This window comes from Colius striatus, chromosome Z, assembly GCF_028858725.1.
Source record: "Colius striatus isolate bColStr4 chromosome Z, bColStr4.1.hap1, whole genome shotgun sequence".
Classification (NCBI taxonomy): domain Eukaryota; kingdom Metazoa; phylum Chordata; class Aves; order Coliiformes; family Coliidae; genus Colius; species Colius striatus.
In genome coordinates this window covers 12,197,636-12,269,724 of record NC_084790.1, presented here as the reverse complement: position 1 = coordinate 12,269,724, position 72,089 = coordinate 12,197,636, and positions in this window count along the sequence as shown.

The window sequence follows — 72,089 nt, the reverse complement described above, 5'->3', positions numbered from 1 at the left end:
TAATAACCACATTAATTGATATGTACAGTAGTGGCAGCACCGATATTGAATTAATTTAACCCAGATTAAGATAGACATGCCACTAGAACTTGATGCTTAAAGATACAGGGATATTTGGTCCTCAGAAATTCTTTGGTTTACTGTTTTCAGTAACATTTGTAGGAAAAGCTTGGCTAATGTTGATGCTTCATTAATTATTCCATGTGTTCAAACCTCAAAAAAAAACAAGTTTGCAGAATAATATTATTAAAATTAGCCCTAACTCTCTATATATGAAATTCAATAAAGTGGCAAATGATGACTTTTACACGTGTGCCCTCATGGGGAGTTTTTAAATATAGAAATTCATACTATTTTTAGATTTCTGTATTATTTTAGCCTAAAATATTCATACAAGCTATATTGAGGCATGAAATGTAATGTAACTAATGTATGGGGATTTTTTTACTGAAGGATACATTAGTATCATTGCATTTAAAAACTGTGGTTTTATATACACAGTTTTCATTGTTACATTGCAATTGTTAAGACTTGTTCTGCACTATTTAGATTTAATAGATTTAATTTCTGTTATATATATAAAAATATACATACATAAAAACTGAATCACTTATAATTCTAATTAAAAAACACTGCAATATCACTAAATACCTTTGTCCAATAAAATCTACGTATCAATTAACATTCAAATTACATCATGTAATTGTGAGACCCTAACATTACGTAGGTGTCTGTTTGTCATTTTTATTAGGTAAGAACTTAAAGTTTCACACTGATATCACTTAAAATCTGTTCATTTCAGAATAACTGTTGAGGATCATAGGAGTGATTTATGACTGGTTCAGTGTAACTTCAAAATAAATATTTTTAGCTAGAACCACTTATCCATTAATTTTATTTATTTTCAAGCACTTGTAACAACTCATACTGAGATAAATTTATTTTTAACATCTTAAATTAAGTAATTTATTGTTATCTAGTTTCTATGTTAATAGAAAATGAAAAAGGCATTTTGAAGGACAACGGAATGCATAGGTACTTGAAGCTTTATGTAGAATAAGTAGCTTGCTTACAAAATCCATCTTATTAGTATAGATAAAGTCTATTGGAATGAAATCGTTCCTTTGCTATGCTTTTGATCTAGAAATCGCTTATCTGCTTCTAAGAAACTCTGAAAAAAGTGTAATGTGCAAATAATTTAAAAAAAACTGCTTTTAGTATAAGGTGCCAATGATTTAAACCATTTTGCTTTTAATGTAAATATTGGAAATTATAAAATTATTATAGATTTCTCAGTTACTTTTTACTACTGTCTCTCTAAACTGAATTTGAAACAGTTACTAGCTCTTTTAGAGTCTTCATTCTATGTCTTCGTTTCAGGTCTTCATTATATTATCACAGTCATTTCACTTTAAATAGCACTACATTAAACTTCTGTCATCTTCACTCTGCTTCCTCACAGTTCCATAACACTGTTCTAGATTCCACAAATAGTTTCTCAAATTTAAGTAGAAATTTTAACAAAGTATGAATAAGAAGAGACAATAAATTGATTTTGACTGTTAGAGAATGGAAGAAATTAGACAGTTTGAGTTTTACTTTTCCAGCTTTTGAGGTGTTTTACATAAGCACAGATTAAAATGACACTTGAATCCATAGGTCTTAACCCTGTCATACACAAACTCAATGACTACAACACAGTTGTACTTAACCTCATTGTGTAAATTACTTTCTATATGTTCTAAAACATTCTACTTGTTTTACTTTACTTGAATAACACCCTTTTTTTTCCTATGAAAATAGAAAGATAAAATAGAAATCAGCATTCAATGGGAAAAAACCCAATGATCAATGCTCCACACAATAGCAGAGAAATTTTGCTTTTATATTTATTTCTATTGAGTGCTTTGTGCTTTCTAATGTTGGTACCTATGGAACTTAAGCCCTTCATGCTTTTTGGAACATTATTTAAACCATAGAAACAATTTAGATTTTGAAAATATTAGCTAGGAATTTAAAAAATAGTGATGTTTTTGGCAAAAACCTAGGTCTAATTTGATTAGATACTGCAGACTCGTATACCTAGTGGAATATTGGAATATTCAGAATATCTCATTCTTGACTAATCCTTTCCTCCCATGCACCCAACCTCCCTTCAAAACTTCTGCAGTCTGTTACCAGCCCTTTCCTCCTACATAGCTCTATTTTATTTAATGGTACAGAATTCTTTTAATGAGTCTTTTATGTGACTTTTTGCTTCTTTACTAAGAACCTGAGTCACAGCACATTCCTTAGATTTTTCTTTCTTTTATCACTAGCGATTTGATTCATGTCTTGTTATACATCTGGGCATCATCTGACTCTATTTAAGCTGTATAAACTACTTGTACTGCAGATAGCTTGCCCAGCCTTATCTCTGACTTGCAGATCCTTAACTAGCCTGAGCACAGGATAGTATTACTGAAGAGTAGCTATGAGAAAAACCATCCATGGGTTGTATGTATATTATGGAACACTGAAGCACTTACATACAGACTGAAAGTATCTCCGTATCCTTTTTTTACCAGCCTTTTCTTGTCTTCCTTTGTTCCTATTATCACTTTCATCAAGAAAATAAGATGATGTGGCAAGTTGTGCTTGAAAGACTCTGTAAGTATACTGCAAGGATAGATGAGATCTGTGGTGGAAGACTTTTTCATGAATGCTCTTCTAGTAAATACTCAAAGAAAATAGTAATAAATGTTACACATTATTTTAACCTGTTTCTATTTTCTTTCATTTTTTTCCCTTTTATTTAGTGCAAAATGATATTCAGATAAATATTTAACAGTTAAGTTCAATCTGTAAACTAACACTGTATCACACACTTTCATTTCAGGCCCTTTTTATTTTCATAGATTCATAGAATGATAGAGTTGGAAGGGACCTTTAGAGGTCATCTAGTCCATCCCCTCTGCAGAAGCAGGTCCACATAGATCAGGTCGCATAGGAATGTGTCCAGGCGGGTCTTGAAGACCTCCAAGGAAGGAGACTCCACATCCTCCCTGAGCAGCCAGTGCCACTGCTTCTTCACCCACACAGTAAAATAGTTTTTTCTTCTATTTAAATGGAACTTTTTGTGTTCCAGCTTCATCCCATTACCCCTTGTCCTGTTGTTAGATACTATAGAAAAATGGGATGTCCCAACCTCCTGACACCCACTGTTTAGACGTATGTAAATATTAATAAGATCCCCCTTCAGTCTCCTCCAGACTAAACAGCCCCAGTTCCCACAGTCTTTCCTCACATGAAGGGTGTTCCAGTCCCCTGATCATCTTGGTGGCCCTGTGCTAGACTCTCTCCAGAAGTTCTCTGTCCCTCTTGAGCTGAGGAGCCCAGAACTGGACACAGGACTCCAGATGAGGCCTCACCAAGGCAGAGAAGAGGGGGAGAAGAACCTCCCTTGACCTGCTGGCCACACTCTTCAGATGCAAGACTCTATACTTGCCCTTTTTGAATTTCATCAGATTTATTCCCATCCAGCTCTCCAGCCTGTCCAGGTCTCGTTGAATGGCAGCACAGTCTTCTGGCATGTCAGTCACTCCCCCTAGTTTAGTATCATCAGCAAACCTGCTGACAGTGCCATCTGTTCCCTCATCAAGGTCATTAATGAAAATATTGAACTGATCCCTGAGGGACTCCGCTAGATACAGGGCTCCAACTAGACCCTGCCCCATAGATCACAACTCTCTATCTTCTTCCCTTCAACCCATTAACAATGCCCCTCACTACCTGATCATCTAGCCCACACTTTTCCAGTTTTACTGCAAGGATGCTGTGGGAGATGGTGTCAAATGCTTTACTGAAACTCAGATAAACCACATCCACTGCACTATGACCATCTATCCACCTGGTTACATCTTCATAAAAGGCTATCAGGTTGGTCAAACAAGATTTCCCTTTGGTAAAATCGTGGTGATTGCTCCTAATGACTCTCTTGTTCTTTAAATGCCCCGAGGCAGCACCTAGGGTAAGTTGTTTCATCACCTCTCTAGGGATGGAGGTGAGGTTAACTGGTCTGTAGTTATCTAGTTCCTCCTTCTTGCTATTTTTGAAGACTGGAGTGACATTTGCTTTCCTACAGTTGTCAAGCACCTCTCCTGTTCTCCACAACTTACTGAAGTTGATGAAGAGTGGTTTAGTAATGACTTCTGCCAGCTTCCTCAGCACCTGCGGATGCATCCCAAAGGGGCCCATGGATTTATGTACATCCAGATTGCTCAACTGATCCTTAACCCAGTCCTCATCAACCGAACAAAACTTGTCCATTAACCTGACTTCCTCTGGACACTGGAGCTCCTGAGGACAGTCTCAAGCAGAATAAACAGAGGAAAAGAAGGCATTCAGTAACTCTACCTTCTTTGTATCCTCTCATCAGGGCACCTGCCTCATTCAACAGTGGGCCTACATTGCCTTTAGTGTTAATTTTGTCTGCAATATATTTGAAGAAGTCTTTTTTGTTGTCCTTGACCTTCCTTGCAAAGTACAACTGCAACAAGGCTTTAGCTTTACCAGTTGCCTCCCTACAGGAAAAATGGTGTAGTTTTCTTTCTGAATTAAGGAAGACATCCAAGGTGTATTGTGTAGAATGTTATGCAAACTTGTTATCATTTTATTCAGATTTAAATATTAAGTATGTGAATATTCTATCCAAATATATAATTAGTATTTTACAACATATATTCTACATAGTCTGCAAAAGATTACCTTATTGAAGTTATTGCAATAAATGACTCAATCCTAATTCATGGTATGCTGTTTTAGAAGCACTATGGGCTATGATAAAAGATATTTTCTTCAAGTATAGAGTATTCCAGTTTTATTTGTGACTACATAAAATCACCTTTCATGACTTACAGCCCTGGCAAAGACAGAATCAAAAACAGAATTTTTCAGTTAAGCATATAAACTAAATAATCCACAATTGAGGAATGTAAGTCCATATGACTTCTCAAGTTCAGTTTAAGTACTTGGTTTACTAATCTTTCTAAGCTTTCTTTACTGTTTGAAATTAAAAGTTATTGGCATGTGAACGTAGTTTTACATTAAAAGTGTATTTGTCATGATATCATAAAGACAGTGTCTGAAATACTCATGAATAATATTATTAATATTGACAGCAATTGTGCATGTGGCTATAGAAGTTGTAAGAAAAATGTATGTTTTCTAGTAAGGATATTTTGCAGAATTATAATTCTTTTCCACATAAATAGACATTTGATGAAATTGTAATATAAGTAAAATATCTGAAAACTCTTCAAAATGAGAATGGAAAAACTTTATGCATTGGGAATAAATTTCTCCACTCAAGAGAAAAAAAGTCTCTGTTGAAAAGAAGTCCTATTTGCCTTCCATCCTCCAAAAAATTATCTTTAAACATCTTGGATCTTACCATAGTATTTATTGTCTCATAGTGAAACTGATTCTTAACCACTAAGTAGAATAAGATACATAAGAAATGTAACTTCTCTTGCATAAGCTATGGATTACTTGTACCAGTTTAGCACTCTGAAAGCTAACTACACACTTTCATATCACCTCATAGTTGGCATAGTGACTTGTATCAAAGGAAGATTGGCTTTATGCAAATACTTCAACAGAAAAAATTTATCTGGGTTGCCCTGACTTATTTTTCTTCATTTAATTCTGTATAGAAACTGTTCTTATTACCTTGATGTATTTTTGTCAAAGTTTCTTTCCCAGTTACTTAAGAGACATTACCATTTATACCACAGAAATTAAGGGAATGACAGTGCTGGATTACTGCAATGTACTTCAGTTTGTCTGAATCCTTACGGCAACAGAGACAATTTGCTGTTAGTTCAGTCAACCTGCTTTCATGCAGAAGATTCAATCTATAAAGGTTCCACAGTAAAACCTTAGACTTTCCTAATTAGACGGTCTGGGCTAAATCTATTTGGAACAGGTCTGTACTCACAATATTTTTCATAAAGATTTTTTATTTTATTTTTTAAATTTAAAAAAAACAAAAATAAAACACAACAAAAGCCACAAACAAATAAAGACATTTTCTCACTTGATACTATATCAAACTATTTTCTTTTTTTTCCCCAAAGATCAAAGACTAATGTAGACGGTTATCTGACAGATGCTTCAACATTATTCTCTGATATTAAGGAGAATGCAAGAAGATTGTCAGTCTATTATGTTTTGCTATGTAACAGAGAAATATAGTTGCTGTTCCACTTTTCATATATAGAAGTCAAAATTCAATGAAAATCATCACATAAAGAAAAAGTCAAATGCAGAAAAAAGATTTCCTTAAAGGTTGTTTTTAAATGTTGCTATCAGTATTTTGTGCCTTGTTTATCAGGTTGTTATATTTGGGGAGATTTTAGTTTTTCTTTTTTTAAAAAAAGTTTCTCACCAGGTCATCAAAAGTAATACCTCTTTAGTGGGTTAGCACTGTAAGAGGCGGTTATAATGTATTTTTAACTTTTTTTACCTTAAATGTCACAGTTGAGCTTTCCACAAGCAGAATGGGAAAATGCACAAATATCAAAGGTTTTCAGACTATCAGACCTAAAATTATAAGCCTTAATATAAAAAGAAAACTTTATTTCATTTTCTTCAAAGAAATTAAAAGTGATGAAAAACATGTATGTGACCTACCTTGTCAAAATTTACAAGAAAAGAAACCAAAATAACACATTACTACACTATTACACATTATTATTACATTTATCTTTTTGGAAAATTTAGATATCCATGTGACTTCTCTTCCGTATTGTCATACCAAAAATAAATAAATAACTTTTTTTTATAAGTAATTTTAGGAATAAACTTAAAATACATGAATGTATCTTTAACCTTCTAAATCCATCTTCTGCTTGGGTCAGAAGATTTTAGGCCTGCCATTTTAGTTAATAAACAGGATGATTTGAACAATTCTTCCTGGTATATATATATCTGGTATTCATAACACAGACATTTAGAGTAATCAAAGCTGTCTTAGAGAATAGTTTTTTAAAATAGTGAAGAATTAAAACATTTCATTTTTAATGGAAATATGGAAGATATTTGTACATAAATTTAAAAAAAACAGCATCTTTTTTTTTTAATTCCAATTCTTTCTTGAATTGTTAGGAGTAAGAGAAGTAGAAACAGAAATACGTAGGAAGTAAAAGCATTCAGAAATTATTTTGGTTAGTTATCTCTTTTTCCAATAATAAAAAAATGTGTGAATACAAAATAAAAATGATTGAGGATTATATTTATAACCCTCATTCCTTGTTTACAAATTACAATCTAAATTAAAAATTAAATAGAAGTTATATTTTATGTGAGAATTCACACCACAGTAACTCTGACAAATGACTATTGTTTTGTTCTTTTCTAATTTTGGGGTTTTATTTTGTTTAATAATATGTTGTTTAAATTCCATTTCCAGAAAAAAATAATCTGTAATGTAATATTTCAGGTAGTTCCTCTCAACTGTCCAATGGACTGGATGAATATCACAGTATAACTACAAATTACTGTTTACATTATAATCTTCCAGTAACTTACAAGATTAACTCTTCTGATACTCAGTCTCTCATTCACTCAGCAATTTAATTTTTCATTAAAAAAAGATCAGAAAAGTGAAATTTCCCATCTTTGCAAATTCTCTCCATTAATTTCTTTTGAGAATTAATCTCAAATCAGATTTACCAGGAAAAATTTTTACTTGGATTAATGTACTAAGCAATGTATTCAAATGTTTTATGTTACCAAGAACTGACTTGAAAGGAAAACTACATGGAATCTTTCCAAGTAAAACTTTGATTTTCTGTATCACAGTGAAAATAATCCCTTTAACTTTGAAATGTACCTTTCAATTATATGTTTCCAAAATAATTTTATCATTTACTGCTATTACAAAATATTTTCTTTAGTAGCTGATTATGCTACAGAAATAGATATCCAGAGAAGACCGGGGAGGGGGAAAATCAATCCACATCTTTTTTGATGTTACAGTATTCAATGAGTTAATGAAAAAGCTGATACTAATGGTACACTATAAAATATGACCTCTGCAATGAAAGAACTGATTTTCCATTTTAACCTCTTGAAAGCTCTTCTGTAAGTGTAATTCTACCTTAGATACTATCAAGCTCAATGAGGTACACTATAGGACTCATGCTTCAGTAAACTGATGAAAGATGTTAAATCCAAGAACAACATTAAAGTTATGTCTGATGGCAGTATAAATGAAGTTCCCTCAGTATTTTCTTGTAACCTGCTCTGGAGTTCATAACTCATCTGTTAAGCAGGCACTGGACTAAAGAAATCAAGACAGAAGTATGTAGAAAAAATATTATTTTAAGTTTATTAACTACTTTAACAGAATTTGACTTTAAGACTTTTCAGATGACACCAGTCATCTGTTTTGATTCTTGAATTGAAAACTGTTAATCTGCTATATGTGTAGGAAATATATTATGTTCAGTCCTCAGATTAGCAAATTCTTAGCAAATCCTGAGTTAACGTTTATATCTAGATATGTGTATACATGTGTACACAATATACATTATCAACCATCTCAGTCAGAGCTGTAGCTAGTATAAACTGCCCAATTTTCACTACAAAAAAAAAAAAAAGAAATCTGATACAACTCTTATTATGTTGCAATTCCTTCTGAGAAAACAAAATTAGAGGCCTTAATATGTTATTTCCAGTCTTCTGAAGTCTTGATAATTATTTACAGTGATATCTATCCATTAACTTTTTGAGAGCAGAAATATGTGATTGCTAAGTATGAAAGACTAATTCTCTCCATATTCCCAATGGACTGGACAAAAGTTTGGCTGATTTCAAAAGAGTTTCACATTTGTATCAAAATTATTTTAAACTGAGAGAAACCATTTCATGTGATTTAATAAGATCTTTATTACAGTCTATTGTCCTGCTGTGGATGACAAAAGAAACTTGATGTGTACAAATTTCAGCCGAGCAGGAATTGCAGAATACTCCCACATAAATTCTTATGTTGCACACACACAAAAGAATACATTCATGTAGATACAAAAAGCCTTGAGCTGAAGCAAGCTAAGGAATACTGTTTTCATTTCGAGTTCAAGTGAGAACCTGGAAAATATGTGTTTTCCATGACACAAGATATTTTTTCCTATGCCAGAAGAATAAGTATTAGTTCTTAGATTAGTGTCTGCTGGAAACAGCTGCTCCTGTTCCTATTCTGGACATATCAGAAAACATCTAATGTCACGTGAATAGCAGACTATACATTGTACTCTTACACATAACTCTTGATGCAATGAACTTGGATAACACTATGGATATTTTGATATACAAAGTTAACTTAGCTTTATGATGTACCATATCTGTCAATATAATGTCTCTCGGTGGCACCATTACCCTCAGATTCAATATAATACACATATTAAAATTCTGTAAGTTTATTTCTTGAAAATTTTTACTTAAAAATTAAATTTTATTTTCTTCAGTAACTTCAGTTATCAGATCTGGTATGGAAATTATTTACCTGCTTTTAAATTTAAATTGCATTTTTGCAGAAATGCAAAATCCATTTGTTTTCCTCTCCTTAATACAACAAAGAAATTTATTTTAAGTAATGTAGAAAATAACATTCATTTCTTTAGAAAACTAGATTTTGGTTTATTTTTCACAAATTTTTTAAAACAACAAGAAAATACAAAGCAGAGAGTACTACAACTGCTATTCCATGCCATGTAAAAGCCACCCAGGGTCTTCTATAATTGATATCTAATGTAAAGAAGAAAGGGTAATCTATTACATTTTTCCTGTTCACTGTCCTGAATTTACATACTGAAGTAGACATATGTGTCTGCAAACTAAGGAGCTTCTCACGTAGAACAGTGCAGTTCGGTAACTAATAATCTGTTGTTTGCCAAAATTATCCATACTTTTAAGAGGAATTGGAAGGATCAGAAAATCCATATGAAATTCATCAATGAAAACATATTAGATGACATCTTCTGTGGCTAACCCCGAAAGAATTTTTTTTTCTTGGATATGCTCTACAAAAGTCACAGAAGAACTGGGGAGTCTGATTTCAATAGGGCTTGATTTGAGTTATCAGTTTGTTAATGAGTTTAGGTTCATGCAGAATGTGATGGTGTTCAATGTTGTTGGTGCAGAGCTTTGCAACATATGGAAGCATTCTCAGTGCTCTTCATTAAACTATTGTGTCATATGGTAATTTGTAAAATCAGTTGCAGAGTCTGATAATTCTCATGTTATTTAAATAGGAAAATATGGTCTTTCTTTGAAGGGATCTTTACTACCAATGCACTTTCTTTTTTTTAACCTTGTACAAAATCCTATGCATATTCTATAGTTCTGAAATAGAGCGCTCTGCAATTGCTTGACTTTTCTTGCTTCTTCCTAGACAATCGCTTATATTTCAAAGTTTACCATCAGCAGGGTTACAGACTGATAAGAAACAGTAAAGTACTTCTGTTTTCCCAGAAGTTAGAATCTCAGTTGTGAAAATGAAAACCAGTCAATGAAGACTTCATCACCTTTTCCAGTTTGACATGTTACATATAAAATTGGTTTTTAATTTTAAAAGATATAACATTTTAACTTAATTCATTATATTCTTCCAGTAAGATAGGTATGTCTTTATTTTAAATTGAAACATAGAAGAAGTCAAGCAGAGGGGATAATATTTAATTTCTTTATAGGTGTTATTTTTCTCCTATGTTAACTGGAAATGTTGCAGGCGCAATATGATGGTTAAAGAGTTCAGTAACAGTACAATTTCAAGTATATTCATTACTGTTAATACAATATTGTTATGGTGGAAAATAAAATTCAGCATATTTTTTCTTCTAAAAAAGTGAATGGAAATGGCGTATAATAATGACATATGCATAATATTGTCGAAAGAGAAAGCACAAAGACCCTTGAAGTAGTGCAATGATAACAGAGAAAACTCAAATATGTCATCATAAAAAAGCAGTAAGGTTTTTTTAAAAGCTCATAGCATTTGCCTTCACTGTATTGTTTTAATAGAGGACATTCAGTTGTTTTTGTAGGACAAATATAAATGAGATATTTTGACTGGGAAGTGTTATTCCTAAAAATAGATAATTTACTAAATGACTTGGTGTGATCCCAAAACAATTCCCAGTGCTATTTATCAGTGTTTTACCTCTTTCTTGGAAGCGTGTGAGCTCTACTGAGAGCATCCCACAGAATACAACCCAAGACAGCTGAGCAGAGAAGTATGTAGGAAGCAAAAAGCATGTTATTGTTTAGGAACCCTGCAGAGAGGGGGAAGGTTTAGTTACAACAAAGAACAGATCTGAAAGGTAAACTTCAGAGTAAAGGAAAGGAGATTTTTATGGACACATATGGGAGCAGATAAGAAAGAGATAGAGCAAAGAGTTGTTTTCTAACCTAAAAAGCCTTTGAAAGCTGATGGTCTGAAAAGCAAGGCAGCAGGACAGGGGAGAATGACAAAGTTTACCCTGCAAGGATACCATTGGAAAGATCATCCTCTTGTTCAAATCTGTTATCTGTTTTGTCTCACTTAGTATATCTGCTCTACTCTTTTTCCAGTATTACCCTAAATCTAAAACTTTTGTCTTTGGACACCAAGATTCTGGTATACTCATTTTAAAGAAATGGTAGGAGACTTTAATCTCAGGATTCTTGGCTTACATAGGATGCCTTTGCATAGATTAGGAATAAAATTCAGCTTACGTTAGTTACTATCTAGATCTTCACAGAATCAAATCTAATCTCATTACATCAGAAGGATGTAATGAATCAGTAAACCAGACTCACAGTTCAGATCCTCTAATGGGTATTTATGGTAATCTCATCAACACAATATGATGCTTCTGTTCTGTAAATAACAATTGAAAGGACAGAACCATATGTTGAATGGTTGAACAAATATTTATTTTGCATTTTAAACCACCATCAGAACATTTTCAATTGCTCTGACCATTTGTTACAAGACAATCAGACAAGTTAAATATTGTCTAAATTATAGTCAAAGGCTACTTTTATGTGTGACTTTCTCATGCATGCCAGAATCAACTGCTCATGTCCAACCCCATTGTCTTACATAGAACTCTTACTGAATTTCTGCTTATTATTTTATTACTATTATATAATTAGCTATAAAATAATAGTTATCGTGACTGATCTGAAAAAAAACCAAATACTTGATGATGTAGTTCAGGAAAAGAATTTTTTCTTAAAATCAGAAGGAAAAACAAGTGAATAATGTCAACATTATTGTGCTTTAAAGTGAGAAACCAAAATGACAGACAATTTGGAAATTAAGTCTTGGATGACCCATTCACTTTAAGGTTTCATTTTACTCAGCATGTTATCTTACATCTTAAAAGAGGCACTGTGAGATCTTAAAATATGTAGAGGCTCAAATATACTCAAATATTCTGCTAATATGGGAGGAATTCAGAATATTAAAATAGGAATTATATAACTTTCAAACTAAGTAGTTTTCAGGAATCCAAGGAATCCTGGATGAGTTCCTCTCTGATCTATTCTTGGTAGTACTGCAGGGAGGGTGGACTAGATGATATTTGAATTCGAACCCTTGAGACTCTGTGACCCTGTGAATCCATTTTAAAGGTAAAAAACATTTTAACAGCCCTGTACTTACAAATGTTACTGGGGTTTTGTTTTATTGCTTTGCCCTAGTGTTTCTGATGAACACTGAACGCATGCAGACTACAAATGACAGATTGAGATTGTGTCCTTTGAACAATTGTTTTGTGCATGTGTAACTACTGAACATCTGTTTCTCTCAAAAAATCTACAATAAATTGTATTGAATGAAAAAATTGCTTTTAAAACTTAAATACTGACTGCTGTTTTTTATAAAAAGTGTTCAAATTTCTGCAAAAATCTCAACAGGAACTATCCAGAAATCTTTATTATCTTTTTAACACTTTCATGTTATGTCTCCTTTAAAAAGCCTGAGTTTTCATTTACATATTTAATGCATCAAGTAAAAAATGTGATTATTACTCCTTAATTCTTAAATTAAATATTTGGCCTGAAAAATATGAACAGTTAGTAACTAGACTACCATAATCAACCTTTGTTTGCAAATATCTGTTTAAACTTACTCTTAAGATTGAACACAAACACCAATTCACATTTTGATTGAAATGTAGTTTCTATTCAAACTTAGGTATTTCCGGCTTTTTGTAGCTCTGTTCACACATACCTTTGCTAGTATAGCTGGGATATCCGTATATATAAGCCTCAGAAGTAAGTTTAGTCAATGTAGTCATTAAGCAGGATAAAAAAAAACTAAAGAAAATGTAAAGGAAGACATTAATTTATGTCTACATTAGTAACATAGATAATTTTATTTTCCTTACTTGGGGGAACTTCAGACAACATTTTTAATTACTGTAGAGTGCTTGCATTTTTAAATGAACAAGTATTGTGTAGTCATCAGTGGAATGTTGTTATGTGTAGTTATGCAGGTACTAAGGAAACATTCAGTATTTGACAATATCAACAAATGAGGTGTTTTAGAGTACATACTCTTCTCAGCTCTAGTAAATCTTATCAAGCTGTTGAATGTCTCAGCAAAATGTGACTATTAGTGATAAACCACAATAACCCTGCTAAATTACTATACTCTTTATGATATTCATTGCTTCTGTAAAAGTATTAACGTAAGATTTGCATTGATATTACTATGACTGTTGTGAAACTGAGAGAAAAAGAAAAGAGGGTGTGGAAAATGTTTGGAAAGACTTTCACATCTGTTTCTAAGAGTAAAAAATTACAATTCTGACAGAAGTGATTTTATAACTTTTGAGTGTAACTAAGGTTTTCTACATTCCACTGAAAGTGAGAAAAAATTCCCCCAACTTCTGCCACACAAAATGTTTAAGGACAGTTTGGAAGAAAATGTTATTTTTAATCAGACTACACATGGAACATCCCTCTGTACCATAATGAGAATGTTCTGTTAATAAACTTCTGAAAAGAAACAAAGAAACAGAAGTAGATTGTAGTCAGAATTTTTTATGAACAAAATATAACATGTTTAAGCATTTGTAATTTAATACACTAAGAAATTCCTTTGATATATTAATAATATTCACATTGCAGCACTGGAATTTTTTATACAATAGGAGGCATGGAGAATAGACCACATCATTGTCAGAAACTGTATCTCCCTACTATTAGTTTCATGAAGATTTTACTCTCTGCTTAAATTTATCCTGTTTCCCCTGGTGTTCTTGATCAATGAAATGATAAGGAGTATAAATTTGCATAGCATCCACTTTGCCAAGTAACTGAAACAGCTACGATTGAAGAGATGCATACATTAGCACAAATGCAAGCTGATAAATTTACAGAGCACAGGAAAAAAATTTTCATTCCATTTAAAAAATCGTCTAGTCATAAAAAATTATCTATTATTTCCAGTTTGGGCATTTGACACTATGTTCCTCTATATGAGATTGATATACCTGTTCTTTTCATCCCCAAACCTAGGAGGAAAAATAAATCTTATTAATTTAAGCACTACAAACATATCAATGAATAAAATGTTGTTAGAACTACAACAACAACGGCAACAACAACTAAGAGAAACAGTGAATGAAGTTAAAGGCACAAATAAACAAACTTTGGTAGTAATACCTTAGAGCTAGATCTCTGGTATTTTGTTTATTCATCAGAGAGAATAACCTTCAATTGTTACTTAAAACTTTTTGAAGGTTATGAGAATCACACTTTTCTATTTCTTCTACTGCCTTTTCTTGTGTTTCTCTTTTAAGTCTGAGTGAAACCTTTTCAGATTGATGTTAATCAGACATTCAAATCTGTCAGATGGCATCATTAAGTTAATTTAAGTCAGACAAAATGGCAATTTTTTTTACAAAATCCCTCAACAAACCCCACAACAAAATGCAGTCTTAAATATGTCAAAGGCTATTTTCTTTATTACACAGTGCATTACACTGCAGTATAATGTAAACACACTTTTACTTGGTTTGAGATGAGAACATGTCTTCATAGAGCTTTTAAATTCAACTATGATAGTATTTAAGATAACAAGAAAACTTTACAAACATCTATTTCACAACTTTATTCATAGATATCATTTGTGGGTGTTAGATTTAAAATTACTGCAGTTCATTCCTAGAGCTGCTTATGGTCTTGTTAAAGGTAAACAATTCTGATGGCACCATTTCATTTGTTTCTGTAGTTTTTATTTCAAGTATATTTTTGATATCTACCTTTGGTTGGTAGAGCCTGTTTTAAAAGGTTTCAGTGTCTTTTGTTTTGAATACCCACAGTGTAAAAAGATAACACCTTAAATAGTAGATAACTATGTACATTCAGTAATATTTATTCATGCTAAGAAGAGTAAATTGCTCTACTTTTCACATTTAAGATGCCATCTTTCATAAGCTGGTCTGTATATACCATGATTTAACCTCAGATATCAAGTAATTTGTTTTTTTCACTGTCCATCCCATCAGAATGGAGGGAAGAGAACTGCAAGAGTAAATGTGAGAAAACCCATGGGTTGAGATAAGAATACTTTAATAGTTGAAATACAATGATGATGAAGATAATAATACTGATATATCACAAAGAAAAGGAAAATATCAAGAAGAGGGAAATAAAACTCTAAAAAGTGAACTCAAGTAAATGAAAACTATGGCTCACCACCAACAATCTGATACGTAACCAGTCCCTCAGTCGTTTCCTCCTGCCAACTTTCCCTCTAGTTTGTTGTTAAGCTAAACATGACATCATATTTTATGGAATATCCCTTTGGTCAGTTGGGGTCATATGTCCCAACTTCTTGTTCCACCCTAGTCTCCTCTTTGGTATGGTAGGGCAAGTAGAAGGAAAGTTCTTGACTCTGTGTAAGTACTGCTCAGCAATGACAAAATCATCCCTGAATTACTAACACTGCTTCCAGCACAAATCAAAAACATACTCTCATAGTAGTGACTATGAAAAAAAATAGCTCTACTTCAGCCAAAACCAAAATCACTGCTACATAATTAATAAAATCTGTTTTGGCAGGGCCAAGAAGCATGACAAAATCACCTGGATTATGATGTACTTCAGTAATAAAATTTCTAGCATCCCTAGGAGTCTAGTGTTAGAAGAAATATTTCTTGAAGATTTGAAGGTTAAAGAAAGCTTTGTAAAGATAGCTGAAGAACAAAAAAAACAGAGTAAGGAAAAGATTTAGTACAGTTAATTTTTTTTTAATTATTATTATAAATTCCTAGAACAAAGTAATGAGTATTTCCAATTTCATTTTTTGAGGTTTCTTTTATGGGGGCAAGAGAAGGGAGGAATGAGTTGCTGTTTTCAGGTAGATAAACTAGAGTTTTGTTCTTGTCATAGGTCACAAACATTTTACTGGTGTGGCATCCCATAATGGGATGTTATCTTTTAGCTAAACTACCACTCTAAGTGATATTTAAGACAATTTAGGGCTTTTAAGCCTTGCACTATCCTTGGGAAATATATGGTCCTGTGAAAGTTCAGAGATTCATCAGAATAATGCAACAGAGGAGAAAAACAGAGATTTTGAGAGTTCAATCATTCTGTTTCCTTTCCTTAGATCAGATTAGTCTGTATAATTTCAGACAGATATAATCTAAACAAATTGAATGAGAGTAATTCCAAAATTATAAATTATTCTAATTAATAACTATGTTTTAAAGATACTCATATAAGAAACAATAAAAACAGGAAATGAACTATATCAAAAACATCTCTTTTTTTTCACTTGTAGAAAAATTTCAGTTTCATTGACTGCCTAGTGTATATCTTAACATGATTTCAGATCCTGTTCCTTTGCTCATCCAGATCAACTGCTTTCTAGTATAATTATATCTAACCAATAAACATGCCTCAGCTTTCAATGAGAAAAGGACCATAGTTTTGCACTAATGCAAAGCAAAGGTGGCCAGAATGATAGAAAAAAGAAATCTTGTATCTTTTCTATCTGAGATTCTAATTCTTATTTTAAGTCTGTGGTCTCAGAGGCTACATGCTTTTTAGAACTATCTTCTCAATTCTACAACAATTGGGGACAAAGAAGGATTTTTTTGTAACTCTTTACTACTTTCCTAAATATCTTCACAAAAATTTGTCATCGAAAAGTGACAGATGGTACATGCATATTTAGTAGAGTTTGCAGTTTGATTTTTCCAGGGTTAAGAATGAAGGGAAGAGGAGGTGGGAGAGAATGTGCACACATTATCTCTAACAACAATGAAAAGAAATGCTTAAAGTGGGCTGAAATCTCCTGTTGCAAAGGAGATCTAAGTTAGAGCCATTTTGTCTATTATGGATAGATAGTATGGGAGTTCCTGTACACTGACATACAGGAGTCAGTTCAGTTGCTCATGGTGGAAAAAAAACATTGCAGGCATAGGGGCACTGAAGGTTTCCTTGTTGCCTCAGCAGCAAACACAGTCATCTTCCCTCACAAATGCAAATAGCTGGATGCTTCACAAATCAAACAAATCTGCAATCCATCAAACATTTATATTATAGCAATGCTTTTTTAGTGTTGAAAAACAATTTTATATTCTCTGGACTGACTTCCTAAATAACTACAGACCATAAAGTTATACACATACAGCGACTGGAGTGTTTACTCATCCATTTCAGATCGCTGCCTTTCTCTTACATCTGATTTATCCATCAATAAATTAAATGTGAATAAAAAGTGCATCACATTTGTTAGTAATAGCTACTGGATCAAACATCTGAATCCCATTTCATGCTTTTTATGAGCACTATTAATTTTTGTCTGACTCTCAATACTTTTTGGGAGTGCTAGACACAAATTAACAAGATATTTATTTAAGTTAAGTACTCATTTTACTAAAACTGGACATGGAAATATAGGCACTGAATCTAACATTTTGCTTTGCAAACTCATATTACCTTGAGGAAGAATAGTAAACAGTGTTAATAGTTTATTTAAATTCAGAGACAGCTATCACATAGAAGAAAAATGTGAAGTCGTGTAGTAGAAAAATGATTTAGTTTCACAAAGGAAATATTTTTGAGCTTCAAAGCTCAGATTGACCATGAATTTATTGACCTCTGTTGAGGCATAGATTGAGGAATCTATTTTTGGGAGGCTATATCATATGAACAAAGGAAAATTGCCTCCTGTCTAATATAATGTATCCAAGAGTACGTGTACCAGGATCTCATAGCAGTCTCTAAAAATACACAATAGGTGATTCATTTTTCTTCTTTTTCAAATATACTAAGAGAGATAGACTAGAGTTCTTAGGCATAAATAGAATAGGTATAGGGGTTAGCTGGTTTTGATTTTGCTTCATGTTTGACGAAAGGAATGTTTGCCTGCTCCTTTTCCTTCTATTGATACCTTAAAATCCACCGAATAGCATAAAAGTACTAAAATGTTTCATTTGTCAACAATCGTAATGGTTTAATACATGGTGTGTTTTAATGTCACTTAATGAGAAGTTTGAACTGAGGCTTCAGCTTTTTATTGAAATAGTGTAAATAACTGTGCTGGAATGATTCTGACCTACTCGCTCAGACTCTTAGTATAAAAATCCCCACCTAGATTAAGAGAAAGTATGGTAAAGGGTGAGGGAAGAGGAGTGGTAGGGAGTGGCAGGCTACTTTTAAACATGAGCCTTAAAGAATTATAACTTTAAACCAAAATTTTTGAATTTTGTCCTGTCAAGAAAAAAGGAATGGTGTTAGTCTGTGAAATACTTTTACTTTAGATTTCCATATTCCCATGATGGAACTGGGTAGCAAACTACCATATTCTGCATCAATGGCAGGGTGCAAAGAGATGGAGAGTATCGTTTAGATTCGTGGTGAACTCAAATGATAAAATCATGGAATCATAGAATGATAGGTATTGGAAGGGGCCTCTAGAGATCATCCAGTCCAACTCCCCTGCTAAAGCAGGTCCTCCTAGATCAGGTCACACAGGAACACATCCAGGTGAGTTTTGAAACCTTCCAGGGAAAGAAACTCCGTAACCTCCCTGGGTAGCCTGAGCCAGAGCTCTCTCACCCTCAAAGGAAAGAAGTATTTCCTTATGTTTAAGTGGAATTTTTAGTGTTGCAGCGTACGTCCATTACCTCTTGTTCTCTTGTCACTGGAGACAAAGAAAAAGTGCTGCCCTATCTTATTGACATACACCAGGGAAAAAACCTCCTTGATGACCTCAAAACACAACACACGTTCTTTATTCTGACACATTATCAATTACTTTTATAGTTATACGATTATGTTGCATATAAAACAGTTTGATGTGTACAGCAATATGAACAAAAGGGTAATTCAGGCACAGCAATACTTAAAAAACAGTTTAGGAGTTTTGGTGTCTTGATTCAGAGCTGTCCAGCTTGATTCCTCTTCCTGAATATTCTATAAACAAACATTTATTTGTTTTTATTCTAGACCAAACATATAAAACTTGATTTGAAAAATACTTGAAGAGAGTAGAAAACTAATGGAACATTTCCATGGAAAAGGTGTGGAAAAAAAAATAGTGGAGTAGGAAATTAAATTAAAAATATACATGTATTATGTCTTATTTTTTTTCCCAGCTTGTATTGACTATAAAAATAAATGGTTTTTTCCTATCCAGAATACTTTAAAAAGTTTTAGTGATATCTACAAGACTGGGTTTTATAAAGTCTACATTGAAATGACTTTTCAAAGTCCCTATCTAGAACACAATGCAATTGCATAGCTGTAGATTCCTCACAATTCACCGCATAAGATTAAACTAAAACACTGCAGAATTTGGTAATTAGTTTTTTTTTTTTTTCAGCCAAGTAAATTAATTTAACCAATTTTATCCAAACGGGGAAAAAAGTTTAGTGAACAACTATCATGTTAAAATAGGATTGAAAATTGGACTGTTTGAATGTGCAAATGCTATAGGAGGATAATGGAATTGTTTTTACTTTCAGAATGTTATTGAGGATACAGCAACATAGTAATTCAAGAGCAGACAGTATTTTCTTTCAAAATGTTGGTCAAAGAAAACACAAAATTAATCACAGTAATTGCATATATTAATCATTTTGTAGATTTGTTTTCATTTCATATCAGTGATCTCATGAACCCTGAGCATCTTCTGAGGTATCTTTTAATTTCTTAATTGCATTAACCTACAATACACTAGTTCAGAATTACTTTTACCATTGCATTCTTACAGAAAAAAACCTAACCAGATGTGGAAATAGCCCCCGGCATTTAAACAATGCACATATATGAAATTACCCATTCCTTGAAGTGACACAAATATTTTACCTATTTACTACACAATACTCCTCATTTAAATTCAAAAAAGTGAGCATAATTTTCTTTCTGTGATTATTTGCATATTTCAAGTTTTCAAAATGCTTTACTAATTTTACTTCTTGAAAAAAATCTCTGAAGAATTGAGCTACTGCAAAAGACGCAATGATGTAGAACTTGTATTAGGTAAAAGTAAATTTGTATTTTTAATATGAACATGGGAAAGAAGCTGGTTACATTAGGAAACAAATGAAAAGATTGTAACTGTATCCATTTAATCAGGAGTAACATTGCTTGCAAATCATGTTCCACTGTGGAATTCACAAAGAATTAAAATATAACTTTTAAGGCAACCAATTCAATTTTTGAAAGAATGCTTTCAACAAACAAGGATCTTGTGGCAATCTATTATGGCCTAATTTAATATAATATTTTCCACTCCCATAGATACACTTATTAAGTATTTAATGGTTTATACTTATGTTAAAACCTGCAAAGACTCTGGGAAGATTTTGCTACTCAAGACAGTCGCAGACAGAAGAAATACAGAACATGAGATAAACCTTGTTCTGGGTGTCCATGGTGCTCCAGTTACATTTGAATCTCTCCTTTAACTTTCATTCCTTCCCTTGCTCCAAAACCTCTAGCTTCACACCGTTCTACTCCACTCTTCTAACCGAGTTTATCTATTATCTTTTCTTTTCCTTTCTCTGGTCAGTGGTACCAAATTTGAATCCGTCATTCTATATCCTTTTCCCCATTTTTTATCACATAGTTTGCAAATATCTTTGTCTTTCTTCTTGTCTTCTATGGCTGGAATATATTTCTGGTAAAGGTCCATCAAGATGTTACTCTCTTCTTATGAAATACATCTGTGATGAATGAACAAATTGTGCAAATAGCTAGCTGGCTTCGCTTCAGATTAACAATTTTGGACAGTAACATTGATTTCCTGTCACTAGTTGACATCTATAACATTTCAAAATTCCCACATTATTTTAAAACATAATATAAGGAGATTATTATAGCCTTCTGAGGCTGTTTAGTCTGAAGAAGAGGAGATTGAGGGGTGATCTTAATAACATTTATACATATCTGAAGGGTGGGTGTCAGGAGGTTGGGACATCCCTCTTTTCTATATTAACAGGACAAGGGTAATGGGATGAAGCTGGAACACAGAAAGTTCCACTTAAATGTAAGAAAAAACTGTTTCACTGTGAGGGTGACGGAGCAGTGGCACTGGCTGCCCAGGAGGGTTGGGGAGTCTCCTTCCTTGAAGGTCTTGAAGACCCACCTGGACATGTTTCTGTGTGACCTGATCTAGGTGAACCTGCTTCTGCAGGGGGGTTGGACTAGGTGATCTCTAAAGGTCCCTTCGACCACTATCATCCTATGATTCTATGATTTTCTCCTATTTTTCTTTCAATTTGTACTTTCAATTAATTTGGTGGGATCTCACACTTTCAATTCTATTCAGTGTTAATTTTATATTTAGCCCTATGTATTTCTTTTTCCAGAATCGGATTGTATTTCCTTTAAAAAGCAGGCTATGAAACCTTAATGTTGTGCATCCTCACATCAATATCTGTTAATTCCTATGATAATTTATAAAAATAATATTCTAATAATACAGTATTTTCCATATTATAAGTAATTCAGCTCAAAATAGTAAACTACTATCCTGTTAGCCTATAAGAATTTTAAAATTAGTGATTTTCCAATCTCTCTCAAGGTAATGGGTTAATTGTATGCAATTTTCAGTACTCATTGTGGTTTTTGTCAGAGGAATGAGAAGGTAATGAAAGTAAAAATAGATTAAACACACACAAAAGTAGTAACTCATGATTATGACAAAGGCTACCAGAGGTGGGGATGACTAATCTTTACTTCAAGCCAATTGTAAAATATTTCTAAGAACTGGCAATAGTATGACAAACAAAAGATGGTTAAACTTACTATCTGTGAGAATCAACAAAATAAGAAAGAAGATATTCTTTGCATGAGCACATTACTAAATCAGTCTCTAAAACAGCAAAAGTTGTGTATGAATACTTACACACTGTGGAAAAAAGTAAAAACATACAATGCATGTGTTCATCCAAGTTACAGATTTGTTTTTTATTTTTTCTTTTTTTCTGAAGATGTGAGATTTTGTTTTGATGGGTTTTTTTTTTTTTCCCTCCTGAAAGAAGATCAAGTATTTGAAAGAACACGTATTGAAATGACACATAAAAGTGACTGAGAACAAAACAAATCCATTCCAGCCTATCTCTCCTGCTTCAGGATTTTTATTTTCCCTCATTAAGGGTGAATTCTGAACTTTGGACTGAAATGGGGAAAATTTTAAGTTTCTGTCTCTTTTGCGTTTCTCCAGGACCACTTTTGGGCTAAACAATAGGCAAACTCCTCAAATCTGACTGCAGTCCAGATGCCTGAACATCTGGACTGCAGAACTTACTAGAACGCATTATGACACTTTCCAATTCTCACATTCAAGTTTTCATGCTCAAGTTCAATTTTTGAAGAGAAGACAGAAAGTGAAAAAAAATCATTGGGATGAATCCCAGATATGTATCAAGACCCGAGAAGATGAAATACATGTAGTCTATTTAAATAAATGTTCTCCTACTAAATAAGATGGAAGGGAAAAAAAATTAAATATGTTCTTTCAGTCTAAATTGACCAAAAAAAGATTGATTCAAAATACATGAAGCCATCTGGATAACATATATTCTCTAGGTGATGATAGTAAGAGGTAAGCATAAGACAGAGAATGAAAAAATGTAATCCTATTCTGACATTTTCAGTGTAAAGGAAAGCTTTTTCAGCATGTGCCACTGAAGAAGTGTTTGGTTTTTCGAACTATCTTCTCTTATTCTTAAGTTTTACTCACTTACTCAAATGGAAATTAATTAATGTTTTTCACAGGAATGGGAGTAATCAGAGCAGTTTGTCATTCAGAAGCTGTTAGATTCTAAGAATTCACACAGGGAATGTTCTCCATCTTCTCACAGGGTAAAAAACTTCAATTGCAACAGATTATAACTTATCACTTACAAGCTCTTTGCTTTTTTAAGGAAGAGAGGAGAGGAAAGGAGAGAATACTTAAATTAGAAGAGTACTACAACGAACAACTATTCCAACTGCCTGAATATCTTGTTAAAACAATGTGCATCTTGTCCAGAAGAACATTCACAATTTCAATCTTAATGAAAATCTCTGGTTTAAATACTCTTTAAACAAGCTTTCTTATCCTTTTAATCTCATTTGTTTTCTCTGAGCCTTCTTATGCTTTTGAGATAATTTTCTGTAACATGGACCCTTGAGTCTTGATTCAAACTAGTATCTATTGATGACAGATAAGTTTTCAGTCACCATAGCTTACTGTGCATTCCAGGTAGAATTATAGCTAATTGTAGCACCCAGTATGTAGTGTTATATGATGACTGGTTTTTGATACTAACAAAAAATTATATTCAAACTACTTACAAGAAATGAAGTTCATTGCAGGAAAAGGGAGAAAAAAGGTTAAGGGATTTTAGAGCTCTTTCTTTAAAAAATATATTGACTGTACAATTTTGATTAGCAACCTGTATGCATATTTAAGTATCACCTCATGCCTAGGTAATTTCATTTACTGTAATGTTAAACATTGACATTTCTTTAAGTCACTATTTGTTAGTTTTAGCTACCTTTGGTCTATGAAGAAAGAGGAAAGGGAATGTGTAGCAGAAGGAAAGAGAGTAAGTAGATGTGACGACAGGGTTAGATGTTCTAAAGCCTTATTTTTTTTTTTTTTTGTATTATGATTTTATCTGTGAGAAGATCCCCAAATCCACTATTATTCTGGCCTGGAAATACTTACACAGATTCTACAATTGCTTTGTATACAATGTAAAGGGTCATGGAAAACCATTAGTGCACATTTCCAATAGCTGAGAGAGCAGCGATAGGTTCTGTATCGCTTTAAAATAAGTACTGAAAACGTATGCATGGTCATCAAATGTCCATTTTCAGGTAGAGAGACAGCTTTCATAGACTGCATAGGAACTTATACACATTTTTTCTATTCAGACAGAAATAGTTGACTACTCTTCTCATCTCTTTTCCCATGTCTTGCAGAGGCTAATGATGTAGATAATGAAACATTCCAGCCACTGAAATAGTCTCTGCAGCTTTCCTTTTCCTCCAGTGGCAAGAAAAAAATATTTCTATACCACGAACTCCATGATTTTAACTGTGTCTGCATGTAATCAGGAAAAAAAAAATAGAATTAATACAACCTTTTCCTAAAAACAGTAGAAAAAGCAAACTAAATACCTTACTTCTCTTGAGCTGCACCACAATGTTATTTCTTGAACATTTAACAGCGAGATGACTGACCTCAGGCGAGAAACAGATATTCATAGTTATTTGACAGGTAGAGACTCAGATTAAGTTCTACTTCATTAAAAGTCTTGTCCTAGATATCTGTTTAAGGCTGAATCAAGTTATCTGCCCACATTTAGAGTGTCATCAAAGTAACTAGACTGTCCACTGCTAGATTGCCTCAATCCACAAAATTGGATACTCCCAGTAGATCCCAGCATGTTCTACCACCACAGGAGGCAATGTGTATCAGACTTTCTCAGTTAACCTTGTTCTAAATAACTAAACAAAAATGAAGACAATCTAAGACCTGAAATCATGTGGTGTAATTATCTGAAAACAAGGGTGATTGAGCAAAATTACCGTCTAAATTCTGCTTTGGAGTAAAGTAATCTCCTTTTCTGTTAGGCAAGTCCCTTACAAGACCTTTGATTTTGCAATACTGCCTCATGTACTTTGACTCACAATCCTTAAATTTGTTCTTTAGCTAGTGACTCATGTTCCTTAGGATTTCTTGTGACTTTAAAACAGTATTGGGTTAGTTTATTTCCTCACTACTTAGAAGACCTATCCTATCTTTAATAAAACACAAAATGTGTTTGTTCTATTTGGGCCGGTGATGCAAATATTAATGTTTTAAATATCAGAATATCTAAAATTAAAATATTAAAATAAATATTTTAAAACAGTCCCTAGAAACTATGTACCGGTAACAAATATGCACTAAGAAAAGTCAACATCATAAAGAACTGGGTGTTTTTCTCAAACAGTTTACGATTTTAGCAATTCTTAGTAGGAAAATATCCAATGGACTTGCATACTTAGGTGAATGAAAGCTACTTTAACCTATGTCAGCTGCCAGTAGCCTAAGGCTTACTGAGACTTAGGGAACTAAACAGAAAATTTTTATTTTTCTGCCCTTCCACAGAGAAAGAAATTATTTTTAATTTAATCCTCCCATTAAGTAGTAGATTTTCTAATTAATTTAGTCATAGTAATATTCCAATGCCTAGAAAAAAGTATTTGAATTGGCAGAGCTATTAAAAAACTGTGCTTACAATACTTGTGTAGCTCTGATTCAAATTCCTCCCATTAGCTACTTAGCTAAGCAGAAGGAAGATTAGATTACCAGCCTACAACTTTTATTTATTTTTACAGAAGACTAGATTCAACCATTTTCAAAATCCAATGAATAGTGAGAGACTATTTGACAGGTTAAGCCATGAAAGAGATGAGGAAAGTCTTAAAAAAAAAAATAAATAAAGGGAACGAGAAGGAAGGAAAATACATTACCATTATAAAATAATTTCTTACTTAATTATGATCTAATTCAGTAAGTTATGAGACTTCTACTTAAAGGACAGCATCTGACAATTAAGTAGCTGTTAAAACAAATTGCTCATTAGTTTGGGAAACACACATAACCCTTTTACTAAAAGTTAATCCAAGTTAATATAGTTTTTATGGTTATCTTTTTCCAGTAACCCAACTCTGTGGAGACAGCTACACAAATAAAATATTTCGTACGAGTAAGAACAGCAATTAGAGCTTGCTTTGGAAAAGAGAGTGTGTCTAAGCTGCTTAGGGATACTCTTAGAAAGCAATGCCTCTGCTTTCTGTTATTTTGAGAATAGCACTCCTATTCACACGGAGATAAATCCTTTCCTAAATTGTAATACTTGTGGGTTGACTTTTTTTCAAAATAAACTATTTAATACAGATACACTGATTTTAAATTTTAATTCTGTTAGCCTGAATCAAAGAATACAAATACTTTTGAAGGTGGATGAGATGGTAATGTCACAACTTAAGAACATATCTGCTTGTAGTAAGATGCTTGTTTAACATAAATGAAGCTTAAAAAATCTTATTTGCATAGTTGTATTCTGCTTGATATCATTGCATGTTAAACTTCCTAATGTTACCTAAAACTAATGTAAAATGATTTTTTTTTTTTTCTCTAATAGAACTTGTTTCATTTGGAATGTTGTCTATAAGCAAGAAGAGGATCTTAATACTTAAAAGATACTTAATAATTCTTGGTCGTGTCAGCCTTATTTAACTGAGTTTAGGAGTAAAAAGTTCAAAGCAGTTTTCATATGTGGTCTGTTTTATACAGATGTCACTCAGGTTGTTGAATCATGAGTCCATTTGCAAAATTGTAATAGCTGGATGAGCAGAATTCTTTTCAATAAAAGTAAAAAGTAAAAATGTAAATGTAAGTTATTTAACATGTCATTCCTATAAGGTCAAGAAGTAAATATGTTATGTAATTCAAGTATTTACAAAGAAAAAAGTATGACAACAGATAAATATTGCTTTTCTTTTAAATATTTTGAGTCTGGCTTTGTTTATTTATATATTTATTTATTCTGAAATCTCAGATTAATTGAAATTCTGATCTTAAGATCGTACTAAGCTTTTGCTTTGAATTCAGTTTACAAGACATCTTAAATATGTTAAGTTAAACCCTAACTTTCAAGTGTGGCTTCTTCTGAGGTAGTCTTCATCATTGTAAACTGTGCACAAATTAAATGGCAAGTTGTTTCTTGAATTTACCTTTTTTTTTTTAATCTTGCTTAGAAATTAGTTATAATAATAACCTCTAATTCTAATGCCACTGAGAGACTCTGACACAAGTAGGAAGCTTTTCTTCAGATTAATATATACATGTTATTGTTCATCTACCTATTTTAAAAGGAAAAAATATTAGAAATTATGATAAGAAGTCTGAACTTCATATATTAGGGTTTTTTTACTCAACACATAGTACTGCCTTAAAAATGTCCAAACAGCTTAAAGTAAACTGGAGGGATTCAAGCAGACGAAAAGGCTCTAACTAGAAATGATCACTTTTTAACTTTGAAATTGTGCCAAGATTGACTACAGTGGATAGATTTGCCTTTATAAAACCTCTTTATTTCCCATTCTCACTTGTATAATTGTTGTGGTTCAGACTCAGTTCATAACGAAGCACCACACAGCCTCTTGCTCAACACCTGTCATATACCTCCAGCTTCCTTAGGATGCTGGGGGCCTCAGTGAGAACAGAGGAGAAAACACAACCAAGAGCCCTGTGGATTGACACAAGGACATGGAGGACTCACTGTCAGTTGCAACAATAGACTGGACTTAGGGAAGAAAGTAAGAATAGATAATTCTATTTCCTGCTAGAAACAAAATAGACAGAAAGCAAAAACTGAGTAAGATGATAATAAAAATACAACCAGCATTTTAAGATCTCCTTCCCTCACTCTTCCCTTCTTCCCAAGTTCATCTCCCTGTTCCTGATATCTCTATCTCCTTCCACCACACTGACCAGCGCTGGTGGCTATTGCCTTGAGCAGAGAAGATGAACCAGGCAGTACATACCCCCACAGTGTGTGAGTATATATATGTGTGCGTATAAACATCTGCACACAATCATAAACATATGTCGACTAAAGTGATACAGGTTAATAACAAACAATTTTTTCCCATAGATTTGTTTTAGATCTATAAAATTAAGGAATTTAGTCTTTACCTTGGAGCAATATCTTTGTACCTGGTAACAGATATACTGCAATTCAGTAGAAAATTAGCCAAAAGTAGTAATAAATATATTTACATTCTCAGTAAAGCCTCTTTGGGCAGAAGTGAAATATTTTAATACTCTCCATTTCCTCTCAGATGTTATGAGGAAAGGAAGACACGAATGTTACATATAGTTAGTCAAGTTTCTGATTTATTGCTTAACCTACAAGAAGGAATGGATCTTGGTCTCCCTTAGATCAAAGATTGTTTTCTAACAGGCCTACCTTCATTTTTAACATACTTATATAAGGATACCTATGAATAAAAAATCATGGTTGCAGCATGGTCTGAGCTCTATAGGTTGAGAGATCCAGAGGATCTTCCAACATTGTTTGTAGATTTAATTGTAAAATAGAATAAAAAGGACCTCTAGAGTCATGTTATTCAAAATAGGTCTTACTTCAGACTGAGACTGGTATCTTCAGGGCTCTGTTTGGTGAAGCAATAAAAAAAAATATTCCAAGACAGAGATTCTGCCACCTCTCTGGGACCAGTTTCAGTACTTTATCATCTTAACTTTGAAAATATTTTCTCTTTGTACACAGATCCAGATGAAATCTTCATGTAACCTTTGTGTCTCTCATCCTTCAGTTGTGCTACTCTGAGTCTTGTTTTGTCTTCTGTGTCATGCTTTTCATTCTATGGTAATTAAAGCCTGCAGTTATATTCCCCTTAACCTTTTCTTCTTGAGACTAAGCAGAGCTTCTACAGTCTTATCTCAGCATAAACAGCCCTTGAGTTGGTGTCTTTCCATGGTGATTTGCAACTCCTTCAAACTCATGTTTTCAAAGTTAACATAGCAGGGTGAAAATGGTGGGTCTTTGTTATCACCAGCTACTGGGACAACAGTTGCTCTGTTGGAGTCAACAAGATTATTGTTTGTTTGAGTGATGACAAGTCTGTGCCAATGTTTTTCAACCCCACATAAATACCATTATGCAAAGTAGAAAACCACTTCAAATTTCTTGTCCAATACATTCTAAGCAACATACAGTAGGCTACAGATATAACATCATTTTTAATATGTTACATCAAAACTGATTTTCACCATCTTACTTTTCTGAGTAAGAAAGAGTCTCAGACCAAATGGGAGAAAGTTGAGGGGTTAGTTAATCTTTATAATACACTACTAGAAGTAGTTCAATCTATTTTACTCATAATCTAAGCCAAATTGACGAACTAAGAACAAATAGATGAACTAAGGGTGAAAGCAAAATGTTTGAAAATTTAGACAAGTACTTGGACTTGGGATCCCATTGCTTGTTAAAACCATGAAGGAACTGAGGATCTGATCTTCCTTCACTTTGGGAAATTCATTGCTTTCCTATAATGATTTTGCTATTGTTTACATTGCATTTACCTACACATCTCTGAAGCCAAACTTACACATGTATAACAAATAATGGGATGAAAGTTTTCTCAAATGTTTTTCCCTTGTTCCCTTCTTTCCACAAATTCTGTGGTCCTAACAGTGAATTCACTTCTCAAACTTTTGTGCTGAATCAGAACATAAATTGAAATGTTTTCCCACTCCTTTCATGAGGTTTTATGACCAGGAACCTTGTTGTGAAGAACTTGTGAACATGAAATCTCCACTAACTACAGGGTTATTTCCTTTTCTAGAGAAATAAATCCAAGTTATCTTGAAGTATAGTATATAGTATATATTGTCACTGCAGGATTCAGCATTGGCAGACAGTGTCCAAGGTTCTTTATAAATGCTAGATGTTCTCAGGGTTGTAAAAGATGTAAGTGGAGTCTGGGATAGAGATTAACAGATCTCCTCAAGTAGTCTGGCAAAATATCTACATGAGAAGAAGAAAATTTGCAAGCAATCCTTTTCTTAAAGCAATGTAAGTAAAAAATGCATTACAGTATTGATTGTTTATCTGCAATTTATCACTCATTTTGCAAGCAAGTCAGACTCTAAAGACATAACATCATCAATATTATGTATCAAAAAATACCTGAAGTTGCAAAACAATACTTTTTTTAGCCTTTGAACAAGTACTAAATTATGATTATGAAAAAAAAAGGTAGAGACATATCTAATAAAACCATAGGGGAATTGCCACTGTTAAGTGTGTTGTTAAATTATTTTGAAGTGTGCATTAATGAAACCGCAAACTAAATTAAGTACCTTCATATTCTTCTAGAAGCAGTTCTGTTTGATCCATTAAAGAACACACAATTTCACTACACTAATCAGAGGTTTAAATGGGCTTAATGTAATTAGAAAAATCCTTGGAGATATATATTATCTCTTATGAAAATGGATATGCTTTGTAGATTAGAATACATTGTTTCAGCATCAATGTAGGACTATAGAATTACAGTTCTAACTTTGCTCAGATATAGGCACAAGGCTTCTGTTGAATACAAAAGCAGACCAATGCACTGGGCATATGTACATAGTAAAGTCACACTGAATATCCTTACCAATACTCTAAAGCTTATTATGAACTAAGATTCATAACTGCTATAATACTTTAAATCAATTCAGAAAATGGGACTGTGATTCTCCTTCACTAAGTTATGATGCTAAAGGAGAGTCAATCTGCTGGTTAGTGAGATGTTTAAACTTAATATTTTTGCTGCAAAATCAGTACAAGTTAGTCTGTAGTGCTTTATATGAACCTGAGCTTCTTATACAGAATCCGTTTATTATACAAATACAGAATCCGTTTTTTATACAAAAAACGACTTTCCTGACTTGAGTACATATCTAGTATTATATATGTGTAAATGTGCATTCAATTCGATATTCGTGCAAATGCTTCTGGAATTGATTTTTGAATTTTTCTTTCACCAAAGAAAGCAGAAAGTCCCTGTTTTCTGACAGCATTCAAAAACTACATCGGTGAGGTGGATCGAGAGCTGAGTGAATGACAGAGCCCTGAGGGTGGTTATCAATGGCACAGAATCTCATTGGAGGCCTGTGGCCAGTGAAATTCCACAGGGATCAATTCTGGGGCCAGTCTTGTTCAACATCTTCATGAATGATGTGGATGAGGAGACAGACTGTACCCTCAACATGTTCGCTGATGACACTAAACTGGGAGGACTGTCTGATTCCCCAGAAGGCTGTGCTGCCATTCAGCGGGATCTCGACTGGAGAGTTGGGCAGAGAGGAACCTCATGAGGTTCAACAAGGACAAGTGCAGAGTCCTGCACCTAGGAACAAACCCATGCACCAGTACAGGCTGGGGATCGAACTGCTGAAGAGAGACCTGGCAGTCTTGATTGATAATAAACTAAACATGAGCCAGCAATGTGCCCTCGTGGCCAAGAAGGCCAATGGCATCCTGGGATGCGTGAAGAAGAGTGTGGCCAACAGGTCAAGAGAGGTTCTTCTCCCCTTCTCCTCTGCCCTGGTGAGGCCTCATCTGAAGTCCTGTGTCCAATTCTGGGCAGAAGCCCAGCTCAAGAGGGACAGAGAACTTCTGGAGAGAGTCCAGCACACGGCCACCAAGATGATCAGGGAACTGGAACATCTTTCATATGAGGAAAGGCTGCGGGAACTGGGGCTGTTTAGTCTAGAGAAGATAAGTCTGAGGGGGGATACTATTAATATTTACAAATACCTATATGTTGGGTGTCAGGAGGTTGGGACATCCCTTTTTTCTATAGTAGCTAGCAACAGGACAAGGGATAAAGAGAAGAGGCTGGAACACAAAAAGTTGTACTTAAATGTAAGAAAAACCTATTTCACTGTGACAGTGATGGAGCAGTGGCACAGGCTGCCCAGAGGGGTTGTGGAGTCTCCTTCCTTGGGGCTCTTCAAGACCCACCTGGACATGTTTCTATGCGACCTGATCTAGGTGAACCTGCTTCTGCAGGGGGGTTTGACTAGATGATCTCTAAAGGTCCCTTCCAACCCCTAACTTTCTATGATTCTATGATTCTCATGGCATTTTCTATTTGACATTTGAGCCTTGGTAATTTGTTTCACTTAAACGAATATGAAGTTAAGACCAATTTTTCCTTTCTTGAGATCCAACTGAATGAATCCCTAAAGCATGTGTCAAATTTTAAGTTATTCTGAAATTTTAGCATAAATATTCATGTGATTGAAGTCAAGCAGAAGCTTATGAGCTTTGCTGAACCGAGGAATTATAGAACTAAGCTCTTCTCACCCATGAAATGGTCCCCGAGATAGTAAAAACGTGATTATTAGTACTGTTTGATGTGTGCTTTTTCCCTAAGGAGATATTTATTGGCTTAAAAAAATGATTCGGGGTGCAGCCAAAATGCTATTCTAATGCAAGGGATCAATGAGAAAATTGCATTTTGGCTTTAAAGCTGCTTGATCATCCCACTCAACATGGTTTTGTCAGGAGCTCCTACCAGCAGTGTTATCCTTTCTTCCCGAGAGGCTTAGATGTGAAGTGAAACCCTGTCAGCTGTCTTCAATGTCAGGTGCAGATTTACCAAGAGAGCTAAAATGGCTTAAGTATCCTCTCTGGTCATTTGTTTGAAATAATTTGCTCTTAGTCTATAGGCAATTTGACGTGATAATGGCCAAATGACCGTTCATTTCTTTATGGATGTCACATCAACAGTTTTATCAGGCAACACCCCTCAGACATCATACTATTTCATATTCTAGTCCTGGCATGACCTCTTGGTAAAGTAGGGAGTGTGTTAATTGCTGTGAAGATGGACAAATTGACACAGATCTGCTAATTCTTAATCTCTAAAGGGCTGTAGTCATCGCTCTGTAGTGGTGATTAACATCTAGCTAATCGGCTGGATTAACTGAAGCTAACAAGGTAGGATGCAGGTTAAATCACAGAAGGCTTTTGGATCCTAGGTTTACTAAAGCTTCTCTCTGATATCTCAAGCAGTTCAGTAAACTACTTATATTTTCTTATTTATAAACTGTGTGACCAATATACTTAATATATCTGAATATTTTTAGACTCAGTAATGCTTTTTTTAATACCTGAAAGGAATGTTGTATTGCAGTTCTATGTGTTAATATTGTATTTCTGTAATTAAGTTTTAAACATTTTTGAAGGAGGTTAAAGAAATGGTAGATTCTCACAATTGTGTAGATGACTTACATCTTACTTAGTGTGCTTGCTTTACTCATCATCCCTTTGACATCTGGCTATTTAGCAAGCAAAGAGATCATCCTAGAGATTGTAATATTTTCATGACAAAGTTGGGACTTTTTTGGTTATTGTTACTTTTAGACTAATAAAATACTACCAAGTCTGATGTGTGACAGTGTAAAAATCCCTGCTGCTCTCACCGAGGGACAATAGATATCTCTGTAGCCGGATCCCAAACAAAAGTCAGGCAGATTCTGGAAAGAGGACTTCTGTGAACCACTATATCTGTATCAATACTTGGATATAATATAGATATATTTCCTGCTTGAACTTAAGAGTTTTGCACCCCCAGGCTCTTCTAAGTGATGTCCAATAATAGGACAGGGGCAAGGGGTAGAAGCATAAGGAGAAACTTCTTCACTGTGAGGATGATGAATCACTGGAACAATGTGTTGTTGAGTCTCCTTCTCTGGATACATTCAAAACCCGCCTGGATGAGTTCCTGTGTGACCTACTCTAGATGGTACTGCTGTGGCAGGGGGGCTGGACTAGGTGATATTTTGAAGTCCCTTCAATTTCTGTAAAGCTCTTCTAATGTTTATCTTAGCTTTTCATATGTGACCATGACTTTTTTTTTTTTAAAAAAAGTTCTATTTAATATGATCATCATTCAATAGGTTAAAATGGAATATCTGTCTTTATTTAGATTAACTATGCATGCTTCTTTTGTACTCTGTGTTTTTGACAAAACTGCTTCCATACTTAATCTCTGTCTCTGGCCCTTTGACATAATTTCTCTAACTGCTCCATACATCATGATTTAGGGGACTGAAATTAGTACTGGTAAGAGATTTTAAAATCAGAATTTTAAAAATAGGAATGTATCTCCAAGATATGTTACTTATTGCAATTGCTGGATTTTTTAAAAAATCACATTGTTTTTCACTTTTGTTTGATTCATTGTAATAACACTGTATCTACCAGAATCACATTGCTCACTGTCTTTTGTTCCACAAGATCTAGTAAGCTGTAACCTTCACTTTGACAATTACTTCCATTTCTCTCCTAGTTTTACTTGCCCTTTGTACTGCTACAAGCTTCTGCCCTCCTATTGATGCTGACCTCCCATTTTTATCTCCTACCATAGTGTCTCCTTCTCTACTGTGACACCTAGCCTGAACTGTGCAACTCATCTCTTGACTCACTACAATTGTCCCTTTATAATTCCTCTTTTCCCAGCCAATTCACATTTTCTTTTATACATAGTCTGATCCCTGAGCATGACACAATTCATCTTAGCAAAATGTAAACTTATGTCACCCTGTTATGTTAAAATGTTTTATGCTTCAGATTTTAAAGAAATCACTTCTTAATAAATTTAAGTCTTCCTCATCCTCCTCCCAACTGTTTTAAATACTATGAATCATAGATTTATTCAAGCACCACAGGAAATTATTTAGTCCTGCTCAAAGCAGGATCAACACTAAATTTACATGTAGTTGCTGTAGGCTTTGACTAAATGTTCTTTTGAAACTACCTGTCTTGGTAACTTCAATTACTCTTCAATAATCGAAAAATTATGTACTTTTTTTTTCTCTCACATACGTTTTCAGTCAGAAATTGTATCAGTTAAAAAAGCCTCTATTTTCTCATGTATATTCTCACAGACATTAGGAGCCTGATGTTAGGTTGCCCCACATCTTTTCAACTCCACTTCAAAAAAGTGTACCTCTTTCAGTCACTCCTTACAGGGCAAATTCTCCACTCTACAGGCATCTTGGTGGCACTTCACTGAAGGCACATTGATTTATCTACATCTTTCTTGCACCAAACATTCAGCAGTGGAAGTCTGGAGAATATCAAAGTACTCCTGAAGCATACTTTTACTCCATATGTTTGGTGGTTTTTCCAATTTCTTTATTTTACAACATGCATATTGTTGACCAGGTGTGCCAAGCTTAATTATATTGAATCTAGTTGTAATAGATTTATTCTTGGTCTTTTGACTATGCACTTGCTGCTATTTGTGAGAATACATTTCTGAAAGTTTATCTGCTGTTATGTTATTTGAAATGCATAATTTACAGAGATGAAATTTGCAGTTTAACTGAAATTTAAATTATATATAAATTAATATATATTTTATAGCAGAGAGTTGATTTACTGTTTTTTGGGTTTTTTTTTTTCCAAACAATATGAGATGTTTCAAATATCTAGACTTCTTTTCTTTTACTCCATATTAACTTTTGTCATATTTTTCATTTGAACCATAAGTAAAAAGAGTACTTTCTAGTTTAAAAAGCTAGTTAATATTTAACTTGTTCCTTAAATAGACCCTGTATTTTTAGTTTGTTTAACCTTACATATTTTTAAGTCAACTGGAGGGGAAAACAAACAAACAAACAAACAGTTTTCAATATTTCACAAGGCATTTCAGAATAAATATGTAAAAATAGTCACTTGCAAAGGTCTAAAACCAGATCACCATTCTTATAATAAGATTAATTCCAGGAAATAACTCATTTGTTAAGAGTTAATACTTTGGTATAGCAAATGCCTGTGTTACATACATGCAAACTGGAATATAAGAAGTTTATATTACTTTGAAGGAATTTCAAAAGTTCATGAAAGCATCCAACACATAAACAAAGCTTTAGTCAACTGACTTTCTGTCAAACTGTTGGTTACGTTGGAAAATAATAATTTCTGTTACCAAAAGCCTGTGTGAAAGTACCTAAAGAATAGAAATTCAAATATACAAACATTTTATTTTCTATAAACATCTTTTTAGTTAATCATATGATCACTTAATAAGATGCAATCTATTTTAAGTATTACTCTATTCACTTGGATTTAAAATTTTTTTTGTTATGAATTGTAAGGTTGACAGTCAAATCTGATGTTTTCCAGAATTCCTCTAGAAGGTGTTTCCTTATAACTGTTTCATTTTAAGTTCAAAAATAAAAATCATATAAAACTGAAAATGTCACATTTAAAAAGCCAGAAGACATAGCGTTAAAATCTCTTATTTGTGATGACGTAAGCACAGTTAATGAAAGAAATGTTCACCAGTATGGAAGAAGATGTCTACCAAAAACCTTGTCTTTGGAGTCGAAGAGTACAATCAAACATAAGATTGTATAGTCTTCCATTATGTAGTAAAATTAGTACAGATATGTACCAGCCAGATCATATTTTCTGAAATTCACCCCATCTCCTTTTTTCTAACAAACTTGCATATATATTTAATATACTTTAGAAACCTCCTGTAACTTTAGGTACAATTTATTCCACTCTTAATTAAAGTTTCACTCTTAAATAAAAAGAATTATTATTCCAATACTCCATTTAATCTATGATGATCTCTTTCATGTCACATACTTGAAGCAAACTGTCTCAAAAAAATGTTGTCTACTTTTCTGCTTTTATACAGCACCATGTTCTACTTCTCATGTCTCTCACTATTATATTAACTGGAAAGAAAATGCTGCCAAGACTGTTTTCTTACTCAGTGCAGTGTTGGCCTAAGGCTACTGGGTTAAAGTGTAACTCAATGAGGAGTCAGTCAAACGTGACACACCCGGCAAATCACAAGGAAGCACGGAGTATCTCAATCAAGTATCCAATATTGCTCCTAAACTGGGAATAACTCTCTTGCAGTTACATGTTGTTATAGTAAGAAACAAATCAATGGGGATATGTTATTTTTTTGGGTTACTCAGACTTGCCTTTCATGGTCTTGCCTATCTTCCCCACCCTTCAGATATTTGAAATAAGCTCAGCTAGTAGGAAATCCTATTTTTTCTTCTGGGTCTGTAGTAATGTCAGTGAATGTTTCCAGCAGGCTTTCCCCCTTTCTTTCACCTTCATCTTTTTCCTCACTTTCACCTCTTTTTTTTTTTTTTAATTTAATTTCTCAATCCTAGTAAACACACCAAATATTCATTCTACACAATAGTCATATCACAGTGTGTATGCAGAAATAAAAACTGTCTGGATCAAATGTTTTTGAGAGGTCCCTTCCAGCCTCAAATATATTTTGACCCTGTAAATGATAGGAAAGAGGAATAGAACCAAACAGTGATGTGTACAGTCTGAAGATTTATATGGAGGACAGGTTTTTACATATGCAGAATCTCAAATTCCACAATAGCTCACTTTCTACTAGACAAATATTACGATGATTAATGAGAAAAAGTAAGCTGACATTACACTAAGACCTGCCATTACAGTAAAAGAGAAACTGGTGTTCTAACTTCAATGCAGTTTGAATAAATAACTGTACTGTGGTGAACATTAACCGTTCATAGCTTAATCACTTGGAAATCAATATAAAGAGTGCAAGACTACTCTCCACCATTTATAGCAAGTCATAGAGAACAGGAGAGGTGTCTGAAAACTGGAGGAAAGCAAATTTCACTCTAGTCTTCAAAAAGGGCAAGAAAGAGGACCCAGGTAACTACAGACCAGTCAGCCTCACCTCCATCCCTGGAAAGGTGATGGAACAATTTATCCTAGGTGCTGTCTCCAGGCATTTAATGGACAAGAGGGTCATTAGGAGTAGTCAACATGGCTTTACCAAAGGGAAGTCATGTTTGACCAATCTGATAGCCTTTTATGAAGATACAACCAGGTGGAATAGTGGTGTTAGTGCAGTGGATGTCATTTATCTTGATTTCAGTAAAACATTTGATACCATCTCCCACAGCCTCCTCACTGAAAAACTGAGAAAGCGTGGGCTGGATGATCAGGTAGTGAGGTGAATACTTAATTGGTTGAAGGGAAGAAGGTAGAGAGTTGTGATCAATAGGGCAGAGTCTAGTTGGAGGCCTGTATCTAGTGGAGTCCCTCAGGGATCAGTGCTGGGACTGGTACTGTTCAATATATTCATTAATAATCTTGATGAGAGAACAGAGAGCACTGTCAGGAAGTTTGCTGATGAGATTAAAGTAGGGGGAGTGACTGACACAACAGGAGACTGTGCTGCCATTCAGTGAGACCTGGGTAGGCTGGAGAGTTGAGCAGGGAGAACTATAATGAAATTCATCAAGGGTAAGTGTAGAGTCTTGCATCTGGGAAAGAAAAACCTCAAGTACCAGTACATATTGGCGAATGAACTGTTAGAGAGCAGTGTATGGGAAAGGGACCTGGAGATCTTGATGGACAGCAGGATGACTATGAGCCGTCAATGTGCCCTTGTGGCCAAGATGGCATCCTGGGGTGTATTAGAAGGGCATTGCCAGTAGGTCAAGAGAGATTCTCCTCCCCCTCTACTCTGCCCTTGTGAGACTGCATCTGGAATATTATGTCCAGTTCAGGGCTGCTCAGTTCAAGGACAGGGAGGTGCTGGAGAGAATTCAGTGCAGGGCCACCAAGATGATGAAGAGAGTGGAGCATCTCCCTTATGATGGAAGGCTGAAGGAACTGTGGGTCTTCAGCTTGGAGGAGACTTAGGGATGACCTTATTAATGTTTACAAATATGTAAAGGACAGATGTCAGAACAACAGAGCCAGGCTCTTCTCTGTGATGTCCAATGATAGGACAAGGGGCAAGGGATACAAACTGGAACATGAGACTTTCCAAAGAAATACAAGGCAGAATTTTTCACTGCAAGGATGATGGAACACTGGAACAGGCTGCCCAGATGGGTTGTTGAATCTCCTTCTCTGGACACATTCAAAACCCACCTGCATGAGTTCCTGTGTGACCTACTCTTGATGGTCTTGCTCTGGCAGGTGTATTGGACTAGATGATCTTTCAAGGTCTTTTCTAGGCCTTGAGATTCTGTGATTCTGTCATTCTGCCACTGTTGAGAAAGCATGCAGATCTGGTGATGCTTTCCAGCATTTGGTTTATCCCTGTTGATTTTTTCTAAGCAACTGAAAACTCTCAAGTTCCATAGTCATGACTAATTAAGAAGAAATTTAAAAACTATTTTACACAGGGTATAACAACATCTTCATGTACATTAAAGATAATTATGCTTCAAAATGATGTCAAATTTAGGAAGTGCTTGAGGAGTTGTCTACTACATACAATGTAGTACTCTGTAGAGAATGTTATTCTGAAGTTTAGTAGTGTTATTACTTTCATCTTCACCACAACCTTCACATCATTTCACACACATTGTTTATGATGTAGTAGGCAAGTCCTTCATAACATTTTTTAACTTATACTGTTCAGTGATTTAATTACTAAGCAGAATTATGTTCTTCTGATTTTCAAAGCAGCTAGGGAGTGACACATACTTGAAGGAGAATGATGAGCAGATAGGAATGGGCAAATAAATTGCCACCATAATTTGTGCAAATTTAATGTTGATGTGAAGAAATGCTATATAGGTGTTTCTATACTGGGTAAAACTGTAGAACCAGCCCGTAAGCATTAGTGTTGAAAGATTTATATACTGATGAGGAAGAAAACCTGTCCTGAGATGACTATACAGACATGAGAAACTTGCCATGGTTTAACTAAGCCTTATGTCCTTGTGTGAGGCTCCTTCCTCCTTGCAGAATGAAGTAAGACATCTATATTAAAAGGCAACAGAACAAAAAGTTGAATGTTTACATGTATATAGCTCTCTCATTAGATATGAGCCATATGTGGTCAATTTCTGTCAAGCAGATTATCTTTGCGTATGGATTCATTGTAATGTCATGGGTGAGTGTCTCTGTGGCAGAATAAGGCACCCAGCTTTGCTTATGCTTTTTAATCTAATCATTTTGATGTGATTTGTTTGTTTCTCCTTAGCCTTTCACCTAAGTTCTATGTCTTCCAGTGCATGAATCTGAACTATGAAAGAATATGATTATCACAAAGGTCTTAAAAGAAAATTAAGAGATATTACATCTGGACATGAAGCACTTTTTGTTGGCAGTTGCAAGTTTTAGTAAGTTAATGTCTGTTATCTGGGACAAATACTTTACTGTCCTCCTTTGGATAAACCAGCAGTGAATAAGGTTGTCTTTTGAACCAAGACTTGAATTCAGCCAGATATAAAAAATGTAATGCAGATGTATATCTGCACGGTGTGAATGAACTTTCAGAATCAGTTTTGCCATTCTTTTTGGCCTTTAAAAGTAATATGTCTGATGATCTTAACATCTAGCCTCTTTGTCTTCCTTGTGCTCTCCTACTGTTTTGCGAATAACTGGTCATTTGAGAAGCCAGTGGAAATATTCTTCACACTGTACTTGTACAGTACATAAGCAAGTAGGGGAGAAGGGTACAGAAATATCCAAAAGCATCATCTGACAATTATTTTTTGTTTTATGCCTTAAAAAGTAACCCAAAAAAGCAAAACCCAAAAATTATGAAAGTAATTTACTACTTATGTCTTTAGCTAATATCAGGGTATTTTAATTTTTTACCCAATATCACGACTGATTTGTTTGCATTTTTATGGTTCTTTTTCATATTTTTTTTTTCCTAATAATGCTTTTATCAGCTGTGCTAAGTACAGAAGACATATGTTCCTTGTGAGCTGTTGTTTTTTCTATGGCTATCTAAACTTTCTAGAAGCAAAGTTATCAATTTTCGTATGTAAGACATACCATTTTACATCATCAAAATCTTTACCATTTTGTTTCTTTCAGAGTAGATGTTTAGTATGCTATGATAAAATATTTGGAGCATAGAGTGGCATATTTTTTTTTTTTAATTCAAATGATATTTTTTGTTTGACATTTTGTGACTATTTAGCTGACAAGATTGTTATAATACAGCATTCACATTGCCAGGAAGATATCTGTTAAAGGCTTCTATTTAATGCCTACTGTGAACAAGGTGTATCTACCACAACCACTCTCCATATGAGAAAACTCCAAACTTAGAATAAGAAGTTATAGTACTGTGTTCTCACTCATAAGTACAAAATACATTTAGAAAATTAATCTACAGACGTCTTAGCCTGAGTTATTGTATTTCCTCCCCATTCCACCCCTCAGATTTGATCTCATCATTCCTACCTGAGAAAGCTTGTAATCCTTCTTCATGGCTTATAACTTGTGTTATAATTATTTTTCTGAACAATAATTCTAAATGTTCCCATATTATAAACTAAAGTGCTTTTGTCCTAAGACTTCTACTTGGACAGTGAAGTTCACAGAACCTCAGTGTCTTTCCAGTGGCATTTTTATAAAACTCACCAATGACAAAATGATATTTTGTTAATTACTAAAGATGTGTTTTAAGTGTTTTGCAACAGTTCCCATGATAGAGCCAGATCATCTCAATTATTAATCTTCAATAAACATATACAAGACACCAGAATTTTTATTAATTGCACTGAAAATTTCTGATGTGGTTTTCTTTTAGTGATGGCTCACATATGTAATGTTCATATATGAATCGTGATGACTGCTGTGACTGACACACAGCTCTGGGTCTGTGGGAAATTTCCATGGACAAATACTATGCTTCCCTTGGTACCTCTGGGTGCAGAGATCTAGATTAGTGTCATAATTTTGATTGTCACTGTGACCGGAGAATCAGAATGACTACATATGTCTCTTCAAAGAGTTTTTAGTACTGTGTTTTTTAATTAGAAAACAAGCATTTGAGTTAAAGCATGAGCTGTCATCAGAGATCACATGTAGCTTTCAAGCCCACTAGTATTAATCTTCTTTGCATATCTGTAAGACTAAAAACGTTTCTAATTAAACTCTTAAAGCCTCTTATCTCTGAGGCTTGGCTGATGCTGCAGTAGAATATATCATTCACAGCAACAATGAGTAAAATTGTAATTCCCCACATAATACAAATGAAATTGATTGCAGAACATTATGTTAGAAAGTAATAGATTTTTTTAACATGTTTGATCAAGGCAGTTGGTATTTAATCCAGACTGAGGAGCAGAATCCTATTTCATACTGCTTATTGGTTAATTCATGGCCAGCGTAGTTAACTGAAAAAACAATTGAGTAACTTTAAGGGATTCATGTGCTACTTAGACAATGAACACAAAATGCTGGTCAGCAGAGAAACTTTGCACAGACAATTAAATGTGAAGAAGTGGTAATTTTTTGCATTTTTAAAACGTTGATGTGAAATGAGTGTGAATGATGAGAGAATAAATATACTATGTTCTTGTGTTTTTCAGGTTTTGCAAAGGTTACTTCATCTGGAATTGAGAAAAGCCCAGGTTTAGTAGTACTCATGTTTTGTCAATGGATCTAAGAGATCTATCAGCTTACAGAGCCATCTTCACTTTGTTTCAGAGAAAAATAGTAATCACATTTCTACCTCTTATCTCTATTGTTCACACAGCTCTGGTTTCTGCAGAATAAGGATTTACATTGAAGTTTTGAAGGATTTGCAGTTTTTCAGCCTCAACTGAGAACTTGAAAGCATGGAAGCTTACTGATGTAAGCTTTCTGAAGTACACAGAGGCAGTAAATTCCTTCTTTGCTTAAAAAAAAAAAAAAAGACAATTTCTTTTCCTCTCCACATTGTTACACTAGATTAACAGAAAGGAAAATGGAGTGGGAGTGGACAGCTAGATGAGAGAAAGAAATATAAAGTTCTTATTTCCTCCAAACTTGTCAGTGTTCCACCTAAAGCAATAAAATATGTGGGTTTTTTGTCTAATAGAAGATGGCTGAGTTGATTTTTGCTCTTCCCTGACATTCTTCCTGTAGTCACTCTCAAAGGACTTCAATGTTGTTTATCCGTCCCTTCTTTAACCCCTCTTCAGGAGTGTTTCTACACAAAAGCACGTATGTTCAAATGTGCACAATACCCAACACTGGCTATATGAAAATAGACAGGCAGACCAGCAGTAATGTCTCTTTATTTAGGCACTCATGTAACTTATTCCAATGAATATAAATTTTATAAAAAGTTAAAACTCTATAAAAGTTAAAACTTTATAAACACCAAAGGTTTCCTTTGAGTCTTAATAATGATGTACAGTGGTAGCATAGCAAAACAGTTTTATCTGCTTTGCACAATAGGACTAACTTCTTCCAACTAGTAATAAAAAGGAATGTTCCAGTTAAAATTTAATTTAAATATAATAACCACTTATTTCTTTTTTCCTGTGACACAACAGTACTTGGTGTTGTGAATTGTCTTCTGTACTGTTCTCTTCCAATTCTAATGTCTTATTTGCAGATAGATTTCCACATATATCTACTCAAAATTTTCTATTGAGATGCCACCATCTAAAATGTGAGTTCTGTTACAGCCCAGCCTTTCCTAGGAAAGGTTGTAATTTTATAGGGAAGAGCAGTATAGATAAGAACTATCTTGTACCTCAGCAGGCTTCAATTGCTGTGATTACAACAATAAAACATTTACCAGATCCAAATGTACTAAAGTATGTTACTTTATTTATTGACTTATTAGATGAACGCAAACAATATATAGTGTTTTTCCTGTCTTTGTTCTAGATCCTATATCTATTTATCTAGCTCTAGCATTTCTTGATAAATAATTAATATAAAGCCTTTATCTTCAGAAATAGGAACTGAAAAAGATCACAGTTATTTGATAGCCTAAATTACAAGAGAATTGTGTAAACCAAAACTATTTTGTACTTCCTCGGTGATTCATTAAACATTTCTTTCACAAACCCACTGATCAGTTAAAGACTTGTTATCCAAGAAAGCACAAAATTAACCATATCTATGCTAAAAATTGCAACAGTATCAGAATCCTGAAGAGTAAAAGCTTCAGTTCAGAGAATAGCAAACTGTTCCAAGACCTTACAAATTCCAGAGATCCAAATTGTTCCCTGTAAGATTGTTGACTTTGTAGTAAAAAAAAAATCAAAACCAAGAAAAGACAGGACTAATGGAAATTACTTATTTTTATCCAAAATTTCTAAATTCCTGTCTTTTTACAGGAATGCAGTATTTATTTTATGTGGAAAAAGTGGTTAATTTACATTCCAAGTCATGGGAAGTTCAACAGCAGGATATCTGTTCAGTCTTCACTGTTTATTTTTAAACATTGCTATAAAAAATTTGAGGTTAAATGTACCTATCAGCCTTGTAGTAACATCCACATGCCTCTTTTGCATCAAATGTTGTTGAATAGATTGCCTAATATATTAAAACCAACTGTAATTAATTTTCAGTGTAGATGTTCCCTATATGCAAATAAATTTCTGAAAATGTTAAAAAATATTATTTCTCATTTCTTCATTAATGTCCAAATCACCTTTTCTTTGTATTGTTTACTTTAGCTTTGATATTATTTACATTTTTTCTCACATTGCATTCAATCCTTTCATTATTCTTTTCATTTGTGTTCTCATTTCCTACATTCTTTTCTGATTAATTAAGTTTCTGTTTGAGCTAATAAACATGGATTGCCTGTCTAAATCTGATGTAAATTATCCAACAAGAAGTTAAGTTTTTCAGCTGTAGGCAGACCTGCATGGTAATGTCTGAACATTTTATTGCTTTCTAGATTCCTGGCTGCTAAAATTCTGACTTTTTCCTTTGTAAGTATAATCAGAAGATAAAGTCCATAAATCTTTCTGGTTCTTTCTGCCACCTCCAATACAGAAACACATAGAGACACACAAAAAGAAAGAATTCACTAAAATAAGTTTGACACATATCTCTCATGTCTGAGTGTATTAAAGTCTTGCTTAGGGCAGGTACTAAAGAATGAAATAAAATCTGAAATATTTGAAATCAGGTTGTGCATGATCTGTTATGACACATTTCTATCTGAGATGTAAAAAGAAGTTTGGACTTTTGTCAAAATCAGTCAACTGGAGAAGTGCAGTGAATCATCAAACAATGTAGTCAGTGACATGTGAACAGTTTCCTTTTTCCTCTAGTGTACCAGCCCCATTGTTCAACATTGATGACCTTCACCTGACAATGGGTCTGCAGATATTAGTTAGCCAAACTTGGAACTTACTGATGACTTCTATTTAAAGTATGAGCTTACTCTTAGTCTTATATCAGTTGGTTCTTAGATTAAACCTGGGAGCATCACTATTACATGTGGTTGTTTTAGAAAGCATTTTACAGTGTATCTGTGAAAGATACTGTTTTGTGATAGGTACTGGCTACATTACATGAGAATTCTTCACAACTGCTGTCTTCTTCACATGCCATTTGAGCAAACTGACTATATTTATTTTAATATGATGTCCTTAATATTAATGCTTAAGGTAGGTATGAGACACCAGGCTAAGGGGACGGAACCAGAACATGTTAATTACCAAGCAAACATTAAATTCCACCTTCCTCATCAACTTTACTTTTCTGCAGGCTGACTGACCATTTGTATCTTATATTGTATTATCGATGGGTTCTCTGAAACCCTATTTGGAGTGTGGACAAACTTGGATATAAGGTTCTGGCTATGCTACTACTAAAGAAACATATTCAAAAAACCTTGGTTTTACAGTTGTGTTATATTAGACAAACAATTGTTCTCACTTAGAAAGCAAAGAATAATGTTTAAACATCTAGGAGGTATGATGTAAATGGGTTTTTTTAAAATTGAATTGGAAACTGACTGTTGTTTTACTTCTGTTTAGATTTTTTACTGTTGCATATTTTTTTTGGTGGCAGGAGGAGTGAACACAACTGCTTGATTTTGGTGTTCAACACTCACTTTCTGTTTGATCATGTGTCATTCCATTTTGCTTCCATTGCCAGAGAAGTCTTTGAAAGCTAAGCAATGTGAGATACAGTGAGCCTTGTTAAACTAAGGTTTTGGTGTTTTTTTATTGGAATATTGCTTCTGTTATTTACAGAGATAATTTAATTCATAATCTGTACTACACTCAATTTCACAGTACATATAAGATTAGCTTTTGCATTTCTGCTTTAAATAAAAATTAAAATATTCAACTTGAGTAGAAACTAAAGGATTTGCCAAGACTTATTTTTTTAGTAAGGTAATGGAAGACAATATAGACTGAACTTTACTACATTGTCTATATGTTGGGTAAATCTTGCAGCTGCAGGAATAATCCAGCGTCCCAAAGATATTTTTTGTAATATTTTCAGGTAAATGTCTGAGAAAAAAACAACGTGCTATTATAGACTGAAATATCAGCAAGGTAAATTGTACATATACCAAAAAAAAAAAAAAAAGTTAACTTCCTAAATCCTTTTTAGTATTTTGTAGAGTTAGTTTCATTTTCCATTCAAAAAAATAGGGAAAAGGAATTTTAGGTTAAAACCTGTGTTGGATATGATGAGTAGTAAAATTTTGCAGCTCTTAAGTGAGATGCTGGAGTGTGTCCATTGCTGGGCAACAAAGCTGGTGAAGGGTCTAAAGATCAAGTCTTATGAGGAGCAGCTGAAGGAGCTGGCGATGTTTAGCATAGAGGAGGTTGAGAGGAGATATGAGCACTCTGCAGCTACCTGAAGTGGAATTGTAGTGAGATGAGAGACAATCTCTTCTCTCCAGTAATGAATGATAGAACATAAAGAAATGGGTTTGAGTTGTGTCAAGGAGGCTTTGATTGGACATTAGGAAGAACTTTTTCACCAAGAAGGTTATCAAGCATTGGAACAGGTTGCCCAGGGAGGTGATAGAGTCATCATCTCTAGAGATATTCAAAAGATACATAGAAATACTGAGGGATATAGTTCAGTTTAGCTTGGGCTTGACAGTGTGAGGTTAGTGGTTGGACTTCACAATCTTAAAAATCTTTTCCAACTACAATGAGTCTATGAGTCTATGATTTATTTGTCAAACATAATGTAGTAATAAAAAAAAATTAAATTATATTTGTCAAAGCATTTTCAAAGTCTCATTATTCAATCAAACATTAATCTGTGATTGACATTATCTTCAGCTAATTGTGTTGAAATGGAGTCTGGAGTGAGCTATTCTGTCAAACAGGTGCAGCTGCCAAAGTGTTGTACTACTCATTGTTGATCTTTTATTTGCCTTGTAAAGTGATTTTTTAATTCATGGGTTGGAATCTATATTTGAATAATGTTTAGTAATCAGGATTACTTCCTCTAAAGGAAAAGTTGTAAAAAAAATTATCAAAGATGCTTGATTCACCTTTCCTTACACTTACTTTAAAAACTTTTAGAATAAATCTGATCTTGGCTTTTAAGAAGCATATGTTATCTCAGTTAAATGTATTTAAATAATAATTCACACTACAGTGTTCCATTTATAGCTTTTGCTGCTTTTCTACTGAACCATATTCTGCATCAGATATTCAACTGCTATTAAACATCAGTATCCATCTTGTTTCTACAATTGAATATCCATATTTTTCTTCAAAGTTTGAATAGATGACATATTATGTTGTAGAAAAGTCGCTTCTTTCCCTATCTCATTCCAACAAGAGTCTTGTTGAAGATTACTTTGCTTTTCAACTTATGAGTAAATTATGAGAAAATTGAATGTCGGAACAAGTTTTTGTCAGTTTTAGTTGAACATAAAAGAGTCTCGTATTGTAATGAAAATTGGACTGTATATTTCTCTTTTTTCTCCTTCATGTGGGGGATAGATCTGTAGAGCAGTCAATTCTAAAGACCTTTAAAGAGGCGCTACTGAGGGATTGCTTAATTTATATTTTTTTGGTAAATAATGATGTTTCTTTAGATATTTTTTTAAAAATCAATAACATCCATGTGCAAAAAAAGTCTATATTTATATAAAAATTCTGCTTCTATCAGACTTTGGGTTGTTGTCTTTGAGTGATTTTGACATCTCCCACAGAGCTTACAACAAGCTGCAAATGTGATTTTAATATTTCATTGAACTTAGTAAAGTAAATTATTTGTGTTACTTTATATGTTAGTCACCTATAATTTTAATCAATGGGACACACGACAGAGGCAAGGCTCATTTGTTTGCTGTTGTATGGCCAACTGAGGTAATCCAGGGATTCTTGGAGCATGGGGAGTTGAGGAGAAGTGAGGAGAGCCACCAGGAGCAGGTAGCTCTTGCAAGAGAAACAGTCTTGCAAGGAGGCGGAGCTGCAGAAACCGCAGGGGATTTAATTGTCCCCCAGGGAGCGTGAGCAACCAGGAGCATGGCGAACAGGGTGTGACATGGCAGTTCGAGCGGGGAGGATGTGCAAGGAACAACCCCATAGCCCACACAGAGAGACAGACATCAGAGAAATGCTCCTGCTTCAAGTTAGCAAGATGGTAGACACTCATCTGATAACTAAAGCCAGGGCTCAGGTGAACACCCTGGTGAAGGTTGATACATCCACCCAGACAGAGCTGGTTAGTAGAGGCACTTCTATGCAATCTGGTCTAGGTGAACCAGTAGTAGAGACACTTCAGCCCAGATGGAGTGCAGGGAGTGTTTAGGATGCCTAGGGACCTATGCTTCTGAGGTAACCATGTGTCATAGGTGCCTTCAAATTCAAGATCTACAGGAGGAACTGGAGATGTGGATGTGGTGCTCCGACCTCATTGCGGTCACAGAGACATAGTGGGACAGCTGCCATGACTGGAAAACAGCCATGGAGGGCAATGTACTCTTTAGGAAGGACAGGTTGACAGGGCATGTAGGTAGAGTTGCTCTCTATGTGGGGGAGCAGTTAATGTGTACTGAACTGTGCCTGGGTGGGGATGAGGTAGAGTGATTATGGGTAAAAATTAATGGGCAGGGCAAGGCAGGTGATATTCTTGTAGGAGTATGCTATGGAACATCTGATCAGGAGGAGGAATCATAGAATGGTAGGAGTTGGAAGGGACCTTTAGAGATCATCTAGTCCAACCCCCCTGCAAAAACAGGTTCACCTAGACCAGATTGCATAGAAACATGTCCAGGTGGGTCTTGAAGATCTCCAAGGAAGGAGACTCCACAACCCCTCTGTGCCACACAACCCCTCTGTGGCCTGTGCCACTGCTCCATCACTCTCACGGTGAAACAGTTTTTTCTCATGTTTAAGTGGAACTTTTTGTGTTCCAGCTTCATCCCATTACCCCTTGTCCTGTTACTATCTACTATAGAAAAGAGAGATGTCCCAACTTCCTGACACTCATCCTTTAGATATTTATTAATGTTATTAAGATCATTCCTCAATCTCCTCTTCTCAGGACTAAATAGCCGCAGTTCCCACAGCCTTTCCTGGTATGAAAGATGTTCTATACCCCTGATAATCTTGATGGCCCTGCGCTGGACTCTCCCTGATAACCTGCACTGAACTCATAAGTTGAGCAAGGCAAGCAGTACAGTATCCTATTCCAGGTTTTCGAAAATAGATTTGAATCTGATTTTTTAACTGATTCCACAAGGATCAATTCTGGGGCCAGTCTTCATCAACCACCTGGATGAAGAGAGAGAGTGTACCCTCAGGAAGTTCCCTGATGACACCAGACTGGGAGGACTGGCTGATTCCCCAGAGGGCTATGCTGCCATTCAGTGGCATCTCAACTGACTTGAGAGTTGGGCAGAGCGGAACCTCATGGGGTTCAACAAGGACACATGCAGAGTCCTGCACCTAGCAAGGAACAACTCCATGCACCACTACAGGCTGGGGATTGACCTGGTGGGGAGCAGCTCTGCAGAGAGACAGCTGTGAGTCCTGGTTGATAACAAACTGAACATGAGCCAGCAATGTGCCCTCGTTGCCAAGAAGGCCAATGCCATCTTGGGATACATCAAGAAGAGTACGGCCAGCAGGTCAAGGGAGGTTCTTCTCCCTGTCTCCTCTGCCCTGTTGAGGCCTCTTCTGTAGTCCTGTGTTCAGCTCTGGGCTCCTCAGATTAAGGAGGATAAAGAACTTCTGGAGAAAGTCCAGCACTGGGCCACCAAGGTAATCAGGGGACTGGAGCATCTTCCTTATAAGGAAAGGCTGTGGGACTTAGGACTGTTCAGCCTGGAGAAGAGGAGACTGAGTGAGGACCTCATTAATACTTGCAATTATGTGAAAGGTGTATGTGAGCAGGATGAGGCAACACTTCATTCTGTGGTGTGCATTGACAGGACTAGGGGTAATGGACAAAAGCTGGAACACAAGAAGTTCCAGTGAAACTTAAGGAAAAACTTCACTGTGAGGGTGAGAAAGCACTGACACCAGCTGTCCAGGGAGGGTGTGGAGTCTCCTTCTCTGGAGGTTTTATAAATATGCCTTAACATGTTTGTGTACGATCTAAATGCACCTGATTTAGCAGGAGAGTTGGACTAGGTGATCTTTAGAGGTTCCTTCCAACTCCTACCATTCTATGATACCTTGATTCTGTGGTTCTGCGAAATGCCACATCCAAAGTGCTATACTGATCTATGTACATGTTTGCTTTAATCTAACCGGTTTGCTCTTACGTTACTCTGTTTTTCTTCTGTGGTGGTTTAGCCCTGACTGAATAATAATGAAACCACACAGTTACTCACTCCTCCTCACCTTAGCAGGATGGGGAGGAGAATCAAGAGAGTTCTAGAACTTTGTGCGCTGAGATAAGGATAATTTAATAGAACACCACAAAGAGTAGGCAGTTACAATGGTAGCCAAGGGACATAGGAAAACGAGCACTACCTGGTGTCGCTGCTCAATGCCTGAAGCCTGACGCGCATCCCAGTGGCAGAGCCTCAGCTCCCGCACTGGCCACAGCAGTCCCAGCCCTGCTGCTGCCCTGAGAGCCTGAGTGTGACATCTCATGGGACAGAATAGCCTGGCCATGCTGGTGAGAGTTAATCCCATCCCAGTAAAACCCAGGACATCTCCTTTCTGAAATATTCAATGTGTAGGTCTTGATATTTTCTGGCAAGTCTTCCATTTTGTTGCCATATCTCACAAAGCCATCTGTCTAATCAGATGTGGTTCTGATCTGGAGGCAGATCAATGTAAGTATTCTAGAGTTATTAATTTTTCCTTGTTAATTAACATAAATAAATCTACAAGCTAAGTCTAAACATCTTTCCAAAAGCCATCATAAGTTTCTCTTCTAAGGAAAGTGAAGTGTAAGTGGTTTAAGAATAAATAATTTAGCTGCTTTGTCTCCTCACTGGCTTTTAGAAATGCGTTCCTGATTCATGCAGAAAGCTATATTAAGCGACAGAAGTAAAGATGGAAAGGTGGGAAATGTTGTCTTTTTCCTTTCAGATTTAATCTTTCAATTATTACAGAGTATAAACATCTACCTGTATTTATACAGCACTATATGTATCAAGGTTAGTGTACCTATAACATCGCTGGAAGACAAACCAATATTTTCTAAATTACATATTTTTGTGGAAATGTTTTCTACACTCTCCATCTGTCTAAGGTGATAAATAAAGCATTTATTCTTTCTCCGTCTCTCTTCTGTATAGCTTGAGTTGGGTAGAATTATTAAACTGAATATGTTAAAAATTGAAAAGATGTTTGTGCAATACATTAAATATATATATATATACCAAATATAAAAAAATATATAGAAAATATACCCTACATATTTCTGGTGTAAATATTATATACATTTCCAGTGCAAATATTCTATAGTATTTCTGTTTTAAATGTAAATAATTTTAAAGAGAGTAGGCACACAAGGGTCACTGGAGGAGAGTTTGGGAGAGACTTGTACAGGAAACCTTGTACAACTGTATGAAACATGAAAAAATGAGTAAAACCTAAACTTACTTTAACTGAAAATGAATAAATATTTTAAAAATAACCTTGATATTATTTTGAAAAAGGATTTGGCTTTACATTCAAATATTCTCATCTGCAGTAAGCTTCAAAACACATGTTACTACAAGTTGAAAACTCTTCAAAGACTTGGAAAGGAAATTGTAATAGAGAAAACAGTCTTCCACAGTATTGTTATGTGCAGAACTTTTCCACAGTTTTTAACCACTGCCTTAGTTCAAGTTTGAGAGAGAAAAGACTGCAACTACCCTTAATAACAGCAGCTCACAGAATTGTATTGATGTGTGGCTGGAACCTGGCGATAAAAAGGCAGATAGTTGTCCGGAAACTGGAGATAAAAAAGCAGATAGTTGTCTGGGCTTGATATGTTCTCCGTTGAAGTTTATATATGTAACTTCATAATTTTTTTCCAGTCTCCCTCCAAAATAAGGAGTGGAAATATTTTTTTAAAAATCACTACTTTTCAGTGAGCTGTCAAGGCTTTTGTACTAAGACTATATATCATTTTGTGTGTTTTGTTTCTCAAGGTTTTTAACAATATAGTATTATACTATTTGTGTTTCTGTTCAGGAAGTGTTCAAAGTCCTTTTGAAGCAGATAAAGATTGACATATTACAGAATAAGAAAACAAAATGCTGAGATTAAAAAATATACTTGTACATCTCTCTGATATCAAAAAGATTAACTTTTGTATTGTCTATTAGTATCACCTCCAATAACATGTTTGCTTCAGTTAGTTCAAAGAGTTCTTTTGTCGCAAATTAATTTGGAAGCCTACTAATGACAACTTCCGTTGCCTATTTTCTATGAGAGTATCTTTAATGTACAGTCTTGATGTTTTTTGACCTTGACAGTTCCTGAGAGGCTGTAGGAAGAGAACATAAATTCCTTTAATTGTATAAGCTCATTACTATTGGTAAATTCATCATTTAAGGATCATTTATAATCACATTTGGAGGTGATTCTCATATAGCTATTGGCAGAATCTGGTTTTAGTTCTGTACTGATATGGTGGAAGTTGCAGTGCTTCACATCTTCAGGAGAGTTCAGATGTTGTGAACTCTGGGTAACTAAATAAGAAAATGGCTTGGAGTAAGCTCAGTTTGTCTTTAGAAAGTAATTAATTCTTTACATGAAATTTTATTTCCTCTTGAAATTCAGATACTGTTAACTCTTCTTATGGAGATTTTATTTGTTTGAGTTGGTTGCAGTGTGATAGAACAGAATGAAAGTACAGAGGTTTATAATTTTCCAGCTTTTCATCTTTGTAAAGAAAAAAATAAATTAAATAGTAGCCGTGTACTGGCATCTCTTACAGATTAAGTGTCATTTAACTCCAGGAAACAGTGATGAAACAAATTTAACGGCAATTATGTCTTGCATATTGCTATAACTTATAAAGACAATTATGTATTCATGTTTGAGTTTCCAAATGCTTCATTGTATCAGTGTAAATAATGCAAACACTGAGGCAACTTTTGCTATGATGTAATAACAGAGCATCCTAAGATACATCTCAGATTCTCTGTCTTATTAATTTTTCCTCTGTAAGCATAACTGATATAAAATACATTTTTTTCTTAATCCTTTTAAGATCTCAAGGAAGATAATTCTATTTCAAAGACTAGTAGAGGTAGTTGAATCATTTTTCTGAATGTCTTAGCTTCAGTCAGTTTAAACATCCTTCTAAAAGGACGTCATGAATTGAGGGTTATTTCACCTATTTATTAATAACTGATGTATTCTCCTAAAATAGAATACCAATTCATAGATGTAATGTAAACCACCAGTGGTGGTTTAGCCCTGACTGGGTGCCAGGTGCCCATCAAGTCATTCTATCACTCACCTTCCTGAACTGGACAGGGGAGAAATATAACAAGAGATTTGTGAGTGAAGGATTGGGAGATCACTCAGCAGTTAGAATTATGGGCAAAACAGACTCAATTTGGTGAGAAATGGTTTGATTTATTAATGAACAATTAGAACAAAGCAGTGAAAATGAGAAATAAAACCAAATCTTAAAATACCTCCCTCAACCCCTCCTTCTTCCTGGGGCTCTCTCTCTTCCTCGTCCCAGTGGCACAGGGGTATGGGGGTTACAGTCAGTTCATTACAGATGTTTCTGCTGCTTCTTCTGAGGTGGAGGCCTGCTACCCCACTGCTACAGTGTGGGGTCCTTCCCCCAGGAGATAGTGTTCCACAAATGTCTCCAATGTGGATCCTTCCCATAAACTGGTCCAGCATAGGTCCTTGCCACAGGGTGCAGCCTTTCACACACTGCCCCAACATGCATCATCCAAGGGGAGAGCAGTCCTTCAGGAAGAGACTATTAACATATGGTTCGCCTATGGGGTCACAAATCCTGCCAGTAAATCTGCTCTGGGATGGGCTCCTCCCTCCACAAGTTCCCAGGTCTTGCCAGGAATTTGCTCCAGTGTGGGCTTCCCACAGAGTCACTACCTCCTTTAGACATCTACTCAGCCCAGTGTGGAGTGCTCCACGGGCTGTGAGCAGATCTCTTCTCTCCCATAGGCCTTCATAAACTGCAAAGGGACAGCCTACCTCACCATGGCCTTCACCACAGCTCACAGAGGAGTCTTCTTCAGGGCCTAAACACCCTCCTTCTCCTCCTTTTCCACTGACCTTAATGTCTGTGGAAACATTGTTCTCACATTCTCACTCTCTTCTGCTGCCACTGCTGTTTAACGATTGCGCAGCAATTTCTTTCCTTCCTCAAATATGTTATTCACAGAGGTGTTACCTGTTACTAACTGGTCAGGCCTTGTTCAGCAGCGGGTCCATCTTAGAATTGACTGCTATTGACCCTATCAGCTTAAGGTGAAGCTGCTAGCAGCCTTTTTGAAAGAAGATCCCTTTATAGCACCCTGCTGCCAAAATCTGGCCACACAAAATTGCTACACTGCCCCTATTAATAAAAGATAAAGAGACTATTTTCGTCTCTATGAATATATATAGGTATGGTAGTCAAGTAGATAGATAAAGTACTGTCTACTCAAATGTATGACACTTCTTTCAGCTAATTCGGTAAATTAAAATTTAATTCCTTCTCTTATTGTGAGATAAATACTGTTATCTAAATTTATATGTTTCATGTTAAAGATAATAATATATATAATGCAATGATAGATTTTGGCATTTATCAGAGATCTCACTATAAACTAAAAAAAACAATACTTTAACCAGTTTAACCCCTCATTTCTATTTCCTGATACAATATCTTCATTCTGTGATATTTCTGTTAGTTGCTATTTTCAAGATACTTTAGCATGGATTACATAACAAATTTTCTTCTGTTATTAAAAAATAACTCTCTCTTCTGTAGTAATTTCTGATATGTTAAATCTCTTAAATATGTTATAGTGTTTTTTCATTATTTCCTTGATCTCCTTTAACATCAGATGTCTCTTTCTTGTCTGGGAATTTTGTATATTTGTTTGTTTGGATAGTTTTAGCAATTAATTATGTGTTACAAAATTGTGTGTGGGGGCAACTCATCAAAATTAACAAAGTTTTTAACAGCTTCTGGTTTTCTTTTTTTTTTTTTCCTTAAGAAATGTTATTAGATGGTAAATAACTTATTTTGTAATCTCTTTGTTGAATAATCTCTATATTTAGGATATTTTGGAGGAATTTTTTTAGTAAAAATTTCACTTCATTTTGGAGAACTTTCTGTGCAATAGATCTTGTAGAGGAATAAGAATTTCAAGAAATAGTTAAAATATCTTGATTATTTTGATTTTAATGTTATTCTTACAGGTACTTTGTTATTATTTGTGTGGAATTAAAAAATCTAACCAAAAAGATTCCTTTACAAAATAATAAGTGTTGCTGAGAGTTATATAAAACTAGACAAATATTTATTATAAGTGGATTAAGTCTTACACAGTTTTCTAAAATATTCTAGCAAAATGACAGTTTTGAGAACTTTGTTGAATGCTACATACTATGTAGTATTTTGAGGTTAGTAGTGTGCTACTAGATTATATTCAGATAATTTTAAATTATAATTTATTTTATTTTTGGTTAACTAGATGGTGAATTAGATAGCTAAATTAATATTCTGCCTAGATGCATGTTCTTACTGACTGTTTTGTCCAGTTTTCAGTCTGTTTTCTCTCCAGATTGAGATTTCAAAGAAGTTAGGAAAAAGAAATTTCAGAAAGTATTGAAGGAATAATTCTGAAGAATTCTCTCCTTAGTATGGTAAAGAGATGCTCCTTTTTTTTGACTAATTTGTCATATTATGAGAGAAAAGGCTGTGATGTTGAAAAACTGCTCACATTAACAGATTGGAGGTGGGAGAGGGGATGGGACAACGGTTACTGAGAACAAGTCTTTACCATATGTTAATGATTATAAAATAAATTATGAGCTATGCTGGATGCACTATTACTGGATTGTTTCTTGATATAACTTAATAAATATTTTTGGTATATTACTTTTATTTATGGTGCCCTGGATAACATGTCCAATACTTAGCGTCAAAAAGAAGTAAATTAAATTCATCTAACTTCAAAAAGTTGATTTCTTTGTCTTCAGTAAGCTTTGAAAGAGTGGTAGAAATATGTCAAGAGATTTACATATAAAGGAGATATGAGAAGAACAAAGATATGATTTGAAGGAAAATATTTTAGTATGTTTTAAAAATTTTATTTGGCCATGAGATTAATTTTTATTTCTGCTTCAATATTTATGTGGACTGAGAGTTACTGTGTTGAACTGAAATTAATACTGCTCTATGTCGAAAAAGTGATTTAGATGTATAAACAGATCCTTTATCAACAGATTCCTGAAGTGTCTTATGAATTGACCTGGAAGCAGTTCATATTTTTCTACAGGGAAATTTTGTTTTCCTTTACAGCTCTTTCATTGTGACACATAGATTTTTTTCAGAAGTGTAACACATGAAAAACTACTGTGGCTTTTGCTCTTGGGTCAGTAGTGAACAACATTAACCTGCTTTAAATCTATAGTTAAAACATTGTAAACCCTACACATTTAAGAAGCTAGTTCTGTCAAAATCTCCAAACTGGAAAATCGCCATGAAAATGCAAGAAATAAGGATAACTACAGACAAAAAATTATAAAATTATTATTTTTTCTTCTTCCACCTCATCTGCCTGAAGTCTGTTTTGGGTTTCAGGGGTTTATTTTTGAGCCCTTTTCAGAAGCTCTTAGAATACAGGAATGTTCTTAGAATATAGGAAGATTGGCAATAAGTATGATGTATTCATCTTTCATGTTGAATTGATCTGAAGATCAACAATCTATAGTTCTGATCAGGATTCTTGTTACCCATATATTTAAAATCTGAAATATTTAAAATCATTCACTTGGAAAAATAGAAATTTGCTTTATATCATGCAAAATTGGAGTCTTTAAAGATGAAACTCTCCTTTTTCATTCCCCTGTGAACAGATATGCATATGTGTTAATATATTTGGAGGAAATGTGGCTGCAGTAGCAGAGATAGTTTGAGTTATCAATCAATTTCACAATAAGAGAGGATCTGTAAATAGAAATGGTTGGTACTGAGGCTGTGCTGACCACTCTGTGTGTGCTGCAGAGGTTTACTTTGGATTAGCTCCAGCTGCTAATGTGGATTGAATACTCTTTAGTGACTGGAAATTATATTTCAGCACAGTTTCATTCAAAAGGAATTCAGGATATTTGTTCTGAGATCACCTCCTTATATTAGCTAGAGCATACGAAGCAGATATACTAAAAAGCTTGACCCTGATGCAGCTTAAAATGTTAAACACTAAGTAAACATTAGCTGACACCACAGAATCATAGAATCACAGAATATCAAGGGCTGGAAGGTACTTCAAAAGATCATCTAGTCCCACCCCTGAGTCAGAGCAGAAGCATATAGAGTAGGTCATATAGAGTAGGTCACACTGGAGCTTGTCCAGGTGGGTTTTGAATGTCTCCCAAGAAGGAGACTCAACAGCCTATCTGGGTAGCCTGTTCCAGTGTTCCCTCATCCTCACAGTGAAGTCAGTAAGTTCATCTTCCTTTTTGGAAAAGTTAGAGGATGTAATTTTCAGGCAGGTAATTTATACATAGCTATGAAATCCTTGTAGAAGGAAAAATGTAAAAAAAGTTCCCTTTAAATTCTGCTCTTTTCTAATTTTTTTTTCCCTTTGTCTGAGGTAATCTAGAGTTTAGTATAGGAAGTAGTGTTTTTTTCAGTTTTGTTTGTCTTCCTGTATTCATTCATTGAATCCTAGTAAAAAAAAAAAAAAACCAAAGCAAAAAACAACTGGTATTTGAAGATTATGTTTGAGACTTAGAATTTTATAGTGTTCCAGGAAGGTTAAAAAACTGCAGTAGAATATTATTTTACAATAGAGTAATTACATTATTACTCCATTAAAATCAACAAACTGAAATACAATGTATAGCAAATACAAGACCCATTATAAATTAAAACTCCCAAAGCAGTCATTCTGAGAAACAATCATGTCATGCCTTTGCAAAATATATCTGATTAAAAAAAGCAGTGAGAGAGTCTAAAAACAAGCAATTTCTCTTGAAAAGTTTTTGTACTTCTCAAAGTGATTTACATTAATATTTAAGTATTAAAAAGCATTGAGCAGGTTTTGAGAATCTGTTCCTGAATAATGTATAAGTAGAATGAGTGAGTCAAAAAGTTAGAAACCTGATCTGAAGAGAAATAAGAAATTTGAGAAGAATGATAGTTCTATGAAATCACTGGAAGGAAAAAATTTGTCTTGTGGGAGAGGTCCAGTATATATGTACTAATATGTATTAATATCATACTAATAAGGGTTAAACTCATGTTGCAGTTTATTCACTGAAACAAAACTATTACGTTTAAAAAAAACCCCAAAGGCAAGGCAAATTCTTTTTCAAAACATAGACTACCCATCTGATAACTGTATTAAAATTTAACTGGAAAATCCATCCAAGCAGATTCTGAAGTCTCTGTTTTGTCTCCTCAACCTGAATTCCACTTTACAAATCCTGGAAATTTTGTGATCTTTAAAATGGATCATTAAAATGGATCAAGTTGTATTGAAAGTCAGCCTTGTGTCATTGCAACTGATATGATATCACAACAAGTTTTGCTTTTAATGATGGCCTTTCATGGAAAAAAAATATCCTTTTCTGTGATAGACTTCTAATTTGTGGTAGCAAATTGACTTGTTCTCCTTACTTACAATTATTTTTGAAAAAAAAATGAAGCTTAAACTTTACAAATACAAATGTAGTAGTTAAAATACAGAAGATATTCTTCTATCTCTATTCTATTTGTTAAGTGTACATGGCAGTAAAGCAGTGAGCTGGGCGCAGGAGGAAAGGCGAGATGGGGGAGGAAGATCTTAAAGTGCTGGTTGCATTTTTCTCATGATCTTACTCCCTTTTTGCTTTTTGTTCTGCTCTGTTTCTTGTAGGTAGTAGAAAAAACTTTCCTGCTGGAGTACTGGAAGTCTGTTTTGCCCTGAAACATCATTGGCAGTGAGCCCTCCCTCAATCCACAACATCCTTGGTTATCTTTTTCCTCCCATTTTGCTGAGGCCTCCGTCATCCTAATGAGGGTGAGGGTGAATGGGGGGCGAGAGACTGTCATGGTGCTTCTGTGCTAGCTGGACCAAACCACAACAACTAGAAAAAGAGTTTTTTTCCGAGCTGATCTTTTCAGGACAAGCTAAATATTACAACGATTAACCTGCTGAAATGGATGGTAGCTCTTTATCTGCTTCATTATTTAAATTATACTAGTGTTTTAACAATAGGAAAAAAATAGGAAAACATCTTAGTTAAGATGGATGCCAGTCATAACAGGCTTTGAAAATATCACTCCTTCTAGTGTTTTCCTATGTTGAACTATGGTGAACTACATATTTGAAGAAAATGTGTCTTTTAAATACTGTGGAGTATATGAAACAAAGACTGGACTGTGGGAGTATGCACAAGCATCTTGGGACTATAAGAAAAATTCTCTAAAATTTCTGTCAACAAATTACATTGTATTACTGGTTAGTGCTTATACAAGAGCAGAGTGATATGTATATCTACTTTACCTTTAATATTTAATCATTTTAAATTCAGATTATTTAGTTGAAGAGCATTAATTGATAAATTGAACTGTCAGAGAATGTATAAAATTCATAAAGCAGGAAAATAATCAGATGTTGTATGGCATGATGATGATTACAGAAGATAATAATTCTCAGCTTCATCAATCTCATATAACAATCTTCTTTTAAAGGTCAGAAATAGATTGAAACCTGCACTTAAAATGTATCATTCCGTGGTCAAGCTGGCTACTTGCCAACTGAGAATCTGGACTTAAGATGGATAAGATCTATGAGGTTATGTGATTAAATTACTGGACACTACAAAAATATTTAGCACATTAATGTTCACTTGCTTCTCCATTTAAAATATACTAATGTTAATCTATTTTTTTAACAGATAAAAAAGAGATAAAAATTTTCAATATGATTCAGTTTGACAGAGTTTTATATATTTTTTTCCTATTTGACAAGCCAAATGATGTGAAAACTTCCCTGATTTTTTTAAAGCTTTTTATTCTAGACATATTTATGTTGGAGTTTTTTTGTAAGTTCAAGTGTCTTTTAATAATTTACTTTTACACCTTCACTTTGGAGCAGATAAAAAATGAGATTTACCAGCCCTCCTGTAGATCAATATAAGCCATTAATTTACATGAAATTTCACACTTTTCTTCCGCATTGTCACTTCAGACAGCTTTGTGAATATTGGGTTGCCATTGAGCTTTCTTTTTTTGCTGTGCATTGAAACTCTAAAAAATCTTGAAGAGAATCTCATGATGAAATTTTCTTTTAACAGGTGATAGGTGATCTTGAATACAAGTATTTTTTCAATGAGATTCTGAAGTTTCAAGATAAATTACATAAACAATAAACAAAATGAACACTAAAAACACGTCAGTGCCTTATCCTACTTACCTAAAAGAAATAATGGATAAAATTATTGAACCGTAGACTACAGTGTGTAACCTCTTCTTTAGTTAGTGGTTACAGTGACGATATTCTGAACAAAAAACAATCCTTTTTTGTGCACTGATATGTCCCACAAACCTAATGAAGCTCTTTGATGTAATCTATATCTGAACAAGGAAAATGTAGAGTTAATTCAAATCTTTCCAAAGTTCTTGAAGATCTAATCCATTCTGAGATAAAAGGGTAAGATTGTCATATATCTAAAAAATTACTGCTTTTAAAAAAACTTTAATAAATTTTGGAGTAGATAGGTTAGCCATCTCAATACTCAAGACTTTTATGAGTGAATAAGATATTTGGTTTAGTAAAAAGAAAGAGCCAATTGCAAAGAGTTTCAGAAGGTCTTTGTTGATGAGTAATAGAAAATTACAATGATGGATGAAACAAAATACAAGCAAATGTAAAATTACAGAGTTGAAAATTTTAATTCAGTAGAGTCAAATCATGACAAATGTATGACCAGCCCTGTAAAGAAATAACAGAAAAAGAACATATTTTTGTATTGTACATTGCAACTTAAATATCCAGCAAAAACCTCCCAGTCTGCATGCAAGGTGTTAGAGGTGATAGACATGTGATTCAGAAAGAAACAAATATCTTTATTGTAGAAAAAAAAAATCAAACAAAACTAAACAGGAATGAAGGTATTGATGAGAAGAGACCTCTGGAGGGCAGATACTTAAGCCTCTCATTCAAACCACTTATGATTGCTAAATTAACATCAGTGACTGCATCTTTAAATCTTGAAAAGCTGCAAGGATGGCCATTTCACAACATCTTCAGTTAAATTTTTCTGTTACATACCTAGAGATTTTTACATTTTCCTTCTTGAACCTCCCAAATAACAATTTGTGGCTACTGCCCCTGCTATCTGGCAGCACTGAAAAGTATATCTTTATCTTTTTTGTGACTTTCCTGTACGTAGCTGTAGGTTGTCACTACTTTCTTTTACTCTCAATCTACACTGTCACAGAATAAACAAGCCCATAACAATTCTTTTACCTTAAGTCATGACCTCTTTTACAGTCTTGATAGCACACTACTTGATAAATCCAACATTGCTCTGAGAATGCTATAACAAAAACTGAACTGAATGTTTCAGTTATGGCCTTATTGGTGCTGATCGGAGGCAGTGTATAACTTACCCTGACCTGCTGGCTATGCAGTTCCCTTTATTCAAGAACATGCTTTTCACTCATTTCCATCCTGATGGTCACTCAGCCTCCTAGTCCTTTTCAGCCTAATGACCACCCAGATTCTTAGCCTTTTTCATCAGAGCTACCATCCAAACACCCAATTCCTGATCTGTACCTATCTGTATCCCTCTAATCACCACCACGAGATTTTTCTGGCCCAGATGCAAAACTTTGAAGTTCTGATTGCTGAAGTTAAAGAGGTCTCTGTAAGACTGGTCATAGAGTTTTAAAAGTTCCTCTGGACTGAAGTTCTACCCTTTGGCCTATTAACCATTTAATCCAGATTTACTTTCAGTTGAAAATGTGTTGAGAGTTCTTCATTTTTTATGTTGATAGCTAAAGTATTAACCCATACAGGACTCAGTAGCAACCTGTGATATACTTTTCTGTTTAGAGGCTTACTGGTGTGTTTCAAGGCATGGATTTAAGCCTGGAGGTCCAGTCAGTTTTAATTTCATGTACCAACTTATTCTTTTACTGTATCTCCTAAGTTTCCAAATGAGAATGCCATGGGAGAAAGTTAAAGGCATTCTTAATCATAGTATATCACATCTCCACTCTTCGTCATCATAACCTTTTGTGACCAATGCAGCCAAGAATCGTTTGTTACTGGCAAATTGTATTGGCTGCTTCTGATGATTATCTTATTGTCCTAATATGCTTGGAAATTAATTAAAAATATATTAAAAAAAAAAGTTAGGGAGTTTTCAAGAACTGAGATTACTTAGACCACAGGTTCCCAAACACTTGTTCTTGCATCTTTTAAAAATGCAATGTTCAGCCATCAGGGACTGTCATTTAGTCACATGATAATTCACAGGTCATAGTGACCTTATTCTTTTAGTACACTCAGGTGAAATACATTTGGCCCTAAGAACCTGAACACATTTAACTTCTATAAATAATTTCTAATATAGTCAATCACCCATGATAATGCTAATATGGTTGTTTCTTATGTTAGTTTTCTGATTTTATCTCCTGTTATAATTTATCTCTATATATCTGTTCACACTATCAAGTCTTGCCACTTTTAATTAAGACACTGTCTTTTTTTTTTTTTCTTAAAGTACTTTCCACCATTCAACAAGAAATTTCCAATTGCTGCTGAATGATTGTAAGGCTTAAAAATAAGCCTTCAGTCACAGCTATCATATATGTCGAACATACATTTTGTTAACACTACCATTATCAGACCAGAAGAATACTTCACAATTGCAGCAGAGACTGTGAAGCTTTCAGAGCTTTCATTCAGTCAATAGAAGCTGAAAGTTTACTCCTTGAAAAATACTGAGCAAGAAACTATCTTTGAAAGCAGAACTGCTTGACACACAGAAGAAAGCGCTATTTAAGCAAGATTTTTTGACATGCACACTCAAAAGAAAGTGTGATATTATTCTCTGACAATGGAAATTCTGTTCCCAGTCGTCACATTTGTATTAACTGAAGTTACTGTGAAATTGCAAAATCTATTATTACAGTCTGGATGAACCACCATTCAGAAATACAACAAGGAGACTACATAAGAGATTCTGTGGGTTCTTTGATGGATAGGAATAATAAAAAAGATACAAAGGCTACGCCTGGCAGAACCAAGTACCTCCGTGACCTCATATCTTATTTTTCCTCCATAATATTTGAGAGACTGTATTTCTGAATAACTAAGGGAGAGGAAGTCAGACAACACATATCCTGTAATACAAGATACCTCTATGCTCAGATGTAAGATACAAATATCATAGAAAGTGTTCCATGGATGCAATAAAAGGATGCAATAAAAATTACATTCTCTAGTCTAAGAGAGATAATTTCTTTCTAATTTAAGTATCAATAAGTATCAATTTAAGTGTCAATATAGAGTGGGTGGGGAAAGGAAGAGGCAGAGAAAAGAGAGAAATAAGTACATTCACCTTTAAATGCTTTTTTGTCCACTGGTATGTCATTTTAAGAAAACCAGAACATGCACTTTAGACACTTTTAAATCTCAAACTATCATTAAATCTCAAATCTAAACCCAGAACCTGTTTTAACTTGTAGTTATTTTAATTTTGTTATAGATATCAAACTTGTCAGTTACTTTGGATGTCTCCTCCTTATTCAATCAGATCTCTTTCCTCTATTCAAGAAAAAAAACCAAAACCAATAATTTCTTAATCTCTGGAATTTGGCTGAGTCAGGGAGTCTACAGAGTCTATTCCACGTTCCTGTATCACAGATTGATGTAGAGCAATCAGAGTCCATCATGTCTGTATAAACTCTTCCTTACATTCTTGACATAAGATCTCAGGAGTCCTTCCCCAGAGAACCATTGCTCTCTCATCCCTGAGAATTTGGAATTCATTGCTATATTTCCTACATATCTCATATGTAGTTCCATTTAAGTTCAGGGCTTAAACTTTCTTTGAAGTTTAATGGCAACTTTTCTTAGTCCTTTATTTTTACTTCATCTCTCACTTGACAGTAAATGGCATAAATGTCAGTTCCATAGTAAAGTGTAGAAATGTGATGTCAGTACATATTTCTTATGAGTCTCAATGCTTGAGAATTGTGGTCACAATTTATGCCACTGAGAGCATCAGTCTTTCAAGTGAAGTTTTGCAAACGGTAAACCTGTGTTATATGTGATCTTGAACAGCTAGCTGATTATGAGGATGATGAGAGATATGAAACTTAGTTGACAGTAACACAAGTAACTTTGCAGGGACATCATTTATTAAAGATGTAGTTCAGCAACTCCCTGATTCTTCTGCTGTGCCCAAATCATATTTAATGGAACATTTACAGGACCATCATGAAGGTTGTTAGGGACGATTAATTGTCTGGGATTGCGTAGAACTAGTTCAGAGACTTCAAAAAATAAAATCATTCCTCCTTCTATATTCAATGAGAACTGTCATTCATTTTCCTGTGTGTGAAATGGAGGGGAACCTTCAGAAGAAATCATATGTCTTAAGAATCTAAGTAGAAAGCAAAAAGCCTTTCATTGGTTCAGCATTTTATTGTCCTTCAGATTATATTGGTAGTTTTCAGAATTCAAATTTTCAATTGTAGAATAAAAAAAAAGAAAATAAGACATTTTTAATATCACACAACAACATAAATTCTAGGTTTGTAACTGGAAGATTGCTAGACATTTAGATGATGTAGATGTTGATTGGAGAATAAGTATTTGTCTTTTTAAAACTCTTCAGCTTCAGCTTCTTGGCTGAAGCCAATTTTCTAAGTGCCTTGAGGCACAGGAAATCTAAACAAAAAAGTACTATAATACAAGAAAAAAACTCATGGCTGAAAAATTGCTGAGATGTTCACAAACACTTTTCCAACAGTAGACTTTTAAAGATATGCAATGATATATGTGTGTTGTTTGACTTTAGAATCTCCCTCTTTATGCTGAAAAAATTATTACTAAATAAACAGGATGTCCTTGAACATGATGGCTGTCACAGTGCTACAGCTGACAGGATCAATGAAATGTTCATGGAAAGTATATGTTAATGTTAGAACAGTGGGATGAAAGAAGCCTACATCTTTGTATAAGTGGAGTAGCAGAGGCATGTGACAAGGCCAAAGTACATGTGCAAATAGCTCCTGCATGCTGACAGTTATGTGACTTTGCCTTATTAACAAATGCAGTATTTTCTTGTGCCTTTCTTGCCACTTTGTTTTAATAAAATTACAAAAAAAAAAAAAAAAAAAAAAGGTTTATGGCCTGCAATTTTTAAAAGACCTTAAAAGTTTTATGTGCAAAAAATACAACAAACTCCTCTGAGGGTTGAGCGTGTAACTTTCTGGACTGTCTCATAATCCATGCCCAAGTCCAAACACAAAAATTCTCAGTAAACCAATCTCATTAATCTTAAAACAGTAGCCAAAATCCTTAATCACATTTCATTCCTTCATAGTATGAAAATAATTCACCTATATTTTGTAGGAAAATTACCATCTCTTGTGCTTTTGCCTTAACAATAGCTAGAAAATGTGTTTGTTAACAGTAGACATTTTCTTAACATCATAGAATCATAGAAACATAGAATGGTAAGGGTTGGAAGGGACCTTTAGAGATCATCTAGTCCAATTCCTCTGTAGAAGCAGGTTCACCTAGATCAGGTCACATAGGAACATGTCCAGGCGGGTCCTGAAAACCTCCAAGGAAGGAGACTCCACAACCCCTCTGGGCAGCCTGTGCCACTGCTCTATCATCCTCACAGTGAAATAGTTTTTTCTTCTATTTAAATGGAACTATTTGTGTTCCAACTTCATCCCATTATCCTGTGTCCTGTTGCTAGCTACTATAGAAACCAACCTCCTGACACCCATCTGTTAGAGATGATAGCCCTGCAATTCTAAGAAACAAGATTTCTTGCTTCACCTTACTAACAATATTATACCACACCCCCACTCACCTCCAATTCCATACAATAGATAACTGACAGGACAAAACAGTGCATAAAAGTCTGCAGTCTTGGAGTTCTCTTCTGCACTGCTCAGGTAAATATAATTGAAAATACTAAATTTTAGATTAGTTACTCCTAGATCATTATAAACTCTGTTATTTTAAGGTATACTGTGTGGAGCTAATCTGGAAAAAAAAACAAAATGAAGAGTAAAATTTAATTGATAATGTCTTTTATACTATATCCTTTTCCTTTCAGAAATTAATTACTCTCCTTAAAACTCTTTGTAGAAGAAGCATCATTATTGATTTAGGTTTAGGTTGTTTGGTAATTATCTAGGATAGGATGGAAAGTCCACGGAAAAAAGAAGAATTGAAGACCATCCACTCTAAATCACAAAGTCATATCTCTCTTCTGTAGTGGGAAGTTGAAAGAACTATTTTATTTTGATTTAATCAAACATTTGAATCAAAACCTGGGTACAAAGCTGATGATTTGTGGGTTTACTTGGTAAAGTATTTTGTTAGTCTAGGTTTTGGTTGAATTCTTACCTCATTTTTACACTGTTTAAATTTGATGAATTGGGAATTGAAGTATTTATTATTAGATGAATGATCTGCGAACATATGTAACTACTTATATATGGCATACATCACTATATGTATGTTCATCAGTCCTAGAATTCTAAAACTAGAACAATCTGGATTTTCTAGCAAATTATTTACATATAAATCTCAGCAGGCAAGCCTGATGGATTTCTTCATTATGTTAAACAAATGGATATGTAAAATATGCGAAAACTTTATTAAATTGCATTTTAGAATTCAAGCTTCCTGCTTTATACCATACTAAAAGTGATCATGCTGAAGATGACAAATAATTAGGAAAAATTAGGCAAACTCATCCCCAGAAAGTAAAATTACGTCTAAGTAGGCAATCCTGTGTTTCAGAAGAATCATATGAATGGGGTTAATATTCTCAATAAATTGTAAATTATATCAATGATGAAATTAAACATCCTGAAAGAAAGAAATTGCAACTTGCCTCTTCTCTAAATGTAAAATATTCCTATGCTATTACATTTTAACAAACTGTATGAACTCTTACTTTTAAGATAGAAGATATTACATAGAGCCCGTGGAGACTGTTCAAAGCGTGTTTTAAAAAGATGATACCAAAATAATTCTAATATTTCATTTTTTCAAATGTCTAATTTATTTTTTTCATTATTTTTGCATCATAGCTTTGTAATAAAACTGTCATACTGTTTATGAAACTTACAATCAAATATATGCAAATAAGAGGAGATACTGGAAACTGACTGAAATATTTAAGGTTTATGTTCACAGCAAACTTAATTCAGTGTAGTTGGCATGGGTTTCACACTCAAACTTATTCTACATATATTTTTCTATGCAGGGAGGAAGCCTGTAATATTTCCTAATTTAATTAACAGGCCACAGAAGGGTTTTTGATGGAGTGACTGAAATTATGGTTCTCAATGTTTATTTTTGGTACTGTAACTCAGCCCCTGCAATCACTCGGTTTTGTAGATATGTTTTCATAGTCACAACGTCATATGCAGATAAATTATTTACAAATTATATAAAACATCATCTGTTTTCACACTGGCAATTACTTCTACTATAACTAAAAAAAACAAAAAAACAAAAAACCAAAACAACCATTTAAAAGAACTGTTTTTTTCTTAGAAAGAAGAGGATGCTGAATGTTTTGCAGGAAGCAATTACCCCAAAGTCCCAAGAAGCCTCATCACTTTTCCCTTCTAGCCCCTCACATTCAGGAACAGCAGATAGTAGGTTTTATTTTCTAGGCTTTCAGCAGCTTTAGTGGATATAAAGGATTCGAATACCCAGACATATCCAGTAATTTAAAGATAAAGTCAAAGTAAGTCTCTCCATCACAGAGTGAAGCTCTCAGTAATCCCATCTACCAGACTGAAAGCTCTCTCCTTGCTTCCTTCATGATCAACTGAGAGTGTAACTGTGAACTCTTAATTGCAGCTCACGTTCAAATGGTGATGAGCTGTTATTTAATCCGTTGTCAGTTATAAATAATTTCAAACGTAAAATAGAAAAAGAATGCTCTGCTGTTTGTAGCAGGATCATTGGAACATGGTGGCAACTGCTGAGTTGCTGACAGGGCTCTGGTAAAGGTGTGAATGACATGATCTCTGTTCCTAGGTGCACAGGCAAAAGCACAGACATCATAAGTAGGCTAGTACAGCTCCTTGCTCTGTCACGCTTCTGTGGCATCACACTGATTTTATTTATTGGATGTTTTGTTGTTATTGTGTTGTTTTATTGTTTCCATTTCTATGTGTTTGAAAAAAACCCTTGAAATATAATTTCTCTTCTCTAATCATTTCTATAGACAATTGTACCTATATTAACATATAGTATTAATGCAGCATATTAAAAATGTGGGAATAACACTTTACTGAAACTAGACCTAATAAAAATTCTTTGGTATCTTGTTGAAAAAATACAGTTCACTAAAATACTCCTTACCTCTGGTGTTATTTCTTTTATATCATTCTCTCCACTCCACCTCGTCTTGTAAGACAGACATGGTATCAATACATAGTTGACAAGAGGAAGACATGGGAAGGTTATCTAGCTGTCCAGCTGTAAATATCAACATAAAAGAAAAAGCTGTAAGTGCAACATATTAGACAATACAGATGCCTCTTCTATGAATGTGACTCCACTAGATTAGCTTTCAGAATTTTAAAATCATAGCTTAGACATCATGTCCATCTAGCTTTGGGTTACCATGTTTAAACTCTTATTTCTAATTTACCTAGGCATGAGGGACAATTTTTTTCAAAGAGAAATTATTTTTAACTGGACTTGGGCAGATCATATGTAGCCCAGAAACACAGGTATAAAATTAGACCAGGCTGACGAAGTCACATTGCTAACTCTGGATGCTATGAGAATTACCTGCCAAAGCTTGTCAGAGATTTTACTCAGCTGCGCTTTTCAAAGCCAAAATTGATCATTACCAGAAGATGTTGTGCAATTCAAACAAAAGGTTTCAAATACCTATGATATACCATAAGTAATCTTGTATTGGACAAGATATGTTCTCCTCTGGCCCTGAAAGTTGTGAATAAGAGCTAAATGGCTTTAGAAATGTAAATGTAATGTTGTTTGAGGAATTATTGGTAATTAAGAAATACTTTTTCACAGAATCTAAGTTGAAATCCTTGCTTTTTCTTCATTATCGTTCTTCTAAGACTTTTTCACTTGTTTGCTTCATCAAAATTTCTCATTAAGAAGTTGGTTGGCAAACCAGAGATTGCATTGCTAGCTAGTTCATGAATGTCTGTCCAAAAAGATTATTAGTTGAGACAGGTTAAAACATGACTGCAACAAGGATAACATTTGTATAGAATTTATGGAGAATTTGATAAATTCTTTAAACTTTCAATTCACAGTGAAAATAATACAAGTCTTTGTTTGAGAAACTCTACAAACACTGTGATATAGTTAGATTTCTTGTTTAGTCATGCTTCAAACTTTAAAAACTATTGGTTAGGAAAAAGGCCAGATGGTAGCCATTTTAAAACATGAACTGAACAGAAATGAAAATTCTGTACCTTTTTGAGTCACAGGAAGTGCAGTTCTCCTATGTTACATAATTTCTGTTAGTTACCTGTGTGCGGAAATCTTATTTAGTTTGGAACCTATTGTAAGCGACCATCATAAATACTTTCAGTTTAAACCAGGAGAAAAATGACCTTTAATGATAGCATATTACTGTGACTGGAGTTTGGGTTCTTCAATGTTTCTGATATGGAATTAGTTTTGCTGTAGGAACTTGATAATCAGAGGTATACATTATTGCTAAAAACATGTTTGTGTTTTAAAATAAATTAGTAATTTCTAGGAGAATGACAAAAAATTGTACACTACTGATTCAAGTGATGCATCTAGGTGTGGAACATAATGTATTCTTTCAGCTATAGTGACAACAGTGTAAAATTTTAAAGCTACAAATATCCTATGTATTCTTCATTACTTCTGCACAAAAGTTCTACACACATAAGAAATTTAATGATACCATTTGCACTGATGGATTAATTTATTTTTTATGCAGAGGAAACATGAGAGTTCATTATAAATTTTTCAATCTTACCACAGATTTTATTGGTGCTTCACACTACTTCATAAAGCAGTGCAATCATTTCATTGTGGTTCACTGGATCAGCCTATAAATATCACACTAGCTGATAAAAAAGTGGAATTATTATAGAGACCAATTTACACAAAAGACATTCTACATAGTTCTGTGCTGCCATTATATGCACTAAGCAGTAGCCAATCTTTTTTATACTGCTGGAGATTGAAAAAGGAAATGAAAATGAATTAATTCGTTCAATAGCAGTAGGACTTGCAGTGGACATGGGGAAAAGAGAATCTTCTGTGTACACAAATATTTCAATGGCAAGTTCCAGTTGCAACCAGCTTATGTAAAAAATTTAAGTTTGGGGTTTTTAGAACTTTTGTAATAGATTCCAAAATTGCTTTTCTTCCCCCTTCCATTTAAATCCAGGTTTTTGTAAATTGTCTGAATTTTGTTGTAAGTTTACATTCATACAACACTAATATTTACAAAATCATACACAGGATTTCAATATTACACCATAAGTATGACTGACATATATAACATTAAAATAAATGGATGTTAGAGAGTCTCAGTATTTTAACTATGCTTAAGATTTTCTCAGAATAAGTAAGACAATATAAATAGAGTTTCTTAATATTTGAGTAAAGCCTGAAGTATTTTTATCCCATAGGGTATTCGCAAGTTTTAGGACAATATTAATAGGACTATATCAATTTCTGCAGGTTATTGTGGAGGCTTATGTTTCCCCTTAAAAAAAAAGATTTCATTTGTAATTGAGAATACAACAAAATCCCCAGCTTATGTATGTTGCCAACAGCCAATTTCTCACACTAAGTAGCATCTTACTACAAAAATTGTTTTTAAGAATAATTACCACAGGGTGACCAAGGACTGATGTATCAATCAGTATGTTTGAGTAGTAATGAATTCAGTCTAATTTCAGAAGAACATGAAAAAAATTCCTGATGAAAGATATTTAACAGTGGGGCAAGAAAGATGAAGTTGATAATTTCTACTTTCTAATTACTGATTTTTCTTGTAGTGAAGAAGTCATTCCTGATTTACTTTTCAGTAATGCTAACAATTCTACAAATATTTATGTTCTGTTATGTATTATATAAGCCAAATTACCTTAACCTGCTGATACTACAAATACACACAATATAGTGTATACTGCTATTTCTAAGGAGGTTGGGATTTTAATTTCTATTTGCTTTCAAAACTGGTCAACTGTAATCATAGTTCTTTCTCTTCCCTAGTTTGTTTGTTTGTTTGTTTGTTTTCTCCTAAAGGTGGTTTTAAAACAGTTCTTGGAAGCGTTTTTTGGGACAGCTTTTTGCAAACTGATGAAATGTATTTGTGTTCAAGATTTATACTCTGTGTGTGTTTGTGGTTTCTCTGACTTTTATAGATGTTAACAACTGTGCATGAGACAATC